The sequence below is a fragment of the Diabrotica virgifera genome, chromosome 5 (assembly GCF_917563875.1).
Source record: "Diabrotica virgifera virgifera chromosome 5, PGI_DIABVI_V3a".
NCBI classification, from domain to species: Eukaryota; Metazoa; Arthropoda; class Insecta; order Coleoptera; family Chrysomelidae; genus Diabrotica; species Diabrotica virgifera.
Window position 1 is genome coordinate 24,561,745 of NC_065447.1, and position 55,423 is coordinate 24,617,167.

The 55,423-nt window shown below is 33.2% G+C and overlaps 2 protein-coding genes across 2 annotated transcripts; one reads left to right on the forward strand and one right to left on the reverse strand.

The window, feature by feature from the left end:
• Positions 1-3,471: 3,471 nt before the first annotated feature.
• On the reverse strand, positions 3,472-28,029 carry LOC114329715 (interaptin-like). The gene is made up of 7 exons (XM_028278897.2): positions 27,883-28,029; positions 24,793-24,932; positions 19,727-20,521; positions 12,552-13,391; positions 10,651-11,121; positions 7,480-7,578; positions 3,472-4,833 (listed from the first exon to the last, which is right to left on the reverse strand). The coding sequence occupies exons 1-7, from the start codon at positions 27,926-27,928 to the stop codon at positions 4,648-4,650; spliced, it is 2,577 nt and encodes an 858-aa protein (XP_028134698.1). The 5' UTR covers positions 27,929-28,029; the 3' UTR covers positions 3,472-4,647.
• A 21,044-nt stretch (positions 28,030-49,073) lies between these two features.
• LOC114332705 (uncharacterized) lies at positions 49,074-54,524 on the forward strand. Its single transcript, XM_050651208.1, has 3 exons — positions 49,074-49,503; positions 51,085-53,143; positions 54,512-54,524. Exons 1-3 carry the CDS (start codon positions 49,074-49,076, stop codon positions 54,522-54,524), a joined length of 2,502 nt encoding a protein of 833 aa, XP_050507165.1.
• Positions 54,525-55,423: the final 899 nt, after the last annotated feature.

Here is a 55,423-nt window from a genome sequence, read left to right on the forward strand (position 1 = left end):
ATTTTTTAAGAGCTGTAACTTTGATGAGGCAGCTACGTAAATAAATTCAAGTGATTGTAATAGGAATGTTTTATAGCCAATAAAATTCATAACTAAAATCTCTAGTATTAAAAACGGCAAAATATCCCGTGAGTGCCATAATATGTACCTGTAATTTTATGCAAAAAAGGTGAGAATCATACCCTAAGTTGGTCTAATACTATATACATATAATGTCAATTTTTGACCTTATTATAGAGTCATTATTTCTCTACCCACTCCAATATTTTTATCATCTTCAAATCAGTATATTGTTGGCAAGAAGGTTTATTATACCTGTATAATAAATATTTTATATTATACACGTCTCACTAAAATAATTAGTTACGCCCCTGTACTACTAATTTCTTAAAACTCAAGTAATGTTTATGTAGACGTTTGTCTGGGAATATCAGGTTATTGTTGACACTTGCATTTTCGTTTTTCGGTTTCAACTCCGACCCCTCGCCGCTACGGCAGATCGTCAAAAGTTACCAAACGGTAATCACCTCTCTTGAATCGACTCTCTCGCCATTTGTTGAAAAGGCCGCATCTGCCGGTCTTTTTGCTAATCGTTTTTTACCGCTTCATATTATTCAATTTTGTTCAGTATTACCAACGATAATTTATTTAGCATATTAGTGAGTGCCTTACAAGTATTATGGTTCTGCAAATGGATTATGGGAGTCAATCAGAGCTCTGATGTCGACGACAACAAGGAATAAACTGTAAGTGTTGAACTCTACATATGTGAACATAACTTATTAACCGTGGTACTGTATGTATTTTCAACCATATACCTCTCATAGCAAATATTCTGTGTGCCATTTATGCAGATAACACTTTAAATCACATTTGAAAAATCGTATACCTACTCTTAACCAGCGATACCTATGGAGATATATTTCTGTAACCGTACAGTTACAGGTTACCCATTGTTGAGGGTACTTCACGTATTGCCTCAACAATACCTTTAACAAAATGGTGATCAGGTTGTAGCGTTTTGTCTCACGGAGTATATCATACAAGTTTTCAGAGAATTTTTTTATTCTTCTTTTTGTGTGCCCATCCTTTAAGGACATCTTGTCTCCCGTGTCTCTCCTGTCCCCTTTTCCTTCCACTTTCCCTTGTATAACCAGCTCATGTAGCCCATTTTTTTTCCTTCATAGTGTTGGGGTTCATTCCTTTTTTCATCTTTCTTAATGTTTTCGTATTTGTTGCGTGTTGTGTCCATGAAATGTTCCACATTCTTCGATAACACCACATTTCAAAGCTGGCAAGTCTTTTTTTATAAACATTCGAATTGCCTCTTGAGATATTCGAAAAGAAGCACTCTGAAAATGGCGTCTTTAAATTTGAAGCGAGAATAAACTTAATCCAATTGCTTATTTACATCGACAAATACAGCTTAGAGAAATCAAATCACCGACTGGAAGGAGCTTACCGCCGAGAGGCAGTGTCCGCAACCCAAAAACTTGTTCGCTGGAAGACAGTTCTCCAGTTTTTCATTGATAAAATAACACGCAAAGTCTGCAGTCAAACTGTATAGTAGAAAACTCAAAATTCACTGTAATTTTTTTTTGTTTTACTTTTGGTCTTTCTGCCAGAGAAAATTACAAAAAATTGCAATTTTCTCAATGTATTCTTTTAAAACGTATAGTGGTCAGTCAAGTGTTTAACGGATACATATAATATTAAGAGTAACAGGAGTACTTTTTTATGTCTAGAAATGTAAAAATCAATGCATGTAATCTGTAGAAAAAATTTTTTTTCTACAATGGTTTGCCCAATAAATGAACAGTAATAATTATTATAATGCATAAAATGCGTACTTTCATATAAAAAATCGAATAAAAAAATATATGAACATTCTTCTGGACACGCAATAATTTACATAACATAAGTCTCACTGTGTTGACATAACAACTTATGATTCACAAAATTCAAGTATTAATAAAAATAAATACATGTTCACTTAAAAGGATCAAGAAAATTACCACAGTGGGTATAATAAATATCCTTTTTAATATTTGGTTTTTTAAAAATATTACTGTGATATTTTTTATTTTAAACATTCAGCTAAAAAGATTAGATCATTACTAATTTTAGGTGATAATTTGGTAATTTGAATATTGTAACTGATATTTTAGATATTAATATGCGTTACAAGCTACTAAAGGTTCAGCTTCTCTGTCAGATACAAATCTAGTGTCAAAAGTCATCGAAAAAATCATCTTTGATTCAGTACTGTATTCTGGAATACTCTGTATATTTGTAACTAATTTTAAAATGTCAAGCTTACAGTTACTTCATAATTTGTAAATAATTTTTTGGTATCTTCTTTAATAACATATACAACTGGCTTAAATAACAGATATATCTGTCACAAGAGCTGATCACCATGGATAAAATGAGTAAATGATCTATGTTTTTACCCAAACGTTTGTTTTTTTTATTTTTTTTAACTATTCTAACTTAGCACGTAAGTTGTACTTATGATATAAAGGGTTTTAAACCTATTCGTTGGTTTTAAATTGACTAAACAGTACTTCTTTTGTAAAAAAAATAAATACGCGGATAGGGTAATAAAAATATTATTTTTTTATTTTTTATGTTTTTAAAGCTATTTTGTTTAAACTATTTTCTTGTGGTTTTTTTGCATTAACGACCAATAAGCTGTACAATAAGTTTTGCGGTTCGATAAGAGAGAACAATTCTACTAGCCTATTTTTTTGTTATGTTGGTACATATGAACGTACTACTAAAATTTTTTATTTCATTACTAGTTCCAAAATGACACAAAATCTAGGCATCGGAAAAAAAAGTTTATTTGAAGAAAGTGTATTTTTTTGTTCTTCTTAATGGCGGTACAGGCTCGTTTTTTTATCATTGTATTTAATTACAGAGTAATTTCCACATATTAATATATTTTTCAAATTGGGCTCTGTACCGTCATTCTTTATTATATGTGTGCCAAATATCTCAAAAAAATATTCAAAATTACAGCCGCAATCTTGGAACGAGTTTTCGCTACCTGTTGATCGCTACTGTTTCCTCTTAGTGACTTTTCTCTAAAAATGACAGTTTTTGACATATAAGCGATTAAAAATTGAAAAATTGCGAAATCGGCCATTTTTAACCCTCAAAAACTATGTGAAAAACTGGAAATTTGAATGTTGCCAAAGTAGGTAGCTTTTCTTTAAACATCGATTGATGAAATCCCGAAGAGTTTTTTGCAATACAATATTCAAAACTCCTTTGTTTTTTAATTGCTAATCAAGCGTGCGCGACACTATTTTCCACCGACAGTATGGTGCAAATGAAAGGAATAAATTCGTTATTTCGTAAACCGGCGACTTTAAGGAAAAATCCCGAAACAGGTCGATTTTTATTTTTAAGTTACGATATTGTGGCATATATGGTATACTAGTGACGTCATCCATCTGGACGTGATGACGTAATCGACGATTTTTTTTAATGAGAATAGGGGTCGTGTGCTAGCTCATTTGAAACGTTCTTCAATTCTGTATTCAGTAATATAAACATTTACATAATTATTTATACACGGTGTCCAAAAATTTTTTATTAAATTAAATTATTTGACAAAAAAAGAAGTAGGACACCCTGTATAAATAATTATGTAAATGTTTACATTACTAAATAGAGAATTGAAGAACTTTTCAAATGAGCTACCACACGACCCCTATTCTCATTTAAAAAAATCATCGATTACGTCATCACGCCCAGACGGATGACGTCACTAGTATACCATATATGCCACAATATCATAACTTAAAAATAAAAATCGACCTGTTTCGGGATTTTTTCTTAAAGTCGCCGGTTTATGAAATAACGAATTTATTCCTTTCATTTGCACCATACTGTCGGTGGAAAATAGTGTCGCGCACGCTTGATTAGCAATTAAAAACAAAGGAGTTTTGAATATTGTATTGCAAAAACTGTTCGGGATTTCATCAATCGATGTTTAAAGAATATCTAGCTACCTTGGCAACATTCAAATTTTCAGTTTTTCACATAGTTTTTGAGGGTTAAAAATGGCCGATTTCGCAATTTTTCAATTTTTAATCGCTTATATGTCAAAAACTATCATTTTTAGAGAAAAGTCACTAAAGACCTATTCTGTTTGGAATGATCCAAAAAACCTAAAAAAAACCTTTTCCATGCAAAACAAACGTTTAAAAAATTTTTGACCACCTTTTGGTCCTGGCAACATGCAAATTATTTGTTAAAAGGAGTCCTTTTTGAGTAAGATTGTGCAAAAAATCCGAATCAGAATATTTTTCCTAGCGGACGCGCAGTGGCTTTCTGGACTAATAAAATTGTGTGTTTCTTATCGACTCGTAAAACTTATTGAACAGTTTTCATTCATATACTTGTAGTTTTTAAAATCATTGGCGTCAACTAATTGATTGAGGTGTGTAAAAAACTTTTCAATATAGAGGAGTATCAACAGACTTGTACTACTCTACTTCAAAAAGAAAAGAATAGTTTTTTAAAAGATTCTAGTATCTTTACTAATATTCAATGACATTATTCGTAGTCAGTTCTAGCCGATATTTTATTACCCAAATTTTTTGTTAAAAACAGGATAACTTCTATATTTTACTTTTAATTTCTGTCCCTCAGAGGAGAATCGATTCTGCTAGAATTATTAAGTGTTCTGTTTGGACTGCCTATGTTTTCCTTGTCTTCTTTGGGATGTTTGTTTTTCTTAAATAACTTCATTGGGTCTTGGTCCTCAGTTTTGAACTTTTTGGAGGTCTTGGGAGTACGTGGTTTTTCGTTTAATGTGAACTGAAAATTTTAAAAGATAAATAATGGGAAAATGAAAAATAAAGCAAAACAAAATATTTGAAACTACTAATTGTGATATAATAAATATCAGAGTTGTAGGTGATTATTCTTCTATATATAAGATTAATTAAAGAACTAAGTATCAAATTTAACCATTTTAGTGGTTGGAGCGCGTCAGACTTTGCTGTTGGGGTTGGGGTTTTGACTTCCTGTTTGGAATCTTTATTAAGAATTTTGGGGTCTTAGTCTCCTGAGTCTACATATCTCTATTTTTTACGCTCACTGCACTACTGTTGCTATATTCAGAGATCATATTTTTATACCGCCGGCGCCGATGTTAAATTAGTTCGTTGAAGTGCTGTACAGGCCCAATCTTATGACGAGGTTGAAGCGCGTGTTCAAGCGAGCTTCAAGTGTTTACAAATTTAAACGTCGGCAAAGAGAGATATAATATTTATTTATATAATAGTAAAAAAGAAAGAGAACGCAGTTACCATCCTACAAGACGGTAAAATTAGTAATATTTACTTTGTGATAAAATGGGTCAAAGCATATGTCCCGAAGAATAAAGACAACCAAAAAAAGGTTACACCCCCCAGTGGTGGCGGTAAAAATATTAGTAGGTTGGTTAATTCACACAATGATAAAAATGAAAACAAAACGTAGTTTGGCCATAAAATTACCACGACACTGATCGTACCCTCGGTTGGCCAGTTGAAGTGCCTGTAGCGTGTCTCTTTTTTCTTTAATGCGTGTCACTTTACCGATACTTTGTGGCAAAACACAAGTCGATCCACAGGACAATACATTTTAATATTTGGTATTATCTTAAGGGTAATAAATGTAGAATTGTAAATATTTTACCTTAATTTTTAAGACCCCTGTATATAATTTTTCTTAATTATTATTACGAAAACGAAATAAGAGTCTTACGCATAAGAACACATGTGCGGATTTGCTTAGGGATTTGGAATTGGAGTTATCTGAGACGCAAGATAAACATAAGTAGCCGCCTTGACTAATTTTTATAGTTTTAGTTTATTGGAAAAGGTCGGTACATACTTTGAACCAATTTTAATGGGTTGGGAACGTTGGTCCCACTCAGGGGAAAACGGAAAAGGGAGATTCGATGTATTTAAGAGAATTTGTTTTAGCGTAGGGGGCGAGAGTTAGTCGATTTTGAGATTATGAGGAAAGACATTGTTTTTGGCAATAATCGAAGGGACGAAGTTTAAGACGTACTTATATATTGACAAGCCCGTCATATATTAAGTAGATAAACGCGATTATTTCAAAGACAGATTCTTTTGTGAGAACTCGTAAAATTTTAGTCGCAATTACACAAACACTTTTACATTTCGTCAATTTAATAGTATCCATAATTTAGTCATCTATTTTAATAATTAAAACTGTTAAACATCACACGGACTTTTATTACGATTGTCTTTAACGAATCCTACATAAATAACAAATTTTGACAAAAATTTCTCTATTTCACGTTGCGTTTAATCTATTTCACGTTGGGTTGAATCCCGTCTTCAGTTTTTATCTTTTTCTGTTACATTTTTCTATTTCACTCAGAATGTAGCGCCACGTTGCGTGAGATTTCTTCTTAACAGTGTGTCGTTATCTCTCTCAATAACACAATTATTTTGTTTTCACTATTTTATCAGGGATGCCTTTGATATAAGGAAGAAAGGCATTCGTATGATCAGTGTCTGATATTGAGATTAATATTGAACGGGAGACAAATGTCTGTGGATGTTTCTATTGATATAATTTTCGGGACAATCATTTTAGACTATGTCTTCTACTTGCTCAGCAGACATAGCTGTGATTTTACATCCCCGTAAGGATATACCCCTGTTTTAGGCTTCGTTTCTCTTCACGGAATCGTGATTCTAGTGAATGTTTTGGAGCAACTGAACTACCGCGACTGGATGAAGAAAAGGGGAAAAGCCAAGGAGTCGGTTCTGCATATCGTCTCCGCTTTGTACCACGATCTCGTCTGATTCGCATTCATCAGCGCATAAGTTAGTCGCATTAGGCAAATAATCCCGTTTAAATCATTACCTGTGCTCCCAAGTCCGCGATAAAACACGCCGTTGTAACAGTCACACTCTACTTGCTCACTGGCCATAGAAGATTTAGACGGTGTCTACTTTTACTCGGATTAGTGGATAATTCAAGGTGTCATCTATGTGATGACGACGACAAAGCATGCTCACATATCTGTCAGTATCCACAATTGACCTGTCAAAGAGACATGTCTTGTTATCGACGTTTACGTAACCAGCTCAAATTCAAATGATACCATTGCGAAAGATTTTGGTTTTCTGTGAGTCCACAAATCTTTCTAAAGACAATTTCTATGGCACCGCTGAGGACTTAGAATTTAGTATACCACTGTTCATAAGAAAACAAGAGGACAACTAAGCTGGACCTTGTGATGCACCGGAAAGTGGACTATTATATAACTATGATATAGTTCGTTAAGTTTTGATACGGGTGGTATAAATATCGTAAGGACTTATTGATAGACTCTAGCCTCATATTTCATAAATATCCGTGTTGTACAATTTCTGGGTTTTTTTCTTTCTACATCAATACATCTAAATTTATACAAAAATAAGATAAAATCATTACCTGTAATATTTCATTCTCCAGTTGCTGAACTTTCATCGTTAATGCATCTCGTTCTACCTTCATTTTTATACAATCCGATTTCAAAGTAGATTCATCCTTCTACAAGGTATATATAAAGTGTTATTAATAAAATACTGTTAGCTCATAAAAATATTAAAGTAAATATAGTAGTGTATTTTATTTCATTTATTAATGACTTTACACACTTTTAATTATTTTTTATTTTAATGTATTTGGACTCATTTTACACTAAACTAATTACACTAAAACAAAATTTATATAATAAATGTATTAGATTCCCGACTTAAAACGTTAAAACTGTACATTCGATACCCGTTTATTACTCAAATTTCCTGATTAACTATTTAGTGGGAAATAAGCCACAATTAAATTGAAAAAATAATTTTATTAACGTTTCGAAGCCCAAATCGGGTTTCGTTGTCAAAATACAAAATACTATTAAAATAAACAAAAATGTTGTTATTAAGTAAAAAAATTCTTCTAATAATTTATTTAATCTGACTCATTAATATTGGCAATTCAGACGTATATTATACATTTTAAAGTAGAAGACTTTAAAATGATATCGCCAATATTTATGAGTTGCGTTCCTGTTTAAGTTTACTTAGCAACAACATTTTTGTTTATTTTAATAGTATTTTGTATTTTGACAACGAAACCCGATTTGGGCTTCGAAACGTTAATAAAATTATTTTTTTCAATTTAATTGTGGCTTATTTCCCACTAAATAGTTAATCATAAAAATGCCACAAGGAAATAGCTTCAGAACAACATCAAATTTCCTGAACGGTTTTTAATATTCTCTATTTATAATGTCCCGTTGTTCTGGAATTTCGGCAAGGACTTTTCTAGAAGAGCTAGTGTTCGCGGAAGAAATTTCTACCTATGACTGGATTATCTACCACTATCTGGATTATTGACCGCTTTTGGTCTCACCGAAGCTAGACTCTTAGACGCCATGTTGAAGCAGGACCGGCATTACATTGCCACTCCTTAATAGATGGTTCCTCCTAGAACCTTGTCGGGAAGTGGAACTAGATGCTGGTATCGGCAACCGGATCCTCTTTTACAACTCCCAGTTGTATAAAAGTGGCAAGGGATACAGTATTGTGAGAATTAATTGAATCATTGTGACATTTTCCACATTTTAGACATCCAGTCAAAAAATGTTTTGCGGATGTTTTTCATACATGTTGGATCTTTGGTACCACTCGAAGGCACGATGAACAGCCAAAAATACAAATCCATGTTGGAACAGCGTTTGGACGTGTCAGCCCCAAGGAGGAGCGATTCTTCAACAGGACTCTGCTCCCTGTCACAAGTCAAAGCAAATTATTGAATTTTCCAAAAATAAGAACATTAATGTTTTAGATGGGCCCGGTAGTTCGCCAGACCTCAACCCCATTGAAAATGTATGGGCCATTTGCAAAGCTAGACTGCGCAAAATCGACTGTGCTACAAAAATAAAAATGATAGAAGCGGCCATTCAGGTTTAGTTTCGAGATGGAAGGAAATTTGGGAACTGTAGAAGCTCTTAGAATCTATGTCAAAAGGAATGATGTAAGTTTACCTTTATAGTTTTGTCAAAATATAATTTTTTTTTTAAATAAACCGTTTTTTCACTAAAACAGCCTATGAATCCATTAATTCGCACAGTACTGCAGTTTTCGCTCCGCACCAGTAACCATGCGGATAGAGAAAGACTAGTACCTGAACTTAGGTGTCTTTAAAGATTTTTTCCACCATATTTCGGACAACCCTCCAATCCTTTTGCACGTTGGACTCCAGCACGTGCTCCCTCCCTTCTTAAAATCATCCCTTTTCGACTTAAATATTGTACATGTATATCGCCCATATTTCTTCGCAATTCGTTCACATAAACTTCATCGGCTACATATTCTCCAGGTCGACATCCAAACTCTAGATCACAAGGTAGTCGCATCTCCCGCCCGAATAGGACTTTCGCGGGTGTTTGGCCCATTTATTCATTAACAGTGGATCTGTATTGCGAAGGCCACTGCGAAGAACGGAAGGTACTGGCCTCAGTCTCGCTGGTGATTGGACACCATCTTTGTCAACTACTTGCCAACTGTCTTATCGATTCGCTCTACCATTCCATCCGATTGCGGGTGATAGGCTGTTATTCTTGTTTTCTTCATGACCATTCTATCACAAATTCCCTGGAATAGATCGCTCTCGAAGTTCCTTCCTTGGTCACTATGAATCTCCAAGGGCAATCCAAATCGGCTGATGCACTCTGCAATAGTGACGGCCTTCTGATCTGGAATTGCGTAGATTTCAACCCATTTCGTGAAAAAATCCATTACGACCAACATGTACTTACATCCATTTCACTTTCTGGAAATGATCCATCAATGTCCAAAGCTATTCTTTTAAACTTAGACATGCCACAAGAAAACACTTTCAGAACCTTTGCTTTATTGTTATTTGTATTGTTGTAAATATAATATAAAGTATTTATAAATGTAAAGACTGAAATAGTTTTGTACACACTTATGACAACAGGTAAATAGGTAGAAGTGTATTTTTGAAGTGTGTAAATTAAATAATTCCTAGCTGAGCGCTTTCGGCTTACAAAGCCATCTTCAGAGCTATGGTCAAAAGGTTCAAAATACCACTAAGAAGAGAGATGGATCCCATGTATATAAAAATACTTCTATTTCTTATGCAGTTTTTTATTTGATGGAAAAAAACCTTGTCTGACTGTTGAAAAAATGCTCAACTTGGGTTGTTTTTTGAGGTCGGAAAAGTTAAAACATCTATTACAAGTACAAAGGACTTTCACACGAAAAATTACATTACATAACGAATATTTGATCATGGTAAGGTCAAGAAACCTTGCCATCTGAAGTCTACGGTGTCAGCATGCAGAATTGATTCTGCATACATGGGATCCATCTCTCTTCTTAGTGGTATTTTGAACCTTTTGACCATAGCTCTGAAGATAGCTTTGTAAGCCGATAGCGCTCAGCTAGGAATTATTTAATTTACACACTTCAAAAATATACTTCTCCCTATTTACCTGTTTATGTATTTATGTTAACAGTATGTCATTAATAAAACCTGTTTAAATGGGAATACGACATTTTAGGTCGTCTATAGAAAATTGTGAAAAAAACAAATACATACCAAACGTTTTTGGAGTTCTTGTTCCAGCTTTGCGTTTTTCTGTTCCAGTTCACTACAAACTGTCACTTGTGTATCATATTTAACCTTCCAATCGCCTTCATCTTTCTTTTCAGATACATTAACCAGCCTCATTTTGTGTTGTAAGATCTCACTTTCAAGTTCTTCATACTTATAAGATAAGCAATCATACTTTCCGGATAACTCAATGTACTTTTTGTGTATTTTGTTAGTTTCAGCTTGATCTAACTCTAATTCCTTCACTTTTTGTTTGTAGTAATCAGAATACTGCAAAATCGAATCGGACTTCTGTTCCAGTAAACTGACTTTTTTCTTTAAGTCGGTGATTTCATGGTTTTTAGACGATAAAAGATCTTCGAGTTCCTTTACAGTGGATTCTAATTTGTCTTTGATGATATTCCAGTCCATTTCTCTCATGTGGTAGTCTTCAAGTTCGTTTTGGGATTGCTGGATCTGTTACAAAGAAATGAAATTAGTATATACATTTTTAAAATATATAACGTTCAGATATATCTATGATATCTATCTACGATAGAATCTATAATTAGAACACTAAAAAGGAGGTATTGGTCTTAAAAAACTTCATGGACTCATAAAACTATGAAACCTAATATTACTGAAAACATTTAGTCGTGTGCAGTGAGTTCTTACAGCAAGACAGAGTCAAACCAGTTTTTGGATTAGTAAAATAGTTGGAGTATTTATTGTTTTTCTGCTAACAGCCGTTTTCAATACTTTATATTGAACTCAGTCTGAAATTAAAATAGTTAATGTTTTTAGTATTCATTTTTTTCTACATATTTCTAAGATTCATGTATTTTTGAAACATCCCAATCTTGTATCTGCTCATTAGGTAATATGAAATACAGGGTGATGCATTTAAAAATATTGAGCAAATAATTAGTGTTTTGACTCACCCTGTATTGTATTTAAAGGGTGTTAAAAAACCAATAATTTTTGTGACAACAGTTTTGTCACAAAAGTTGATCACCCTTAGCAAAATATGATACATTTTGTATATGTTGACGAAACATTTGACCATACTATGGTTAAATATCTCAAAATATCATGGACGGATCACAAAAGAAACACAAAAGTTCTTGAAAAGCTAGGAATACAATGCGAAGTTTTAATTTCCGTAAAAATCAGGAAATAGGAATACTTGGGGCACATTATGAGAGGCAAAAAATACCTATTAAAGACTAAAATGTAGGGCAAAATAGAATAAAATAGACATATGCTTTATTGTCACTAAAAATTATACAATTTTATGAACAAAGTTTACAAAGAGTAAAAAAATAACAATAACAATTTACTGAAATGAAATAAATAGTCAATATTACAAAATAAAAGATAATAAAATAAAACAAAATAATCCATTGAAAAATTAAAACTAATTGCAAATTGCATAATCCCTTTTTATTACAAAAACAAGCTTACGTCAGTCAATATTTTTAATATGAATTTTCATTATGGCCATATTTCTTGTAAAGGCCATTTCATGAATATACGACTGTTTTGGATTATCGAGACAACGAATACTTTAGTGTGCAACATAAGAAGTACAAAAGTAAGTGGTAATAATTACTCCAATAAGCAACAATGTAATTTGCAATTTACTTTTGTTCTTCATATATTGCACAGTAAAATATTCGTTGTCGAATTAATCCAAAACAGTCGTATATTCGTGGAACAGGGTATACCGTGAGAAGCTGGATTCATTAAGAAACTCTTCTACTGAATAATATGGTCTTTCAGATAGATAGACTTTTGCCATTTTACGGAACGAAAAGATGTTGCAGATTTAAGTTGCAAAAGGAGAAATCAAAATATATCATGTTTATATTATCACGATGTCAAAAAAATTAAAAAGCATACCTTACCTCAAATTTATATTGACTGTAGATAGTCTCAGCATCTTCCAACTCCATCTTTAGCCTATTAATCATATCATAAGCATCATGAACCTGCTGCATAATTTCTTTGTTGAGTTTTTGTTCATCTGTAAAACGTTGCTTGTATTTAATAACTTCTTTTTTGTACTCATCGACTTCTTTGGAAAGCTTACTACCCATATTCTCGATGTCTTTGCAGTTTATTTTGATGGTAGACTCAAACTGCATTTCGAGTTCTTCATTTGAGACTTGAGCTTGCTTCAAGTCTGCAATTAGTTGAAGGTTCTTCTGTTCATACTCTAAGAGCTTCTTCTCGCAATCAGATAATTCTTCTTTAAGTTGTTCAACGTCTTTATCGGAATGTATTAGTCTTTTAGTAAGAACTTCAATAGTAACTTGCGAATTTTTTATTGTATACTCATATGCTGACTTTTCGTTTAAAGTTTGTTTTAACTTTTTGCTGTATTGTTCAATTTCTGCTTGGAGCTTCTTCTTTGCTTCTTTTGTTTGTTGTTCTTTAAGTTTTAGTTCTGTTTTTAGCTCATTATAGGTGGCCGTCAGTTTCTTAAAATCGTTAGTCAACTCTTCATATTTGTTTTTGACGCGTTTGAATTCCTCTATGTTTTCTTTTAACTCACACACGACTGCATTCTTCTCTATTGTACATTGTATAATATGGTATTCACTTATGGTTTGGCATTCCTTCAAAATGTCATCTGATTGCTTCTGTTGTTCGTTAAGTTTGTTTTTCCACACTATTTCTTGTTGACTGAGCTGCTCGTTCATCTGATCTTCCCAATTACTGTTTGATTTTAATGTTTCTTCCATCTAAAAATAGAATACATTACAAAACAAGCTGAAAATGCGAGCATTATCATAACGAAAACTTTGTTAATTTACTTTTAATGTTAATTTAACTTTTCCCGGAGGTTAATATCTTTTAACATCGGCGTTTAGCCTGTTCAATATTAATTTGACATAATGTAAATCGAATTATAAATTCAACCATTGTTTGGTTCTGGGGCTATTTAGCAAGTATTCAAGTGAGTAATCATAAACACATTTTTTAACTTTCAAAATTTCAACCATCTTTTAATTTTAATAGTGAGATTACTTATTTTATTGTAGATTCACTGATGATGGACCGATAGGTCTGAAAACGTTCTGAATTGGACACATTTTATTCAATCCATTGGGATTTTTAAATTTTAATAAATATACCAATTACATAGAAGTGGTTTTTACTTCATAGAGTTTTTTGTTAATTTACCTATTTTAATTCAAAATATGGAAAATTGCGATTATGAAAAGTTCATATTTTTTATATACCTTGTATAAAATTAATAAAATTTGATATATGATGGTTGCATCATAAATCTTAGACCATGAAGAGCTTTTTATGAAGAATAACTAATGAAAATGTTGTTGGTATGCTTCTTTTCATGAGCATTTTTCAGTGCTTCACAAATGATAGAAAAAAAGGTAAGTTCGTGATAATTGATAATATACATTTTAGTGACATGACGTTTTAGTTAAATCTGACAGTTGTCACATTTTATTTGCAATTTGGCATAAAAACAAATCAATTGTGTTTATTGCATTTATAAAATGGTATTTTCTTTGATTTGTATAGTCTTATAAATTGTACAGATTATATTCGTAGATATTATATAATTCGTAAATAATTTTTTTTCGATTATAGCGCCATCTATTGACAACTAGAATAAATGTTATAAATGTCACCGACGAAATGTAATCACCGACGTGCGTTTTTTTTCTGTCACGTTTTAATGCGTTAGAAAGAAATCGAAAAACTGTGACGCACTGAAAGAAGTTCATGAGAAAAAGATTATCCATAATTTGAGAAAAATCTTCAAATATTTTTTTCCATTAGAAGGATATAATTGCACATATCAGACCATAATTTTTTATTCCAAACAACATTTCATATAGTCGGTTCGCTAAACTCAGACACAACTGGCTAGTGCTTTTAGTCAGTAATTTTACCAATTTGGCAAAAAAAAATAATTACTAAATATGTAGTTAATAATTACTAAATAATTAGTAATTTTGCCAATTTTGGCAAAATTGGCAAAAAACAAAAAATGACCTACTAAAATCACTAGCCAGTCGTGTCCGAGATTAGCGAACGTTTGTATTAACTTAAACCTTGGATGGTGAAGCAAGAACACATAAATAAGCTACAGTCAATTGAAAGTGGTGTTACAGAAGGATGCTTAGAACAGCATGGACAAAGAAGAAAACTAACAAGAAAATATCATACAGAAGTAAAAACTTCGTTTGTACAATGGTATAAAAAAGTTTATTAAAAACTATTAAAAGTCATCCAAAAGGATTGGCAAAACGTTTTCGATCTAGATCAGATCATCTTCAGTGCGTTCTGCTTAGTACATGGAACTAGCAACCGTATGAAATTGGTAACATCGAGAAATATGGTTTACATCAAGTATATTCAAATGGGAAATAAGCCACAATTTTACCTAAAAATGATTTTATTAACGTTTCGACGCTCAAGTCGGGTGTCGTTGTCAAAATACAAAATAATACTAAATAAACAAAAATGTTGTTGCTTAGTAAAAAATTCTTCTAATAATTTATTTAATCTGACTCATTTATATCGGCAATTCAGACACGTATTATACATTTTAGTATACAAAGTAGATAATAAGGTGGTAGGTCCCTACGGAGAAATAAACCAGAATGATAATGGTGAGAGGCTAATTGAAATATGTGAAAACCATCAATTAAAAATAACCAATGGATTTTTTAAACATAGAGATGTACACAAGTACACCTGGACCCAAACTACAAGAAATTTAAAATCAATTATAGACTATATCATCATAAAACAAAATACTAATAAGCAAGTACAGGACACAAGAGCATACAGAGGAATAACATGTGGTTCAGATCATTATGTCGTAAAATCAAAAGTAACCTGTCCATTTAGATATAAAATAACACATAATCAAACAAATTGTCAACCCCAACAAGAAGAAACTTTGGAAAAAAGAAGTTATAATTTGGATGGACAACATGGACCTATGAACTGCTAGCGGTACATCTTCCTGAAGAAGAGGCAATTCATTCCTTGAAAAAATTAGATAGCGTTCACCAATAGGTCCAATTATCTGACTATCACCAAATTTAACTGTTTGGTGTGGGGACGGTTTGGTATTTTACTTTTATTTAGGTATGGGGACGGATTAAAGAACTTGTTTTAGCAGCTACGCCTACTCGAGAAAAAATGATCCAGAGAATACGAAATCCCATTCAAATCATTTCGACAGCAGAAATTAAGACTGCTGTTCAATCTACTCTTGAAAGAGTAAATGCTTGAATCAAAAATGATGGGCAATAATTTGAACATTTAGGTCGTCACTAAGTAGTTGTTTTTATTTCTTTGTTATATTTTATAGTGTTGTTTGTCTTATTGTTGTTTTAATTAATTATATACTTTGAGATCTGGAAAATGTTTCTTTGTTTTTTCCACAGCACGCTACCTTTCCTTAACTTCGTTTACCGGTGGCAGTAACTGTTAGGTTTAAAATTTACACATTTCTTAAGATATCTCGAGATAAAAAAAAGGGTATCGACATGTGGTTTTCGCTATTCTGTTGCTAATTTGATCTAATTTTGTAATACAGGATTAAAAATGCATACTTGTATTTAATATTTTCCAAAGAAAACTAGATTTCTGAAAATAATTAAATAACGCCTCCTAGCTGGCATATTACTTAATAGGCTGTTTTGAAATTATAACTCTTACATTGACGAAAAAGAGCCGTTTTCAACAAGACCAAGTTTGCAAAATTCGATTTAGTAGAACCGGATTTACAGCCATTATTTCATAACAAGGTTCCCGCTCACCCCCATCTGTTATTTGCAAAGGTAGACTTAAACTTGTGAAATCAAATATGCGTAGAATTTTATGAAGAATACGATGATCGGATTTCCAATGACCTTTCATTAGGCAAATTTTGTAAAATTTTGATTATTTTAATTTTTGATATTCAATTACGCCCTCTAGCGGTAATAAATAATAATATGGCATAGTATGGCCTTTTTGCCGGGGAGATCCTTTCGGACAGGTTCCGGCGCCATTTACATCTTTAACCCCGTTTCAAGTAACTAGTGTCGATGTACCGGGTGTCCCAATAAGAATGGCTCTCGGCCATATCTCAGGAACCGTTTATAGTAGAGCTTTGAAATAAAAAATTTTATAACAAAAGTTGCCTCAGGAAAAGCCTGGAAATTATTTTCGTAATTGTGGGACCACCGCTAGAGGGCGTAATTGAATATCAAAAATTAAAAAATCTAAATTTTACAAAATTTTTCTAATGAAGGGGCACTGGAAATCCGATCTTCGTATTCTTCATAAAATTCTACGCATATTTGATTTAACAAGTTTAGGTCTACCTTTGGAAATAAGATGTGGGGGTGAGTGGGAACCTTGTTATGAAAAACTGGTTGTGAGTCCGGTTCTGCTTAATCAAATTTTGCAAACTTGGTCTTGTTGAAGACAGATATTTTTCGTCAATGTAAAAGTTATGATTTCGAACCAACTTACTGAGTAATATGCCAGCTAGAAGGCGTTATTTAATTTTTTTCAGAAATCTAGTGTTCCTTGGAAAATATTAAATACAAACATGCATTTTTAATACCATATTACAAAATTAGACAAAATTAGCAATAGAATAGAGAAAACCGCATGTTAATAACTTTTTTCTATCTCAAGATATCTTACAAAACGTGTAAATTTAAAAACATAACTGTTACTGTCACCGGTAAATGAAATTCATTAAAAGTAGTGTGCTATGGAAACAACAAAGAAACATTTTCCAGCTGTCAACGTATATTAGGTCTTTTCAACGCTTCTCATTTGTTTCGAGCCGCGTTCATATCCCGTATATTAATATTATACACGGATTATACGGCATATGACAGAGGCTCGAAACAAATGAGAAGCGTTGAAAAGCCCTATTACAAAGAAATAAAAACAACTATTTAGTGATGACATAAACGTTCAAATTTTTGCCCATCATTTTCCTTGCAAACATTTACTTTTTCAAGAGTAGATTGAACAGCAGTCTCAATTTCTGCTCTCGATATGCTTTGAATGGCGTTTAGTATTCTCTGGATAATGTATCTAGAGTAGTGTATGATGGGCAACAATTTGAATATTTAGGTCGTCACTAAGTAGTTCTTTTTGTTCTGTGTTATATTTAATTTTAATAGTATTGTTTCTCTTTATATTGTTGTTTTAATTAATTATATTTATATACATTGACATCTGGAAAATGTTATTTTGTTTTTTTCCACAGCACACTACTTTTCATTAACTTAGTTTACCGGTGATAGTAACAGTTATGTATAAAATTTACACGTTTCTCGAGATATCTTGAGATAGAAAAAAGGTATCGACATGCGGTTTTCGCCATTCTATTGCTAATTTAATATAATTTTATAAAGTATGATTAAAAATGCATACTTGTATTTAATATTTTCCAAAGAAAACTAGATTTCTGAAAAAAATTAAATACCGCCTCCCAGCTGGCTTATTACTTATTAGGATGGTTCAAAATTATCACGCTTACATTGAAGAAAAAGATCTGTCTTCAACAAGACCCAGTTTTCAAAATTTTATTTAGCAGAATCGGACTTACAGCCATTTTTTCATAACAAGGTTCCCACTCACCCCCACCTCTTATTTGCAAAGGTAGAGTTAGGGCCGGTTGTTCGAACGCTAATCAAGAAGTTGATTATAATCAATCATTTATTGTAATCAATTTTCTTGATGGGAATCAAATCGCGACATAAAAAATACATGTAAAACACTAATCAGTTATTGATTGTAGGTAAAACAGTTATTAAAATATAGCCGCAGCTCTTAAATTATTAAAAATTGCTTATTATTATTGATTTGTAAGTAAAAACAAGAAATTAACATCAGAAAGAGTTTAATTATGTTTTATTTTAAATTAAAACCAAAATAATAAAATAAATCAGTCAACATAACCTCAAAATGCGACATCTGTCAGAAGTACGCTTAATCAAATATAATTGTAATTAAACATTTGATAATGATCAGTTTTGATTAGCGTTCGAACAACCGGCCCTAAAACTTGTTAAATCAAATATGCGCAGAATTTGATGAAGAATACAATAATCGGATTTCCAGTCCCCCTTCATTAGGAAAATTTTGTAAAATTTAGATTTTTTTATTTTTGATATTCAATTACACCCTCTAGCGGTGGACCCACAATTATGAAAATAATTTCCAGGCTTTTCCTGAGGCAACTTTTGTTATAAAATTTTTTATTTCAAACCTCTACTATAAACGGTTCCTGAGATATGGCCGAGAGCCATTCTTATTGGGACACCCGGTACACACTAGCCAAGAGGGACCGACGGCTTAACGTGCTCTCCGAGGCACGGTGAGACGGCTCGTATCATTTTTAGAAATGAAAAATTTTTTGTCGTTGGCAGGGCTCGAACCCACGTGCACTGGCGTATGAGGCCAGCGATTATGCCGTTGCGCTACAGCCCTCTAGCGGTGAACCTACAATTATGAAAATAAATTCCAGACATTTCCCGAGTCAACTTTTGTTACAAATATTTTTTCTCAAAGCTCTACTATAAACGGTTCCTGAGATTTGGCCGAGAGCCATTCTTATTGGGACACCCGGTACATAATATATTTATCTGAAAATATCCAATGATAAAAGTTAGCGGCGATTTGCTAACGGAGCGTGTAGTTTCGATAAGTCGGATGCGGCAAACTGCTAAGGGGCGTATTTTCTCGTCACATAAAAGGAAAACAAGAGAAAAACACTTCCAATAATTCTAATTTGGAATACTAAAAGACTTTTGAAATAGAACACATTTTAATAATATTTGGCTAATTTTGAGCCCCTTAGTATAAGGAAGCAAATTGCTGCAGGATGTGTACAGTAAAACCAATTTGTCTGCAACCGCGAGAAGAAGAGATAACAGACGTTCGTTTATGTGGTGCAAGTGACTTTGCGGTTTTTTGTTAACTCTGTTTAACTGTACTTATGTAAAAAATATGGTGCGTGTAATGACAAGTTAAAGAAGGTCTTAGGAAGCAAGGCATGTTATATATAAGAAACTTTACTTACCTCCTTTATTTTAAGTTCAGAATTATGTATAATATTCTGTTTGTCTTGTTGAAAAACTTCCCTCATTTCTAGAAGTTTATTATTCATCATTTCTTCCATTTCCTTAATTTGTATAGAACTATTCTCTTTCTCTTTCTGTAATTCAGTCATTGTCTTTAACAGTTCAAATTCCAAGTCTTGGATTTCAATCTGTTGTTCTTTCCTCAACTTTTCTATTTCAAGCGAATGTTTCTTTTGCATCTCAATAGAACTTCGCTCTAACATCTTCACCATGTTCTCTTGGTGGTGCATCGCTGCTTCTTTTTGTTCAAAGAGAATTTGGTAATGATCTGAATATTTTTGGAAGTACATTGGCATTTCACTGCAGTGATTTTTTAAATCTTGTACATTAGTTTCATAAAACATTTGGAAATTTTTAAAATCTTCCCTTAAAGCTATCAATTGGTCTGAAATTCTCTCTTTTATAGAAAGTGTTTCTATAAGCTTCTTATGGAATTCAGTCTGTATACTCTGTAAATGTAGTTGATGGCTGTTTCTTAAATCTTCAACAATTCTTTCGTGTTTTTCTTTTTCGTTTTGTATATGTTCGTTCTCTCTTTGGATCCTGCAGATAATATCTCTAAACTCTTCAAGCTGTTGTGTAAGATCCTTAATGTATGCATCTTTATTTTCACATTCAACAATTTTCTCCTTTAAGGCATCAATATTGGGATCAGTTGGGAAAAGTGTTGTGGGTTTTGGTGTTGTACCTATAGGAGGTACAGTCAGTTTTAACTTTTTCTTCAATAAGTTTGGCTAAAAATAATATTAAACGTTATAGAAATAATATTAGCAACAAATAAATGAATATGTATAATTTCAAAAGACTATTTTGATGGACAGTTGTAGAGTAAAATCCAACTACTACTAGTTTACATAATATCGTCACCTCAATAATACAACTAAAATCAAAAATTGTCGTTTTTAACAGAAAGTCACCTGTAGGTGAAAATATATCAGTTTCATATTATCGATGGTGAAAGTTCCTAACCTCCTATGTCAATTTTGGGCTATTTTCTTTTGTTACACTTTGCACACTTTGTGTCAATATAACCAATTTTTAAAAATACACAACTTTATATACCCTCATTTGTTTAATACTACAAATTGATATCTTAAGTTATCTAATTGTTGTACATTTTAATGTTTGAGCTCTAAGTAGCAAAACAACTGTACAACTACACTTATTTAGTTGTAGCACACAAGTAACGTCACTTGCAATCTATAGCTAATTTGGTTTGAAAACACAGAAAAAGAGATTTTAAATACCGATATAAATAAAGAAGATAAAATTTGTGAAGACACTACTCCATTAAGTCAGGTGACTTTATGGAGTGTGTATGATGTTGGAGGTTCGTCTATCAAAGCTAGGCTTCTCTTCTGACAATTTAGAATCAGTGGCTGATGTACAAGGAGGGGGAATGGTCCAAAATTGAGTGTAGGTGCAAAATTTCGGAACAATGTTTTTTAAGTGCATTCATTTTTCTTTTCGAATCCTGAGAAAACTAATAAGTATTTTTGAAAAATTTAAATGCAGAAACAGAGACATTACCTATTAACGAGGGCCAAAAGTCCCACCTATAACGTTTATTTAAGTTACAGGGGTGAAAAAAAAACAGGGGTGAGAAAATTTAGTGTGATTTTTAATTTTAAATATCTCATTCAAAAGAAACTTTTGTGTATTCTAAGGGAGTTTCGACCCTCGGTCATAATGCAATATTTCATTCTGCGTTTGCATTTTTCAAAAATATTTATTAGTTTTCTCAGAATTCGAAAAAAAATGAATGCATTTAAAAAGCATTGGGCCGAAATTTTGCGCCTACGCTCATAAAGAAAAAAAAATATACCTATTAGTTACTTACTTGTCCTTTCATACTTTCGTTATCAGAGTATCTTCAGGGACAGTTCGTCCAAAAATGGAGGCTATCCAGCACATCCTGTTATGTCATAGACGTTTACATACAAATAACATACAATAGACAAAGGACATAAACAGTAAAAAAATAATTATTCAGGAGCTACATTATAGGCAATGCCAGGAGATAGATACAATGTCATTCAATCTCGTGACATTGCCCATAATTTGGCCCCCAAATAATTATTCTAAACTGTTTGTCTGTTGACTAGTGTATGTTATTTGTATAATTTTTAAGTAAATGTCTATGACATTACGGGATGTGCTGGATAGCCTCCATTTTTTGGTCAGAATGACCTTGAAGATTTTGTGAGAGCGAATCTGTGTGCTCTATATCTGCCTTTTAGTCGTAAAATTTATATATTCAAGCATTCAACTGGTTCAAATATATAAGCTGACATTGAAACCACAGAAAATAAATCCGACCCCCCCCTCCCAAGACAAATGTCAGTTTAGAATATTTATCTACTTAAGTCAAAATGTTATGATGAAGTTGACAACATGCTTTCAGATAAAAATAGCTTAGTAAAATGTGAGACTAAAAGCAACATTATTCTAGATTGTATGGAAATATTTCCTGAAGTAACTGATCATCTACGAAAGCAACATCATGTACTAGATACTAGACAAAACCTGTGCAAAGACATTTCCTATTGTGTCTTCCCATTACTGTTGATCGTCTACTAAACGATTTATCCTTGAATATCACCCTTATGTATAAAATTGACTCTTGTGTTTTTTTTCTTATGTGTCATTTAAGAGGTGAAGAGAAAGTTAGCTTGGCAATATATAGAAAACATTTTATAGTCGAGGAAATGAAACTGAAAAAATGGCAAAACCTAGCAATTTTTTCGTCCAGCATCATTCTCATTACACCCTCTAGTTCATTTTCTATATTGAGTCGTTGTACGCTTTTGGTTTTTTAAGGGTAAAAACTACCCCTAATTGTAAAAAATTATAAAATAACATTTTACACTTTAATATTGTCAACATTTGGTTCTTATTAGTTACATAATGAGTGTTTTATGCTTTAAGGTATACTATCATAATATTTCAACCCTTAAAACCATCCTTGTTGGAGCTATATATAAAACATTTACTTATCCTAAAAGAATAATTTCGGCTTGCATCGATTTACATAAAAATTTGGGATTAGGATCATCTCACCCCGTACTTCATATTCTATATTATGCTTAAAGGGATTGATTATTTTTAGGAGTGTAAACTACCGCTTATTGTCAAAAATTATATAAAAACATTGTAAACTTTAATATGGGTAAAATTTGGTTTTTATTGGTTAAATAGTGATTGTTTTATGCTTTAGGATATAATCTCATAGTATTTCAACCCTTAAAGAGCACCCTTAATAACATTACAATTTTTATAAGTAGGTAATTTAATAGATGGATACAGAAAAAAAGTAGAATTAAAGAATTACAAAAACATTTATTTACACAAAAATACGAATTTACAAATATGTACAAAATACAAATACAAATAGTTTTTTAGTCACCTTCCAGTATACGAACCGGTTCTGTGGTATTATACATACATTGAAAATTATCTATAAGCGGACTATTCGAAATTTTCGAAACAAAAATTGTTTTATAAAGGTAGCTCCTTTATTTGTGTCGATAAAAAGTTTTTTCGAAAATGATTTTGTAGCATTTTTGAAGAGCTATAAGACTGTGTAAACTAAATTCCGTAAGACCCGTAGTTTTTAACAGGGGTGGGTTTAAAGGGCTCGAATAAGGGGGTGTTTGCTCGTAAATAAAGGTTTTAAACAGCTATATTTCACTAACTATTCACTGTAATGAAAATCTATGCACAAGGAAATTTTAGTTATTAAAAAATCTACAATTTAGTGGTACATCATTTGTTTCGTATCTCCAGTGTTTTCGGAGATATTTTGAAGTAAATGGTGAAAAATAGGAAATTGCAAAAAATAAAGTTTTCTTTAAACTCCAATGTTTCTAAAATTAGGCCTTTTAAATAGGTCAAACTTCTTGAGTGTATTGAAAATGCAAACATAAAAGGAATTACAGAAAGATGAAGACCAATTTTTAATTACGAGGGTAGTTAGGAGGTTGTTTTCACTGATTTTTTTCATGGAGAAAAGCAGGTATTGACCTTTTTTTGATCATAAGTCGCTTAAGTTTCATGCTAGAAACTTTTTATTATTATTTTTTGAAAGGTCTAACAGTCTAACTCTATACTTGAAAAAAGATTATTTAAGTTTTCCTCGAAAAATGCAAAGTTTTTCTTTTATTTGGCTTTTAATATTTCAAATTATGCATTTGACGAAAAAAGCTAACTTTTAACATGCCATATCTCGGTTTGTATTGGTCATAAAGATATTACGAAAAAGAATTTGGTTTGTGCTACTAAACGATACAATTTTGATATCAACAGTTTTTTTGATTAAATGCGTATTTTTCAAGGTATTCTCAAAAAACCTTCTAAAAAAGTCGATTTTTGCGTCAAAATACTTATTTAAAAGTTATACGAAGAAAATGTAAAAAACATTGTTTTCTTAGAAACACTTTTTACATTGATGTACACGGTTAAAATGTAATAAAAAATTCCCGCCCCCGAGATGGGGTGGCAACCACCCCCAATGTTTTAGCGTACAGCGGCATGATATAGAAAATGATCCTTGGACTATTCCCTACCTTCTGTGAAAATTTCAAGTAAATCCATGGTGGATGAAACAAATGCGAGCCAAAATGCTTCATTTCCTCGACTATTAATGAAAATTTCAATGTAGATTTCCATCATCTTAAAAAAGATCAGTGTTGTATTTGTTCCCATTATAGGTACCACTGCAACCACTAATTAGAAAGTGTTGTTCAAGGTATACTATAAAACTCATTTCTTTCTTGGTACATACCTACAAATACAAGCTTCAAATAATAAAAAAACAGTATCCCTAGTTTTTTATTTGATATCCATTATATCTCACCATTACTTGCTACTTTCCAAGTGAATTTTATTCAATAAAATGTAAACGATAATAATTATTACCTATTAGTATATGTACCCACTTAAATTTCCTTCATTGTGTCAAATATCTATTCATATATTATATAATTACATAAAGAAGAAAACTTACAGTACGAAAACATGGCACACTCTGGGAGGAGGCAGTATCCGATGTGGCTTTTTCTGGTTTAATATCACATGGCTGCTGAAGCACTGGTTTTGGTTTAACCTTTGGTTTTTCTGCATTTTGTTTGCCAGCGGCAATAGATGCTAAAATAAGATTAATCATTGTAAATAAACTTTAAATTTCAAAATAAATAATTTTTCAAAATAGGATTCATTCATAAACTTTCAGAAGAGATACCTAATAACTATTCTGTGAAGCAGTTGTTCACACTCTTGTTTGGAGATTTGTAAGAAATTATTGCATATATTCTGAGCAAGTGTCTGTACATATGCACAGATAAATATGGTAAGAAAACACATAAACATTGGGTTATAATCTTCTTCCAATTGAATTGTTTATTGTTAAAAGAGTGTGAGTGCCGTTTTCTACTTTTCGAGTTGTAGCAAAATTCTTAATTCTCTCTTTCTATATCCACAACATTTAGTGTTGAAAGGAAGCAAACATTGATGCATTACCTGAATATAGTGAAACTGCATTTAATACCAAATGACAAGGATATAGAAAGGGAGAAGGGTTTTTTACTATATCTCAAAAAGCAGAAAATAATAATCGAATTTCAACAATAATCGATTCAGTTACTTTAAAATGAGAAATGTAGAATGAAAAAAAAAGAAGTAAAAATACTCTGTTACACAGACGATGCAATACTGATAGCCCAAGATGAAGAAGATAGCCTACAAAGATTAGTCCACAGTTTTAGTTTTAATATAAGATCCAAAGAATTCAATATGACTTTTTTACGTCAGAAAACTAAAACAATAGTCATCAGTAAAGAACCAGTCAGATGTACCTAAATAGAAATAGAATTACACTATCCAGCTACAGAGGCTTGGACAAAGAAGTGAGAAATCAAGTACAAAAAGCAAATGCTTTTAAACTAAGATAGGCTTTAAAACTAAATTCACATGTTTGGAAAGAAACGCCTTCAGTCAGTGCATAGGTAGATAGGTGACGAATGCACTGACTCAAGGCGATTTTCTCCAACAATGTGTATTTACAGTTTAAAAGTCCATTTTAGTGAAGAGTTGGACGGCGTTATGCATAACTCGACTAAGCGCCATTTCTTTAATATCGAGGTAACAGCGGATTCTGGTGACACATAGCTAAAACTATCTTGGAAAAAATCCCTGTTATTGTCACGTTAACGGTTACTAAGAAAAACAAAATTAAACCAAGCGACATTAATCCACTTACCATTAAGCGACCATTAAGCAACCAAGAAACGAAAAACTTTGAAGCCATTTATCTCAAAACTATGTTTTGGCGCTTGGTTGAGTTATGCATAACGCCGTCCAGTTGGTTTTGGTAAAATTATGACTTATGGGGATTCTCAAAATAAGTGATTCAAATAGACTATGTATTGAAACCACCATATTAACACGGAGAGGAAGTCAATAATTATTTATAAAGCCAGTTGTAGAACCAATAATGACATATGCATCAGAAGCAAGACCTGATACAGCCACAACTCCGACTACTAGAAACAGTAGAAATGAGAGTACTGAGAAGAATTAAAGGAAATATGCTGAGAGGGAAGAGGAATGAAGACATAAGAAAATGTAACATACAGTGCACAAACGAATGGACACTAAATAGAAAAAAAGAATGAATTTAACATAAGCACAATGGGAGAGACACATGTGGTCAAAATAGCAAAAGCCAAATCGACAATTGGTAGAAGAAGTATCGGCCTACAGGGCAAAAGATAGAATGACAACCTTCCATAGAGGTATCAATCCACAAATCAACAAGTAGAACGGCTTATAAAGAGGAATAAGAATAAAAAATGTACCAGATATCACTGATTTGCTCAAATGGATTTGTCACAATAGTATGAGTTATTGTCTTTGGCAATATCATCATCCTATATCTTTGAATCTCTGTTATTGTTGTTAAGTTTTTGCTATTAGCTTATATCCCCTATAATTTTGCTAATTTAGTTGATGAGGGTTTCATAAATAGTTCAAAACTTTCATCTCTGAATATTTTGCTTGTTGTTTTCTAACACTCAACTATGACTTGAAAAAACATTTATCAGAATATCAAATCTTATATCCAAAATCCAATCCAAGAATATCCAAATCTTATCCCCATGTAAAAAACAATTAATATAAAAACAATCAACACAACAATAAATATACCTAATAGGTACTTCAATTTTGCTGGATTTTGAAATATTGAAATTTGAAATTGACATTGACATCCCAAAAATATGCAACCACTTTTTCATAAAATTTGAGGAAGCACAAAAACCAATAAAATAAAATAATAATTATTATTCTTTATGGAGAATTTGGTGTTTTTCACATGATTCAATATTAATTTCAAATATACCTACAATAAATCAAATATTTTATCAGAGTTTTAATATTTCTATATGTGTATTACAGAAATATTAATTTTGCAATAATTTTAACAGAGTTTAAAAAATAATAATTAAACAATTAAAATGTGTTAAAAAACTTTGAAACACACTATCCAATAAAAATGTATTATATTTGACTACAGGGTGTCCATTGTGTCTGTAGAATACTAAGATAAAATCAACAAGATAGGTATGTTAAATAGCCAATCAAATTAATAAAACAATTTATGCAAAAACTATCACACACGCCATTTCAGAAATAGTTTAAATAAGTTTATACTGATTCCTCTCTCCTCTATTAACTTATGAACCAAAATCATTAAGATATTGTTACACTTACAAATTAAAAGACTGAAAGCTCACATAATGCAATGTGTCTAGTTCGTATTTTTTCCTCTACACAGCACTACTTATTTCAACCCTTAACAATCATTTAAAAATTGCATACTTTTATATATGCATACTACATTATCTATTAATTTCTTAATTAAGAAATGTTTCAAATTTTAATTGATCTGATTTATTCGATATGATATCGATGAAAGAAGTTATAAACTGTTTGGCTCTATTTAATAGTAATCTTCTACAACAAATTTAGATATTTTTAGTCAAACAATAAAAGATAGCTATAGAGAATTCATTCAAAAAGAACCCAATTAAATACTCACCTTTGACATCGTTGAATCTTTGGATTTTTGCTTTACTAAAAGACATGTTTGATAAACACAACCACAAGTTTTTAACAACAATAAAACAACAAACTATGGTACAAAATATTATTTCAGTTGTGCAACAAGAAGCATGTATAAGTTAAGCGCCATAACAGCTGGTGTTTGACCGTTACAAGATAATAATATCGGGCATTGTTTAAAAGGCGCGCGAACAGACTACATTAATTGCACTAGATGGCGCTAACAAAAACTTAAAGATTAAAGAAATGTTCGTTCATTACGGCTTATGTTAAAAAAAAATAATGTAAAACAATTTTAACAGCATCAAATATAAGTCAATTATTTACATTCACATTTATATTACTTTATTTTTATTTGTTGTTGTAAATATTTTAATATTGTGGACCAAAAATGGATGTCTTAGGTTCTAAAGAGGACTTGGCGAGTTTCTTATGATCTTAAGACGGGTAACTTCTTGAGGAGTAGGGGTTGTTTTCGTATTTCAGTGTAGAGAGCTCTGATTCTCTGACGAACATAACACCTGTAAAGCAGAGCCGGATTTAAGGCAGTGGAGGCCCCATGCAGAATTTTGGACATTGGAAACATTGGAAGTTTTATGCACTGTTTCCTGTTTCCTGTTTCATATTGTACCTATACTCAATTTCATTTTTAAAACAAAAAATGGCCATTACTGCTTGATTCCTTAGCATAATTTACTTAATTAGAAGGCTACAAAATAAAATAGTGTACCTACTTATTATCTTGTATCTAATATCGAAACAAATTACAAACAATAAAAATTACGAGTGAACTTGAACAAAATTGTCTAATATCGGGTATTATGCCCTAAAAAATCAATGACCGTTTGAATATTTCTGGCTGGCCTGGTTGAGTTCTAACTCTACGATAAAGTTTGTCCCAAAGATGTTCGATGATACTCAGATCAGGGCTGCAGGCTGGCATTATCATACATATAAAGACGAAATTGTCCCCAATAAATGGACCAAATGGAACTATTGCTTCTGTCAAAATATTCTCTACATACCGGTGAGCATTCAGGGAGCCATTAATGAAAAGAAGTTCATTTCGTTCTTCAAAATGAGATTCCAGTCCAAACCATATGTCACCACCGCCAAACTTTCTTCTCTGGGATATACAAGCTTGGCTCTCTTTCGGCCATTGCCAGCTTTCAAACAGAACCGCGATTCATCAGTAGGTAAAGATAATTCGGCTCCCATCCTGTATATTCCAGTGTTGATATCGAGCAAAAACTAATCGATTCCTACAGTGTCTGGGTTGTAATTCAGAAACAATAGCCGGCCTCCTTGCCATTAGTCCTCTTTCATTGAGGCGTCTTCTAACCGTTTTCTCACTTACATTCACATTTCGAACGTCCCTGCAGACGGTTTCTTGCAGCAATTGCAGTGGACTGGCGACTTCTTTTAAAAGTTCCATCACTATAAAACGATAATATCTTTGCGAGATAAGTCTTCTATACGACCGAAACTAGGTCGACGTGATGAGTAGGTCTATGTACCAGTCTCTATAAAGCGATGGAAATCTTTACGTACCCACTGTATTCTTCGGAAGAGGTACCTAGAATTTCGGATACATAAACTTGACTTCTTCCGTCTTGTAGCAATGCAATAATTCGAGCAACATCTACTGTAGATATCACCACATGTTTCTTATTCACACATATTTAGTCGAAATCCACGTTTGAAAAGCTAAATTACTGATTAATCAAATTAACTAATAATTAAATTACAGAAAACTACAATGACCACAGAAAACAATAACATAAACGTAAAAACTAAGTCACAACCTGTCAAAATCAAGCATACATTCTTAGTCAAGCATAGATCTTAAGTCAAGAGAATCTGAATAATATTTTGACTTATTAATCCTTGAAACTATTTCATTAATGCCTGGTTGCACCAACAGATTTTAAGCTCCAGCTTAGCTAAGCTCTACTTATAGATATGGCCTCCTTGGGTATCACTTACGTTACAACACAATTTTCGATTCTTACCTTGTTATCAATTTTATATATTACTATATTATGATATTTTTAGTATAGTATATTATAATTATATTATTTTAAGTCTTATGTTATTCTCGTCTTAAGCTTAAGATATGTTGGTGCAACCGGGCATTAATAACTTTGACCCATCAAATGTATAATTTCCTCACACAATGGTTGATGAAAGGTAGTTGGCATGTATATTTATAAATATGGCGCTTCAAAAATTCATCATATTCAGCTAATAACTCGAGTATTCCCAAATAGTAATAATTCTATGTGAATAATGTGCTGAGTTTCTTTTACGTTTGAGGTTTTGTGGGGGCCCGGGGCACCAACCTAATGGATATGTGCCTTTATGAAGAGGAATAATGATGGCTGCCTCTGGCACCCTGGAAATTTACCTTTTTCGAAGGGATCATTAATTCGTGAGATGAGCAGTTCCAATACATTTTCTGGGAGATTTGAGAATATTTTTATAGATAGTCCATCAGTACTACAGGATTATTTGCTTTTGATACTATTGATTGTTTGGATCAGTTCACATTTATCGATTAGTCTTATAAAGAATGAATTAGAGAACTTTCCTGAATTAGGGAGATAGGAATACTTTCTCTGGAGTAGGTATGTTGCTAATCATCCTGGCAGTCGTTGTGACAGAAATTGTAAATATACAAGCAAAATTATCCAACTACTCTTTTATTAAATGCTTTTCACTTGTCAAGTTCAATTTAAATTTTATGAAACTCGTCGTTTAGCACATTGTTCCGCCTATGATCAATCATTTTTTCCCATTAGCAAAATATACTGGCGCAGTTCAGTGAGCTACCGATTTGCCATGTTAGTGTCATGTAAATGTTAATGCACATGCTGTGTGACAAATCCCCGATTCAAATCCTGCATAATCCGAACTTGTTTCGACTTGTTTGCGTATGTTAAAGAGTCGATAATTATGGAATGATAACTATGAAAAGCATTACTCGTTTATAAACAGTCAACTATTTCCTAAATAATCATTATCAGAGCGGTACAAACAGTTGAAACAATTCCGAATTGGCTTATTGTTCAGTTGTCTAACATTATCGCATTGGCCAGGCTTTTGTTGCTTTGTTTAGCTTTTGCTGGCTATTATACAGGAGAATGTGAAATTTTAGAGTTCACCTGTTGGCCCTTTAAACACAAATTCTAATCATTTGCGTGGATTATATAGGTATTTTTTTAGAAAATTCACTATACCGGGAAACTTCGGACAGAATGGATAATATCTGAGTTTGACGAACCATATTTTAAAAATTTTCTTGTGAGTGGTTGTTTCTCTGGATAATGTGGTTTCTAATGTTATTTAAATGAAACCAACATTATTGTACTTTATTAATTATTTATTCATTTACAACTCTAGTCCATTATACAAATTACCCGTTGCCGGCCTCCAGACAAGTGACAGCTGAAGTCGACAATCCCTCTCATGAGGTGTGTTCATTGACATATTAAGCCTAAACTCGGCATACTCACAAAAAAAAAAACGCGGAAACAGCATGGAAACAGTCGATCGGTGGTCTATCTATCTCTTTTATCCAAACGATTCCGCGCATGTGACTGACAAAGATGGCTAGACCACTCAATCCTATGTCGACGTTACACCCCGATGCATTGAGTGGTATATCCCTAGCCAAGTCTATCCTCTTTACATGTCTCTGGGTGTGTTCCGCTACACACATATTACTACATCTCCCTTTCTAAAAGCATTAAATTTAACATTAATAACATTACAAAAAATTTAAACTTACTTAAAACTATTCAAATTTGGAGGAGGTCTTGAAATGCGACCAGAAGCCGTAACATTGACTTTCTTTATAATTTTTCTCTCCAAGTCTGAAGCTGAATCAGATGAGTTGCTTTTATTAACAACTATTGTAATACACTCCTCATATTCACTTTAATCACTGTCCTATTCTGGATCCGAATTTACACTAATATTGTTACTTTCCCCTATTAAATCAGATTCCCTTTGGGAGCGTAGTTTCGTATCCTACTGACTGCGCCATGTTATAATGTGGTTTCTAATGTTATTTAAATGAAACCAACATTATTGTACTTTATTAATTATTTATTCATTTACCACTCTAGTCCATTATACAAATTACCCGTTGCCGGCCTCCAGACAAGTGACAGCTGAAGTCGACAATCCCTCTCATGAGGTGTGTTCCGCTACACACATATTACTACAGTGGTCCATGAACGCGTCTTCAAAAAACTAGACGACAGCATAGCAGGAAATCAACTGGGATTTTTTACTACACAAACACTCATAGAACGGTGTAGAGATGTCAACTGTGGCGTATTCATATGTCTGGTTCTTCTTCTTCTTCTTCTTCTTCTTCTTCTTTTATATAGGCAGTACTGCCTGTTTTTCTTCAACGGTGCCTTTCATTATGCCCCTAAGTTGTCATTCCATCTTTTCCTTGGGCGTCCTATACTTCTCCTGCCTAACGGTGACTTGTCCCTGGCTATTCTTAATATCCTTGATTCAGACATCCTGCTTATGTGGTCATTCCACTCTTCTTTTCTGTTATTTTTCACTTCTTACCCTGTCACGTAGTCCTTTTCCAGCAATTCTTCTTAAGATCTTCATTTCGTTGGTTTCCAGATGTCCTCGTGTTTTGCTTGTGTCGGGTCTTGTTTCGGCCGTGTAAATCATAACTGGCCTAATAACTGATTTATATATTTGGGCCTTTGTTTCCAATATTAGGTGTTTGTTTTTCCAAATTGTGTCGTTTAGGCATCCGGCCGTTCTACTGGCTTTAATTATTTGGCGTTTTACCTCTTCTTCGATATTGTTGTCGGCTGATAGATTAATTCCCAGATATTTGAAAGTCATTACTTGTTGTATAATTTGATTGTCTAACTCCAATTTGCATCTTATTGGTTCTTTGGCAATTAATAAGCTTTTTTATTTTGGGCTGATATTTTCATATTAATTTCTTTTGCGTTAATGTTGAACTCGTGCAATAATCTTTGTAGGTCGTCTTCGCACTCTGCTACTAACACGGTGTCATCAGCGTAGTAGAGTATTTTTATGTCTTTATTGCCCATTCTGTACCCTCTTTTTTTCTTCACTTGTTTTATTATATGTCTGGTTGACTTTGAGAAAGCCTTCGACAAAATACAACACAGAAGGCTTGCAAACATATTACGGAACACAGAAAAAGATGATCAATATATGAGAATTATTACTTTATATCGACATCAGAAAGCCACAATTCGAGTAGACCAACAAATATCTAAAAAATGCAATAAGAAGAGAAGTAAGACAAGAATTTGTACTATACCCTTTACTATTTAATGTGTGCTCAGAAGAAATGTTTAAAGAGCCACTAGAATACATCAACGAACGCGTCTCAATAAACGGAACACTAGTAAATAATTTCAGATTTGCAGACGATGCGATACTCCTTGCAGACAGTAGAGAGTGGCTGCAAATTTTGGTTGATTGCTTGCACTATGCATTACTGCGAGAGATATGGAATGACTCTGAACACACAAAAAACAAAAATCATGATTGTGAGTAAGAGCAAAATTGAAGACGAAACTATCTACGTTTAAGGAAAACTTTAGAGAAAGTACCCAGATACAGTTATTTGGGATGTGAACTATATGAACAGTGGGACCGCAGTTTGAAATTAAATGACTCATTGACAGGGGCGGCTCTAGCTCACCTGCCGCCGGGGTGCAAACTCTTGTGTGCCGCCCCTTCTGGGCGATAAGTTGAAGGAGGTTACAGCCTAGAAAATAAGACTTATTTCCTATATACCGTGAAGAAGGTGAACGACATAAGGGAAGCTAGATAGGTAGAGAACTATTCTTAAAATAAACCAAACAATTTTATTTATTTAGTTATATCACAATTTAATAACATCAGATATATATTTAATTAAATGAAAAGTAAGTCACATATGTATATACATATTATGTACCAGATGTAAAAACAAATTATAAAAAATTACGTACTTATACCTATATCCGAATACATACTTATGATAATAATACACATCTTGAAATAGGTAGGTATTATTTAATGTTTGACCATATTTTTCAAAAGCTAAAAGCATTAATATCTATGTCAACATCATTTTCAATGCTTATTATAGCTAGATTTGAAAGCCTTTCTTGTGTCATACTAGACCTTAAATAGTTTTTTATAATCTTTAATTTGGAAAATGATCTTTCACCCTCAGCAACAGTAACCGGTAATGTTAAATAAATACGTAAAGCAATCGACAAATTTGGAAATGTGCTAATCAAGTTATTTTTAAATAAATATCCTAAAACATCAATTGCAGAGGAGGTAGATTTTAAATAGGTCGGTAAAATTTCAATTTCATTCAGCAAATCGACTGCATTTATATCAGAATGCTTAGTTTGAAAATCTGTCAATTTATTTTGCAAATCCGCGCAATACTTTAATTTATCATTTGAATTTAAATTTTTAAAAGCATCAAGGTTGTGTAAAAACGAAAAACAGTTGTTGTGATCACTTAACAATTCGAACCTTTCATCTAATTTAGTTATGGCAGTGTCTAATAAAAAAAAGTAAAAATTTACTTTAAAGTGTAACTCTGGATTTTGTATAGCGTCATCTCTTCCTTCATAATTAAACATAGGTCTTCGTTTTCTAGGTCGTACAGTGCCAACTGCTGGAAAACTAATTTCGCAGTCTAATTCTTCAGCAATAATTTTTGATTCATTAAGCATTTCTTTATAAGCTAAGTCTGTACGACATTCAGTTAAATATTTTTTTACTTCTTCTAACATTTTAGCAGCCTCTGGAAGTATCACAGTAGATTTCTGCATAATTTTGCTTACAGTATTAATTTTTAATAAAATATTATACCAAGTTACCAAGGAACAAACAAATTTGTACGACTTTATTTTTGAAATCAAAGAATATGCCAAATTTTTTGTGTCGTTATCTTTATTTGAATCACTATAAATAAAGAACAAAGCATCATAAATTTTTTCTAAATTAAAACGAAGGGCTTTCACAGCATCAATGCGGCTTTCCCATCGTGTATCGGAAAGTGATTTTAGAGTTAAAGTAGGCAGTTCTTTTTTTAAGACTTGCCAGCGCGATGTTGATGCCGAAAAAAATACATATAATTCTTGGACAATGGCAAAGAAATTTGTAACTTCCAAAGAACATTTTGCAGCATCATTTACAACTAAATTAAGACTATGCGCTGCACATGGTACATAAAATGCTCTAGGATTTATATCCAAAATTTTTTTTTGTAAGCCAATTTTTTTGCCTTTCATATTGGCACCATTGTCGTAGCCTTGGCCGCGCATGTCATTAATATCAATATTTAAGCCTTCCAAAAAATTCAATAAAAACGTCATTAATCCTTGTCCAGTTGTGCCAGTAACAGAGCAAAATCCAAGAAAATGCTCTCTTATCTCAACATTTTTTGTTAAGGGGTTAAGATAAACAAATCTAAAAATTATTGTAATTTGCTCTTCATGACTTATGTCACGTGTACGATCTAAAATTATAGAATAATATTTACAATGTTTCAGTGTGTTAACAATGGTGTTTTTGATATTTTCTCCTATTACAGTTATCAGTTCATTTTGAATGTTATGACCAAGATAATGAGGCATATTGCGGTGTTCAGCTTTTTCAATGCGATTAATGTGCTCTGCTAAAACATTGTCAAATTTTGAAACACTTTCTATTAGTTTTAAAAAGTTTCCATTATCATTTTGAAATATATTTTCTGTATGCCCTCTAAAAGCCAAATTTTGTCTAGCCAAAAACTGAATAATGTATATAATTCTTTCAATAACTGCCATCCACCTTTTTTTTTCACGGTCCATTTGGGCCTGATTAATCGAATCTACAGTTCTTCCTTTCATTATATTTTGTTTTAAATCAACATATTGTCTCACACTTTGAAAATGTGCTACACTTTTTTCATGTCGTTCTATATTTCTCGATAAATGACGCCAATCTTTGTAACCTATTTCATCATTAAAAGCATTTATTGCACTGCTAAATAGTTTACAGTAAAAACAAAACACAGAATCACTAGATTTAGAATAAACGAGCCAGTCCCGTATAACCGTTTCATTATTTCCTAGTTTCTTAAGAAAATACGTAGTTGAAAATGATCGATTAGAATCATCTAATGGAAATGTAAAATTTTTTATTTGTACCGGACCTATTTCAAGTAGTGAGAGCTTGACATTATCTGAAATACTTTGTGGCCAAAGGGCAGGATCTGTCAATGAATCGATGATATTCGCATTCATTACTGAACTCGAATTATTACTGATATGATCAGAAAATGCAGTAGTTGTTACCGAGGCTGCTGCGGTCGGTGTTAATGTTGCTTCCGATGCTGACGTTGCTGAAATTTCTTCCATCGGAGTATCAGTAGAAGTTTCAGTAACACCCATCATTGTATCTTCAACAGTTTTTTCGAAAACTGGATTCATATCTGAACTTGTTGATGGTCCTGGTTGAACTTTCTGAAGAAACTTGCTTATAGAACTCGTGCATTTTTTCACTTTTTCTTCTTTTTCCAGTTTCCGTTTCCGATATTGGAAACCAGAAAGTTTTTGTCTTCCATCAGCCATCTGCAATAATTTAAAAAAATAAATAAAAATACTACAACCCTCTAGCCAGACGTGAGTTTCATTAATGTACAAAAAGAATTGTTTTACAGTCCTCGTTTAATAGGTAGTAACTTTAATAACATTCTTACCTTGAGTTTGACGATGCTGTATCTCTATGGGCACTTCTGCGGTTTTTCAAAACTCACGACACTGTACTATTTAATCAAGTAAAGTTAAAATAACGTAAAGCAGGAACTCAAGAAGTCACTGGTTTAAATTCAAATTTCAGATAGAAACTAAAAATTTTTTAAGAAAACCGATTTTTATAAACTTTGAAAGGCGGTCCTTTCCCCATTAAACCAATGGGACTCCTATTTCTTTAATTGTTAAAATGTCTCCTCCCATCTAAAGGGTTCCTAATTTTCGTAGAGAGAAAATATATCAACGTCATCTATTCTACGTAAATAGATATTTAATACAAAAGATTTTTTACCATTTTTCAAAGGTTTACCGAGAAGGATTGACCTTTTTTTGGTAACAACTTCCGCTCGAACACATTTAAGATTCACAGACGCCCCCCTGTTGATTCAGTTATAAGTTGAGTATTTTCTAAAAACTTTCAGATTTGTTCACGCCGAGACAGTGGCGTACACTTTAAAGTAGGCTATATAATATACAGCATATTAAGTGTAGGTAGGTACATCTTAGTAAAAAAGCGTTTGTGCATATGCGTATGTAAACATGGAACTTGTCATTCGTTATGATCCAGCTGCCGCCCCCTATAACCTGCCGCCCGGGTGCCGTGCACCCCTTGCACCCCCGCTTAAGACGCCACTGCTCATTGAGATGGCCAGAAGCGCTTTCAATAAAATGAAAACAGTATTATGCAATGGAATACTGGGAATAGAAATTAGTACTAGAGTATTGAGATAAAAAAATAATCTTTTTCTGCTTTTGTAGATCTTAAGAAGGCATACGACTCGATACTTAGAACCAAGCTATGGGAAGCAATGGAGGACATCAAAGTTCCACGAATACTAATAAAAGGAGTAAAAGCACTCAAGAAACTTGTACAAGAATAACAAAGTAACTATCAAAACGGGCAATAGACCATGCAGTCCATTTAAAACGACAAAGGGACTACTACAGGACTGCTCCAGATCCCTTAGGTACCCTGTTCACAATATTCCTGGAAAAAACCCTGAAACCTTGGAAAAGAAAGTACGAAGGAATGGGTATACCACGAAGGGTGCGATGGAACGAATATCTCTATAAGTGTCCTAAGTTTTGGTGACGAACAAATAGTGATGGCACATGACGAAGACGACCTCAGTTTTCTGATGAGAAAACTGGAACAGGCATATACAAAGAATGAGATGGAAATAAACCTAAAGAAAACTGAATACCTAACAGGAGAAACGGAGAATACAAAAAGAACAGACAAGTACAATTTAAAATCCGAAAAATACCAAAAAACGCATTTTTGAATTTTAAATAGCTTATAACTTTAAAACTGTTAACTTTTGAGAAAAATGTCAAGAAACTTATTTTATTTAGAATATTCCAACGAATCTAGAAAAAATATTTATCGGAGGAAAATAGGAGATTTTTGAAATAGAGCTCGCCGCACCGGCAATAAATCGGATAAACACGCAACACGCATATTTAACAATTAAAAAACAACGGTATAAATTAAGGTTAGACGAAATCACTCTTCAGAATCTTGAAGCTGAATGTCTAAACTACAATTTAAGTATCTGGCAACCTCAAAAATACTAATTTAAATATGAGTTTTTAGGCCTCGAAAATGCGTATTTTTGCATTTTTCAGATTTTGAATCCCCTATAACTCGAAAAGTATCAATTTTTTAGAAAATCTACAAGATACCTTTCTTGTTTAGAATTACCCATAAAACTTAAAAATATATGTTCCGAAGCAAAAAAACGTGATCTTTTGTATTAGTTTAAAAATTTTTTTTAAATAATTTCTGCCCAAAAAATTCCTCCCGGCACCCTTCAGATTTGTTTAAAGGGGACATTTTTGAATAGGAATCTACAAAGAAACCGAATCAGAAATTTTTCCAGACGAGAGCGGTCTCACCACGTGGACTAATATAATAATAATAAAATACAAAACGTCAAAATAATTTGAATTAATATTTCTTCCGTCGTAGTGAAAGAAGAAATTGCAATATACTTTAATATGCCTAATTTCACAATGCACATACTATTCAAACTAAACACATTAGGTCCACTTTAATTCATAGCCAACCTGTTTGTTACTAGTTTTTATAGCATTTCCGAAAAAACATTGCGCTGTGTTTGTCATTTTTAAGTAAATCTATTGTTTGTAGTTTGTGGATTTGTGCGTGGATTTCGGGGTACAACGAAGTGATTTTGGCGGGGAATATTAATTTTTCGTAAAATATTGTTTAAATAGACAAATTAAATTAGTTTTTTGAAGACATTTTATGTTAAAAATTGTTTTAACAAGGCAAGGCAAACAACTAGTAAAAACTAAAGGTACGTGATTTTTTGCACCTATAATTTACACAAAGGAATTTACTTTAGACAATGTAGTGGAAATGGCGGATATATTAATTTGGTTATGCTATATTAATTGCCTTATAATATTATTATGATCTTTATAATATTATACAGGGTGTTCCGAAAAGATTGGTCATAAATTATACCACACATTCTGGGGTCAAAAATGGTTCGATTGAACCTAACTTACCTTAGTACAAATGGGCTCATAAAAAAAGTTACAGCCCTTTGAAGTTACAAAATGAAAATCGATTTTTTTCAATATATCAAAAACTATTAGAGATTTTTTATTGAAAATGGACATGTATCATTATTATGGCAGGAGCATCTTAAAACAAAATTATAGTGAAATTTGTCCACCCCATAAATTTTTTATGGGGGTTTTGTTCCCTTAAACCCCCCCAAACTTTGGTGTACGTTCCAATTAATTCATTATTGTGATACCATTAGTTAAACACAACGTTTTTAAAACTTTTTTGCCTCTTAGTATTTTGTCGATAAGTCAGTTTTTAAGAAGACGCGGCTTCTTTTTTAATATGTTTACACAAAAATTTTAAGGGGATTTTGTTCCTTTAAACCCTCCAACGTGTTTGTGTACGTTCTAAATAAACTATTATTGTGGTACCATTAGTTAAATACAGTATTTTTAAAACTTTTTTGCCTCTCAGTCTTTTTTTGATAAGTCGCCTTTTATCGAGTTGTGGCTTCTTTTCAAAATATACCTAAAAATGTAAATTATAAATAAATTTTCAGATTATTAACAGGTCGCTACAATCGTACTTAACCATATTATACAAATATGTGGTGGATTCGACAAATATTCAAAATATCTCGATAAACACTGGCTTATCGAAAAAGTACTAGGAGGCAAAAAAGTTTTAAAAATATTGTGTTTAACTAATGGTGCCACAATAATAATTCAATTGAAACGTACACAAAAGTTTGGGGGGGGGGGGTTTAAGGGAACAAAACCCTCATAAAAATTTTATGGGGTGCACAAATTTCATTTTATTTTTTTTTAAAGATGTTGCTGCCATAAGAATGCCACATGTCCATTTTCAATGAATACTCTCTAATAGTTTTCGATATATGAAAAAAAATCGATTTTCATTTTGTAACTTCAAAGGGCTGTAACTTTTTTTGTGTGCACTATTGTATATAGGTAAGTGAGGTTCAATCAACCTAGTTTTGACCCCAGAATCTGTGGTATAATTTATGACCAATCTTTTCGGGACACCCTGTATATCAGAGGTCACCAATTAGTTTCCCTGAGGGTTCGTTTCGAAAACCTATGACACTTCCGGGGTCTGGATTTATACTGCCTGCGTCTGGCTGATTCGGTTTCTTTGCGGATTCTTGTTAAAAAATATCCCCTATAAACAAATCAGAAGGGTGCCGGGCGAAATTTTTGGTTAACATTTTTTTAACAAATTCAAAACATCACCTTTTTTGCCCCCGAAAATATGTTTTTAGCATTTTTGGGTCATCTTAAACAAAAAAGATCTGTCATTTTATTAAAACTTGAGAGTTTTCAAGCATCGCAAATGCATATTTTCGCATTTTTCAGATTTTAAATCGCTTATAACTCGAAAAATATTAACTTTTCAGAAATATGACAAGAGACCTTTTTTGTTTATAATTACCCAAGAAACCTAAAAATACATTTTTCGAGACAAACAAGTAATTTTGAATTTGCTTAAAAAATTGTTTCACCCGGCACCCTTCTGATTTGTTTAAAGGGGATACTTTTGAACAAGAATCCGCAAAGAAATCGAGTCAGAAACATTTTTCATACGAAAGTGTCCTCACACATGGACTAATATGGATAGGAAAACTAATAATATCTGCAGGCACGTAGCCAGGAAATGTGCTTGAGGGGGGTCCAATTTTAGATCCATATGCAAAATTTGAAAAAAACTATTTTAACCCTAGAATACTAATACCGTTCTAATACTCTTAAAATATATGACGCCGAATTATTTTCTGCGAAATTTCTTAGCAACGGAAAATCCCAAGAACTTGAGTTCCAGAGTTCTTAACGGTACTAAGAGTAACGTTGTTTTATAAACGTCAGTTAAATTTTGTGCAGAAGTGTGTGAATTAGGTATCCTGTCGTAATTATTACGACGCTTTAGTGATAACGATAGTAACATAAGCCGTCTATGTACAAGCATAATGGGTCTATTGAATAAAAAGAAGTATTTGCTTTTACTTACAAGTATTTAAGTATTTACTTAATATTAATTGAATAAAGTCATTTCTTTAATGCTTTATTTAATTACTATTAAGTAAATACTTAAATACGAGGAAGTAAAAGCAAATACTTCTTTTTATTCAATAGACCAAAAGATTGCTATGCTTTGCGATTAATTCTCCAAATGGGTACATGATTGATGTCAGTCGCTATCTTTGCAAAAACTTCGATACCGGAGGTTTACCTCTTACAAATTTTTATGTGAAGGAATTGACAAAATAGGTTCAATATCGAAAGAAAACGGACTGCTGGACGGATGCTACTTATGCCCTAGCCATCTAGACAACAAACTTTTGTGTACAGTGTAAACGAGCAATCTGCGGACAAATGTTTCTAAATTTAAAATATTTTAACCATGTAAAATTTACATTTTGTCGGTCTTGACGGTCCAGTTAGCTGGGGCTCAGTCGATCGACAAGTTTAGTGGATTTGCGATTTGCGGTCGCTGGTTCGAGCCTCAGCTAGGTCATGAAATTTATAAAAGGCCAACGCCGTAGTATAAAACTCAATAGAGTCTACGGCTTGGTCTGGAATAAACTGGCGTCTGATCGACCTATGGAGGAGCGGTACGGGAAGGGATAAGGGCTTCCGGCTTGGTGATACTCCTCCATAGATCCCTACCGAAGGGCGTTGACGCCTAAGAACGGTGTATACATACAAAATTTACATTTTTAAAATTTTTCAAATTACATACTTTTACTAAGTGCAAAATAGAATGTACGGAATCGGAATGTAGAACGGAATCCTATATTTTGTTAGACGCTAAAATGATATTAAAGCTTCTTCTTCTTCTACGGCACTACAGCCCAAATTGAGTCTTGGCCTCCTTTATTTTTTGCTTCCACACTTGCTTGTATGTGGCTGCTCTTCTCCATACACGGACTCCTAAAAGGGCTTGTGCGTCGCTGTTTATTGTGTCTTCCCAGCGCTTTCTTGGCTTTCCAACCGGTCTCTTTCCCTGCATTCTAGCATTCAGTGCTTTTTTTGGTAGCCTATCCTCTCCCATTCTTATCACATGTCCGGCCCATTGCAATTTTTGTTCTAATGAAGTCTGACAGGGGTGCTTCCTTATGTATACACCGTTCTTAGGCGTCAACGCCCTTCGGTAGGGATCTATGGAGGAGTATCACCAAGCCGGAAGCCCTTATCCCTTCCCGTACCGCTCCTCCATAGGCCGATCAGACGCCAGTTTATTCCAGACCAAGCCGTAGACTCTATTGAGTTTTATACTACGGCGTTGGCCTTTTATAAATTTCATGACCTAGCTGAGGCTCGAACCAGCGACCGCAAATCGCAAATCCACTAAACTTGTCGATCGACTGGGCCCCAGCTAACTGGACCGTCAAGACCGGGTGCTTCCTTATAAAGTTGATATTAAAGCTACAATGGTAAAATTAGGTATTAAAAACAACTTACTAGGGTAAGACGTACATATATGACGACAATCTCATCCTAGTAAGTTGTTTTTAATACAAATCCACGAGGAAAATAAAATTCCTGTAGTTGGCTGTATACTGTATACCATAAATCATAAAAAATACAAGATCCTTTGTACAAGGTATATTTAAAAGACCCCAATAAGGGTTACATCACAAAACATTGTTTTATTTAAAAGACCCCAATAAGGGTTACATCACAAAACATTGTTTTTAGATGTAACCCTTATTGGGGTCTTTTAAATATACCTTTTACAAAGGATCTTGCATTTTTGTTTTTAATACCCAATTTCACCATTGTATCTTTAATATCATTTTAGCGTCCCTGGCGATGTCAGTGTCTACTATACCAGTACAAAGTAAATGAACGGGAAATTCGGCGATACCGTGTAATTTTCAGGGGCAACCCCGAATTCCATTAAAATTTGGATTTACGTTCTACTTACCCTCCACTTCAAAGTTGAAATTGTGCCGTTGGTTGCTTTTACTTGGGGGGTGACAGTCACCCCTTCTCGGGGGTGAAAAAACATACGTTCAAGATAAGACCGGAAATGGATAAATTGACTGATTTTAAGCAACTTTTGTTCTGTAGAGCTTTTTACGTAAGTCAATACTTTTTGAGTTATTTGTTATTGAAAATGTTGATTTTTCGACAAAAGAACTACGTTTTCAGACGGTTTTTCGCAAATAACTCAAAAAGTAAATATTTTAGCGAAACAAATTTTCTCAGCAAAAGTGTAGCTTATAAAAAACCAAAAAAATGGTGTATCAGTAAAGTCTATCAATCAAATAAAAACAAAGTTGTAGCTCATGAAAAATACGTTCTTATTCGTCTAATTCCAAATCGAATATTTCAAGGTGAAATCACCGAAAAATTAAGCACTTTTCGGGAAAAACCCATTTAAACTTTTTTAAAGTGTTTATAAAAAGCTTTGTATTAATTGTTAACAAAAGTAATAGCATTAAATATAAGCGAGTTACGCTCAAAATAAAGTTAACCCTCTTTTTTTTGTAAAAAATCATGAAAATCCCGCCGTGTTTAGCTCCCCAAACGAAATTAATCGCTACCGCTTTACAAACAATTTACTTATCTATCTATTTTTTATATGATCTGTCAGTCTCACCGGTTTAAAGTGTTTATTTTTAAAAGGGTTATAATTGAGAAAGCTTGAATGGGTCACTAATCACGAGTGTATGCAAATTTTGAACAGCCATATCTTAACCAATTTTTGTCTTACGGAGAAACAAAATGAACCTAACATATTTATAATAGCAAAACCTACATTTTTTTACTCTTTAAGATTTTTCTTATCACTAATACGTTTTAAATTATTTTGAAAAAATGAAATTTTTCAAAAATTTTTACAAAAATTTTTTTTACTATAAAATCAAATGTTTTTAAAAACGAGCACTTCAAACCAATCAAACTTACAGATCATATAAACAATACACATACAGTTAAAATAGATAGTAAAGCCAAACGAGTAATTTCATTTAGGGTGCTAAATAGAGGGAGGACTTCACGATTCTTTTTAGCAAAAAAAAGGGCCAACTTTTTTTTTTGGGTAACTCGTTTATTTTTGATGCTGTAAACTTTTGTAAAAAACAAATAATAAGCTTTCTTCGATACTTTAAAAATGTTAATAAGATTTTCCCGAAAAACGCTTCTTTCTTCGGTGATTTCGCGTTGAATTATTCGATTTGGAATTAGACGAATAAGAACGTATTTTTCATGAGCTACAACTTTGCTTCAACTCAATTTGTAGACTTTACTGGTACACCATTTTTTTCGCTTTTTTATAGGCTACACTTTTGCTAAAAATATTTTTTTCGATAAAATATTTACTTTTTGAGTTATTTGTAAAAAACTCTCTGAAAACGTAGTATTTTTGTCGAAAAATCAACATTTTAAATCGCGAATAACTCGAAAAGTGTTGACTTACGTAAAAAACTTTATAGAACAAAAGGTGCTTAAAATAAGTCAATTTATCCATTTCCGGCCTTATTTTAAACACGCGTTTTTCACCCCCGAGAAGGGGTAAATGTCACCCCTCAAGTAAAAGCAACCAACGGCACAAATTCAACTTTGAAGTGGAGGGTACGTAGAACCTAAATCCAAATTTTCATGAAATTCGGAGTTGCCCCTGGAAATTACACTCTAAAACGGTCATTTATTGGGCTAATAAAAAAAACTGTAAAAAAAGCACTAGATTATGTTTTTTCACGTTTATCAGATCTAATGAGAAATGTTTCTTTTGAAATAAACATATTTTGGAAATAAGATAAGTATTAAAAAAATTGGAATAAATCCTTTGTAAAAGGTATAAAATTTATTAAAATCCCTAAAGGGCTACATCAGAACAAAACGTTTTCGATTTTATTACAAAATCATCATCAGTGTAAGACAGTCTGGATGCTAGCTGAGCCACCAAAGAAATATAGGGGTAATAACCCTTCAAATATAAAATGTATGCTTTACAGATGCATATTTACTTAAAATGCCTTGTGATGGGCAAAAGGCAACAGGAATAATGCCCTAAGGTAAGGTATTTAAATTCCCAACATGTGGGATGCAAAAAAATTGAGTTTACATTTCGATGATTTATGGCAACTGGAGTCCACGCGATTTGATGGTGGTATTGGTATTATAGGTTTTTTGGGTCGCTGAATCCAATGGAAATGGTCTGGAAGCCCAAATGTGGTGCTTTTAATTGTTATTAACAAATTATGGTAAAATTAGGTGTATTTCAGGAATTATTAGAAGCCCTGTAAATAAAGTGATAGTGTTAAGGTGTTCTCTGGTGTATTTTTGGTCGCTGAATCGAATGTAACTAGTCGCTATTACTCAAAATGTGTTCTTATTTTGTTGATAACAAGATAATAGTTTATTCGCCGAAAAGCTCGAAATGCGTTATCTACAGCAAGTTTGTTACTCTGGGCTAATTAGCAAAATTCATGGAAAAGTTATTTACCAGCAATTTTATTGCTGGAATCGAATTATAAGATCCTATATATTAATAATATAGGTATGCAAAGTCCGCAGATAGTGTGCTACTTTTTTTATAAACAAAATGGCGCCGAAAAATCGTATTTTTTTCAATTATTGCTCTATAACTCCAAAGATTTTAACATTACAACAAAAACACCCAAATAGAAATTCACCGCAATTAAATTCTGCATAGAGATGTGTTTTTCCCGATTTGCTCCGACGAAAATTTTCCTCGGAAAATGCGGGTTTTCCCAACAAAAACTCTAATTTTCAAATAAAGTTTTAGGTAAGTAATTATTAATCAATAATTAAATAACTTAGTGACATCAAAGATTTCTTGGTATAGGTTGTAATTCCAGAAGCCGGTGAAAATTAATCAAATATTTTAGCAACAATTCAATTGTTAATTAACAATTTACGATCGCAATAATAACCAAAATAATCATGATACATTGATCAAACTTATAAAGATTATAAATATGAGATGCTTATTTAATATGTTATCGACAAAATATAAATTTTTCGTTTTTTTGCATAATTATTAAATTTTCAAAAAAAAAATAGTTATAATACGCTGGTCTAATTAGTAAAGTACAAAGAAAGGTTATTTACCAGCAATTTCGTTGCTGGAATCGAATATTATGATCCTATATGGTAGGGGAGCAAAGTATGCTAAATGTGCAGTCACTCGAGCGCTTTGGGGACCTACTGGGTTGTGATTATTAGGTCCTAAAACCAAAAAAGTTAAGTAAAATTTTCCATTTTAGTGGGGACTTCCCAGTTTTTAATTTAATTTTCCATTTCCAACCATCTTTTTTCCGATTATAGCGCCATCTATCCATATTTCAAAAAAATGTTTGGAATAAAAGTTGTTTATTTTTATACAAACAATCCAAATCTGCAATAAGAAACAGGGTCTACCATTTAAGATTTTAAAGTAACCCCCCACCTCACCTCCGTAGAGGGTCGTGTTTGGAACCATTCGATAGATTTTTCAAAAATATTGATAAAGTGTATTTTGCAGTTTTTCGATATGATGTTTATTTTGCAAAAGATCGTGGGATTTGTATTTAAAATTTTAAATTTACCCCCCACCCCTCTCCGTGGGGGTCAAGTTTGGTATTTTTCGATAGATTTTTGAAAAATATTGGACACGTAGTTTTTAGTTTTTCAATCTGACGTTCATTTCGCGAAATATTCGCTTCTTTTTGTGAAATTTTTGACTCACCCATTTCCGTACGCCCCGCTCAAATCGTCATATTTTTGAAATATAGACTCTTTTGCATGTACTTAACGTACCTTATCTTAATTTGACAATTTCGAGTATTTTTAAGGATAGATTTTTTTTCGGGCCCCCCTGACGAACTCCCCTGTGTTAAGAGCCAATATATGGTGGAGGTACATCTGCAGGGTACCACGTTTCTCCCCATATGATAATTTGACGCGCTCGAGTAACTGCAAAAATCCCCGCTTGGGCTCCCCTACCAATATATTAATAATAATAGGTATGCAAAGTCCACAGACAGTGTGCTACTTTTTCTATTAACAAAATGGCGCCCCCAAATCGTGTTTTTTTCAATTATTGGTCTATAATTCCGAAGATTTTAACTTTACACCAAAAACACTCAAATAAAAATTCACCCCAATTTAATTCTACATATAGGCATGTTTTTCCCGATTTGCTCCGATGAAAATTTTTCTCGGAAAATGTGGGTTTTCCCCACAAAATCTCGAATTTTCAAATACATTTTTTGGGCAAGTAATTATTTATCAATAATTAAATAACTTGATGAAATAAAAGCTTTCTTGGTATAGATTATAACTGCAGAAGCCGGTGAAAATTAAACGGATATTTTAGCAACAGTTCAATTGTTAATTAACAATTTGCAGTCGCAATAAAAACCAAAATAACCATGAGACATTGATCAAACTTAGAATGATGAATGATTATAAAGATATGATGCCTATTTAATATTTTGTCGACAAAATATAAATTTTTTATTTTTTGCATAATCTTTAAATGTTTATTATATTCTAATAAAAAAAAAATACTTTAAATGCGTATTTTGAAGGTCTTGAAAATGAATGTTTCAAAAAAATTTTCCAACCATTTGCAAAAAAGTTATGAAACAGCAAAGTAAATATACGATTTCTCCGTTGTTTATAATTTGTTTTAATTATGTGAAAGAATTAAAAAAAATTATAAACAACGCAGTAATCGTATGTTTACTTTGATGTTTCATAACTTTTTTGCAAATGGTTGTAAAAAAGTTTTAAAACATTCATTTTCAAAATATTTGAAATACGCATTTTAACTATTTTTTAAAATTAGTGTTAAAATACAAATTTTAACCAGCGTCCAAAATAATAATTTCAGACGCTCCCTCGTAAAATAACCCCTAAGTGAACCGCAGACTCTAGCGGCGTATATAAGTATTATTTTTTCTGGCGCGAAGCGTTCCTCCCTTCCCGAAAAGACTTAACCACGTTGCATCGATCACTTTCTTCTTCAATCTCGAGGAGTGAATAACTAAAAACACTTCTCATTAACGGGTCCGCGTCATCCACGTGAAAAATTTACCGCCAAAAAAATTCTACCGGCTTTACTGAGCCAAAAGTGCGTAAAATAGTGCGCGTATCTATGTGTTTATAAAACAGTTTTTCGCAAACCGTATGTAGGTTACCTCAAACAGCTACACAAGGATACCTATCTGGCCAGATAAGAAAAAACAACCAGAAGCAACCACAGCGCAGGGTGAGTTTGTTTATTTCTACCAATAACTATCTTTGAACGCCTATAAACTAAATCGAGATCAACGAATCTTTTTAGTGTAAAAAAAAGGGTGCGCGCGTCTAAACTAATATTATATATTTTGAGCCAGCGTCTGGAAATACTTTTCCGAGAATAATTTAATTAATCTCTCGAAATATTTATGTAGTATTTTTCTTCATAAGTATCTAGTGGTCCTTCGTTACTAGCCGGATAATTAGCCATTTCTAATTTCTGTAAAAAAGAAAAAATTCTTTTCATTTGCAAAATCTCGCCGCGCGCCATCTTATAACGGTATTTTCGTTTTCTATTCTTTCCCTACGACTTAACGGAATATTCCATCGGTCGCGGTGGTACTACGAAGAAACCACCTACGTCACAACACGTACAAATCACTTTGCTCTAACAACGCTAAAGAATTTTCCACTGACATACGGGGGTGCGTTTGATAATTTTTACACATTTTTACAAAAAAGACTTTAATATATCTTTAAATAATTTTTTTTTTTTTATTAAACATTTATTATCGATTACCAATTAAAATAAATTATCACAATGGAACAGGGACAAATTAACAAATTAACGAGGTCCAAAACTGCCAGTAAATTAGATTTAACTAGATTATGTAGTAGTGTAGAAACTGACTTAGCTTCTCTAACTAAATATATGATTAAGGAAATACTTTGTCAACTCAGAGATGCTTTTCGTACCTATAATGACGCAACTAATCTTCTCGCTGCAGAGCTAGCTACTACTGAAGACGTAGATCCGATAGTAAAAAAATATTATAAATGCATTTCTTTACTTGAGGAAAAACTCGAAAGCCTCCTAACTCCACCTACAAGTTCTACAACATCTGAAATATCTAGTGTCCCAAATCCCAATGTCCCGTCTCCTTCTAGTCAAATTACTCAAAATGCCACCACCAAACAGAGAACTGTCAAGCTCCCGGAACTTCGTATCAATAATTTTTCCGGAAAATTAAGTGAGTTTCAATTCTTCTACCAAACCTTTCTCAGCATCATTGATCAAGATGAAACCCTCACTAACATCGAAAAATTTATTTACTTAAGAAATCTACTCAGGGACGATGCTTACCGCTTAATAGAAAATATTCCATTGATTGAGACTAATTATACCATCGCCTTAGATACCCTGAAAGCTCGATATACTAATGATCGCATTCTTATTAGAGATCTAATTTCAGGCATTGTTGAAGCTAAACCCTTGAACAATCATGCCAATTCCTCCCAGTTAAGAGAATTTCATATTTCTGTTTCAAATAGCTACAAGGCTTTGCTTAATCTCAATAAGACATCCGATGAATTATTAAATTTAATCCTAATTCACATTACTTCACAGAAGCTTGACCAAGCCACATTGCGTTCAATGGAATTTGCCCCTGATGCTGACAAGGTCATAGAGTTTTCAAAGTTTCTAGCAAATATAAATATCAGAGCCAACCATTTGGAAAATCTGCAATCTTCTTCTTCGTCCAAGTCCCAAAATAATTACAAATCACAAACTTCCAAGGAAGTAAGACATTCATATCACACCACTAATAACCAACACGACAACCAACAAACGAACTCCTTCAATAATTCTAAGTCTAGACTATGCCCCTACTGTAAAGGTAACCATTCCATCTACATCTGTAGGGATTTCAAAGAACTCACACCACGAGCCAAGAGCATGTTCGTCAAACAACATGATCTCTGTTATAACTGCCTTGGTTCAAGTCATTCCGTTCCAAAATGTCTAAGTAAGACAACTTGTTCCCACTGCGGTGGCAAGCACCATAGCTATTTACATTTTGATATGAGAAAAAATTCTTCTTCTCCCCAACGTGATCCAATAAATCCAAACACGTACAATGAACTAACTAATTCAAATAATAGACCTTCTTCTTCACAAAATCAGGATAGAGACAACACGCACCCATCCCAATCTTCTATGTCACACGTGTTGTCAGCTAATACGGTCAACACACCTGTTGTCCTTCTAAGTACCATACAGGTATACCTCCTTGCCCCCAGTGGGAAAAGAATTTATGTAAAGGCGCTTCTCGATCAAGCAAGTCAAGTTACATTTGTTACACAAAATCTTATTAATCAGCTAAGCACTCCCACCTTTAACAAGCAGTTACAGATCACCGGAGTAAATCAAACTGTCTCGGTTTCCAAATCAACCGCTAATCTGACTATCTATTCTTCCACAAATGATTCAAGGTTGGACATTTCTTGTTCCATTCTACCTAAAATTACAAACTGTCTGCCACAATTGCCAATTATGGCCAACAAACTAAAAATTCCACAAGAAATGGAACTAGCTGACTCTCAATTCCATATCACTTCAGACATTGATATTTTACTCGGTGCTGATTACTATGGAGATATTATACTCGGTCAAATTATTCGTTTAGGTACTGGTCTACCAATTCTGCAGAACACTACATTCGGTTTTATCATCTCTGGCCGCATTCCTGAAAATTGTATAAAAAGCAAGCATGGTACCTCTCAATATGTAAATAATTTGGTTACATGTACGACACTGTCTTCTACTCCAGAATCGCCTGAATCTCAAACCGCTGATGAAAATCTCTCTCAGATTGTTCAAAAATTCTGGGAATCCGAAGAAGTCAACCCTCCCATTTCTGAATCTGTTGAAAATCATCCATCTGAATTACTTTTTCTGAATACTGTTAAGATTTTGCCTTCAGGTCGATATCAAGTTAATCTAAACTTAAAACACTCTGTTGATGACCTACACATGGGAAATTCCTTTATCACAGCTAAAAAACGATTCTTTCATTTGGAGAAAAAATTGCATTCAGACCCTGTCCTGTTGCAAAGCTATTCTAAAATTATTCAAGATTACCATTCTCAAGGTTTAGTCTCAGACGTTCCTCTTCAAGTAAGAAATTTTGACGGAAAATTCAATTATTTTCTGCCTCACTTTCCTATAATAAAAACAAGCTCCACCACTCCCGTGAGAATTGTCTTTGATCCCAACAACAAGTCCACATCAGGTATTTGTTTAAATCAGGTTCTAGATAAAGGCTTCACGGTGCAACCAGAACTTTTTGATATCTTAATCACTTTTCGCCACTACACGTATATACTAGCAGCTGACATTAAGCATATGTTTCTGCAAATTTCCATAAATGAACAAGAAACTTTCCTTCTCAACTTTCTATGGAGGGATAAACAGGATGACAAACTTCAGTGTTTTCGTTTCAACCGATTACCCTTTGGTTTATCCTCGTCCCCTTTCTTAGCCACTCGTGTATTAAAACACATTGCTGATACTCATGCAATTTCACATCCATCTGCGGCAAAAACCTTGCTCAACTCTACCTATATGGACGATGTACTATCTGGTGGTAACAATTTAGAAGAAATTGAGACTCTCCACTTTCAGTTAAGTTCCTTGTTGAGTAAGCACGGCTTTCAGCTCCATAAATTAAGCTCGAACCATCCAGAATTTCTTAAAAAACATAAGTTGATTCCAACTCCAGAAATTAAGTTAAGCCTGGCTGGTTCCTCAGACAAGATATTAGGTATTATTTGGTCACCTGATCAGGATACTTTTTCATTCAAGCCTCCTGTATGCGAGGTAACATCGCCAATTACTAAGAGAAAAATTCTTAGTTATGTCTCTCGTTTATTCGACCCTTTAGGGCTTCTTTCACCAACTCTTGTATATTCAAAACTTCTGTTGCAAAGGATTTGGTCATTGTCACTAGATTGGGACACCCCCATTACCAATGATAAAATTCTTTCTGATTGGCAATCTCTTCTAACGAAATTCCAATCCATAAATCTAACAAAATTTCCTAGATGCTTAGTCCTAGATAAAAAGGTTATCTTAACTCAGCTTATTACCTTCTGTGATGCTTCTCAGGACATCTACGCTGCCTGCGTGTATCTCCGAGTCACTTATGACGACTCTACCGTCTCGGTGAGACTTGTCACATCCAAGACAAAAATCGCTCCCCTAAAAAACAAACTAACTATCCCAAGATTAGAGCTGTCCGCCATTCTATTAGGAATCCAGTTAACTCACCGCTCACAAGGTATCTTACAGAAAGATTTAAAAATTTCTGAAACTCATCTCTTCTCGGACAGTACAATAGCCCTGACCTGGGTAACTACATCTAAGTTTCTCTACAATCAGTTTGTACAGTCTCGAGTCATAAAGATACGTTCCCTCAGTGAATCTTATCAATTTCACCACGTTGAGTCGAAACAAAATCCAGCGGATCTGCCCTCCAGAGCAAAATCTATTTGTTCTAATGCTGAACTTACTGATCTGTGGCTTCATGGTCCGAAATTTCTAATTAAACCGGAAATCGATTACTCACTATTTCAGATTAAAAAATGGAATGGGGAATTACCTGAATTAAGAAAAAATCAAGTTTCCTTAAATGTCACTGTTACTGCTCAGTCAAATGACACCTTGGATGATTTATTTAATCGTTGTTCATCTTTCACAAAAATTCAAAGATCCCTAGCCTATGTTCTTAGATTTGTTTCCAATCTTAAAGCAAAATCAAATCACACTGCTATAGATACTGATGTACTTTCCGTGGAGGAAATTGAATTTTCTACTTGCCTTGTTCTCAAGTATATTCAATCCATTTCTTTCACTAAGGAGATTCATGAATTGTCCAAACGGCTGTCTGTCTCCAATAAAGCCATCAGAGCCCTGAATCCCTTTATCGATGAAAATGATAAACTGTTACGAGTAGGTGGCAGGTTACGTTTCGCTTCCATAAGCTATTCACAAAAGCATCCAATTCTCCTTCCTTCTAAGAATCGTACTATTGCTCTGATGATTGAACAGCAACACAAAAAGCTGTGCCACGCAGGCGCACAAACCACTTTATCTCATATACGATTGAAATACTGGCCCCTTGATGGTCTTCGACAAACCAAGAAAGTCATTCATAATTGCATCAATTGTTTTAGATTCATGACTCCTAATTATTTTCAACAAATGGCAGATGTTCATCCAGATCGTGTCTTATCTAGCCGACCTTTCGAAAGAGTCTCCATTGACTATGGTGGATTTTTTCTTGTCAAAGCCTCGCCTTTAAAAAATGCTAAACTCTATAAAGTATATATCGCTTTTTTCATTTGTATGACCACCAAATGTGTTCATTTAGAACTGGTCACTGGACTGTCTGCTGATGCATTTCTTCTTACCCTCAAGAGGTTTATCGCTAGAAGGTCAACTCCCAGCATCATTTGGTCAGACAACGCGACCAACTTCTACGGTGGTCGTAATCAATTAAAACAACTTCATGAATTTTTTCTAAATCAGGATAATACTCGTCAAATTCAAGACTTCTGTACCCAGAATTTTATTAAATTTAAGTTTGGCGTTCCTCGTAATCCCTCTCAATTCGGACTACATGAAGTTGGCATCAAGAGTGCTAAGTACCATTTATATAGGTTGATTGGGAATTCCCACTTTACTTTTGAGATATTCTATACAATTCTCTGTCAAGTTGAAGCTATCCTTAATTCTAGACCTATTACCAAACTCTCTAATGACGTCAATGACCTAACAGCTTTGACCCCAGGTCATTTCTTAGTAGGACAGAGCTTGACTGCACCTCCTGAGCCTACACTTTCTGATATACCTCAAAACCGTCTCACTATTTATCAACAAGTGAGCCGGATCCAACAGAATTTTTGGCAACGGTGGAAAGTGGATTACTTGAATCTTCTCCAACACCGACCAAAATGGACGGTACCTACCAATCCTGTACAAGTAGGTGATATTGTCTTATTAAAAGACGACAATACACCTCCTCTACTTTGGCCATTGGCAAAAGTGACCGAGGTACTCCCTGGTAGGGACAATCTCATTCGCACAGTCAGGGTTCATTCCGCCAACGGCGACTACTTGCGAGCTATTAGAAAGATTGCAGTATTACCATGCAATTACTAGTTCAGTAATTTTTATTTAATTTTTTGTCTTTCTAGGTTAGTCGTTTAGGTAAACTCATTAATTTTTATTGATTTTCAATCCTTTATGCGTTAGATACTAATTATAATAAATATGTTACTTAGCTAAAAAAAAAAATCACTAGTTGTTACGAGGGTATCTCAGAATGTTTCAATTTTTATATTTCACTTTCTATATTATTAACACTACTACATAACCAGAGGCGTACTCGCTCATGGAGCCCCCCGGCAATATGTTAAAATACAAATTTTAACCAGCGTCCAAAATAATAATTTCAGACGCTCCCTCGTAAAATAACCCCTAAGTGAACCGCAGACTCTAGCGGCGTATATAAGTATTATTTTTTCTGGCGCGAAGCGTTCCTCCCTTCCCGAAAAGACTTAACCACGTTGCATCGATCACTTTCTTCTTCAATCTCGAGGAGTGAATAACTAAAAACACTTCTCATTAACGGGTCCGCGTCATCCACGTGAAAAATTTACCGCCAAAAAAATTCTACCGGCTTTACTGAGCCAAAAGTGCGTAAAATAGTGCGCGTATCTATGTGTTTATAAAACAGTTTTTCGCAAACCGTATGTAGGTTACCTCAAACAGCTACACAAGGATACCTATCTGGCCAGATAAGAAAAAACAACCAGAAGCAACCACAGCGCAGGGTGAGTTTGTTTATTTCTACCAATAACTATCTTTGAACGCCTATAAACTAAATCGAGATCAACGAATCTTTTTAGTGTAAAAAAAAGGGTGCGCGCGTCTAAACTAATATTATATATTTTGAGCCAGCGTCTGGAAATACTTTTCCGAGAATAATTTAATTAATCTCTCGAAATATTTATGTAGTATTTTTCTTCAATTAGAATATAATAAATGTAGGATTGTAAATAGTTTACCTTATATTTTAAATTCCCCTGTATATCATTTTTCTTAAT

What these genes read in the sequence shown, in the direction of transcription:
- LOC114329715 (XM_028278897.2), bottom strand. Translation starts at nt 27,928, where the DNA reads ATGTCTTTTAGTAAAGCAAAAATCCAAAGATTCAACGATGTCAAAG. An exon ending in GTGTGCCATGTTTTCGTACT is followed by an intron (nt 20,522 to 24,792) that starts GTAAGTTTTCTT and finishes TATTATTTTTAG; the next exon opens with CCAAACTTATTGAAGAAAAA. An exon ending in AAGAACTCCAAAAACGTTTG is followed by an intron (nt 7,579 to 10,650) that starts GTATGTATTTGT and finishes TATACCTTGTAG; the next exon opens with AAGGATGAATCTACTTTGAA.
- LOC114332705 (XM_050651208.1), top strand. Translation starts at nt 49,074, where the DNA reads ATGGAACAGGGACAAATTAACAAATTAACGAGGTCCAAAACTGCCAGT. An exon ending in TAATTTTTCCGGAAAATTAA is followed by an intron (nt 49,504 to 51,084) that starts GTGAGTTTCAAT and finishes CTTCTACTCCAG; the next exon opens with AATCGCCTGAATCTCAAACC.